General features: G+C 38.4%; 3 protein-coding genes across 3 annotated transcripts; 1 reads left to right on the top strand and 2 right to left on the bottom strand.

The window, feature by feature from the left end:
• Nucleotides 1–17,137: 17,137 nt before the first annotated feature.
• On the bottom strand, nt 17,138–18,079 carry LOC110562343 (olfactory receptor 2H2-like). Its single transcript, XM_021659060.1, has one exon. It carries the CDS (start codon nt 18,077–18,079, stop codon nt 17,138–17,140), a length of 942 nt encoding a protein of 313 aa, XP_021514735.1.
• Nucleotides 18,080–40,095: 22,016 nt separating this feature from the next.
• Nucleotides 40,096–41,037, top strand: LOC110562335 (olfactory receptor 2B6-like). The gene has a single exon (XM_021659048.2). It carries the CDS (start codon nt 40,099–40,101, stop codon nt 41,035–41,037), a length of 939 nt encoding a protein of 312 aa, XP_021514723.1. The 5' UTR covers nt 40,096–40,098.
• A 5,567-nt stretch (nt 41,038–46,604) lies between these two features.
• Nucleotides 46,605–47,528, bottom strand: LOC110562329 (olfactory receptor 2J3-like). Its single transcript, XM_021659045.1, has one exon. It carries the CDS (start codon nt 47,526–47,528, stop codon nt 46,605–46,607), a length of 924 nt encoding a protein of 307 aa, XP_021514720.1.
• Nucleotides 47,529–72,089: the final 24,561 nt, after the last annotated feature.

Raw genomic sequence — 72,089 nt, 5'->3', positions numbered from 1 at the left:
TCTGGCTCCATTTTTTCACTTTTAAGTCAATGATCCCCTCTGCCGTTCCTTGGAGCTCTGACCTTAGTCTGATTTCATTTTTCACTTTTCAGTCAATGATCTTTTCTGTAATTCCTTGCAGCTCAGAACCGTAGTTGTACCTAAACATCCCGTAAAATTAACTATACCCCTCTTATCAGTCATGTTTACCTGTAATCTGTCTTTTAACTCTTGTAGAATGGTGACAACAGGGCCAACTGTGCTAGAAAATTTTACCTTAGGGAGCCAATCCCTCTGTTGCAATTAAGCAGAGTTCATGGAAATAAGAATTTTGGCCATAGGGGAAAATATGGAAAATAGCAACATGAATTATTTACAAAGCCTGAATTATATGTGATTCTTCCACTGGGATTTCCTCCTTATATAGTAAATTCTATTGTATAATATTATTATGTTTCTTTTTAAAATTTTATTTATTATTTATTATAATTTATTCACTTTCTATCCTGGCTGTAGGACCCTCTCTCATCTCCTCCCAATCCCACTCTCCTTCCCTCTTCTCTCCCTGTGTCCTCCCCTAGTCCACTGATAGGAGAGGTCCTCCTCCCCTTCCATCTGACCTTAGCCTATCAGTGTCATCAGGACTGGATGCATTGTCTTCCTCTGTGGTCTAGAAAGGCTGCGCCCCTCAGAGGGAGGTGATCAAAGGGCCTGCCACTGAGTTTATGTCAGAGACATGTCTGCTCCCCTTACTAGTGAACCTACTTGGAGACAGAGCTGCCTATGGGCTATATCTGAGCAGGAGTGTTGGGTCCTTCCATGCCTGGTTGGAGCATCTGTCTCTGCAGGCCGCCCGGGCCCAGGATTTTGGCTCTGTTGGTCTCCTATGGTCTTTCTATCTCCCCCTTCTTTCATAAGATTCCCTGCACTCTGCCCAAAGTTTGGCTATGAATCTCAGCATCTGCTTCAATATCCTGATCAGTAGAGTCTTTCAGAGGTCCTCTGTGGAAGACTCCTGTCTTGTTTCCGGTCTTCTTCCACTTCCAATGTCTATCCCATTTGCCCAACTGAATGAGGATTGAGCATCTTCCCTAGGATCCTCCTTCTTGTTTAGCTTCTTTAGGAGTACAAATTTTAGTATGTTTATCCTATATTATATGTCTAACATCCTCTTAAAAGTGAGTATATGCCCTGTATATCAATGGTGGCTCAGAGCTTGTGGGAGTGTTCAGCCAATGAATGGCTGGACCTGATCCCCACACTATGAGACTCATGACATGCAGACATGAGCCCCACACATGACACTGCAGAGATAGCAGTATTCAGAAGCTGGATGGCCCAGAGACCCAAGGTAGAACCAGACATGACTAATTAAAAAAAAAGTCAATGAAATGATTCCTAATGATATTCTTCTATACTCATAGGATCAGTGCCTAGCCCAATCATCATCAGACAGGCTTCCACTACTAGCTCATGGGAGATGATAGAGAAACCCTTAGGCAGGGAACTCTGAAGAAGAGAGATTGGAGGAAAGATTGCAGGAGCCAGAGGGGTTGTGGACACCAAGAGAACATGGCCCACAGAATCAACTAATCAAGGCTCATTCAGACTCACAAAGACTGAAGTGGCCACCACAGAGTCTGCACCAGACTCTGCATACATGCTATGGCTCTTTATCTTGGGTTTTTTTCTTATACTCCTAACAAGGGAGTGGGGGTGTCTCTGACTCTTTTGCCTTCTCTCAGGACATTTTTTCTTCCTACTGGTTTTTCAATTCAGCTTTTATATGAGGGTCTGTGTCTAGTCTTACTGCATATTGTTTTTCTGAGTTCAGTTGATATTACTGGAAAGCCTGTTCTTTTCTGAAAAGAAACAGAGGAACAGTGGAGGTGGGGGAATGAAGAGGGAGAAGATGGGAAGCTGTGATTCGGATGTATTGTATGAGAGAAGAATAAATAAAATAATAAAATAAAGAAAAACAATAACTTTGGAATGTAAGAATCATGAGGAATGCACTGCTAATAAAAGGTGATAACATAAAACCTATCTTATTTATTATGTAGACATGGTAAAATAATAGATATTCTCCTTTCATATGAGAAGCAAGAAAAAAAGGAAGATAGATTCATGAAGAGGGGAAATTATTGTCCCATGTGTGAAGCCCATCAGGCTTCAGTGACCAATGTACAAGCCAGTAGTGAAACAGACTGTCTTGGTTGAACTAAATGGTCCACAAAACAAAATGAAAAATCATGAACTTGGTGGAAAAGAGCCTATTGGGGATGGAGGGACGCTATTGATAGAGATGGGGGAATGATTAAAAAGAATTGGGAATAATCAAATTATATAATTACATTATATAAACATATGAAATTGTCAAAGAACAAAATTATTCAGTAAAAATATGTTCAAATCTTAACAAAATGCTAAAAATATCAACAGTATGTTAAAATGATTGTTCACTGTGGCCAATTGGATTTTTCTCAGAGGTACAAGGATGATTAAGCATGTATGACTTAATTCATGTATTAAGTCATGACATGTATTCATGTGTCTCATTAGATTAGCAGACTATAAAACAAAAATCTGTATTATCAAAATAATTGTGAATAAAAACTACTTGATAAAATTCTTCATGCTAAAAACTACAAACAAATACATATAAAAGAAATGTGGCAACATAGTAAAGGCCATAGGACACATCCAAATTATCACCACAACAGAGAAATTTTTAGATCTTTTTCTTCAGAATGTGGGCCAACAAAAAGATGTTCTTTTTACCATACATATTAGATATAAAACTACAAGTCTTATCCAGAACAATTAAGCAAGAGGAAGAAATAAAATTTTCCAATTGGAAAGAAAACCAATAAACTGTTCCTCTTTTCAAATAACACGATCTTATTGAGAAACCTGGAAACACCATGAAAAATACTATTAAATGTAATCATTGAATACAGTTGAATTGCAAACTACAAAACAAACATGAAAAAGTAGTTTTATTTATATACACTAATAACAAAATACTGAAAAAAACACATTATGAAAATAATCCATAATAGTGTTTATAGTGGCAAGTTCTAGATTCACCAGCATTTAAAGAACAACATAGAGACTTACTAATTTTTATTATAGCATAGGCCTTAGCTTCGGCTACCTCCCAGCTGGCTCATTTAACTTAATCTTATTATCCATGTGGCCCATTCTTTACCTCTTTCTGTGTGTTCTGATACATCTGATCAACTCCGTGTCCTGCTGGCAAATCTTCCTGTGCCTGATTCTTCTTCCAGAGATCCTCTCTCTGCACAGAAGTCCCACCTTCCAGTTCTCGCCTATCTATTGACTGTCAGATCTTTATTAAACCAATCACCGAGTAAGGAAGGTGTATGTTTACAAAATACTGAGGCAGGTGATGATTCATAGGAATAATAATGCCAAAATCCAGCCTGTACTCAGCTCTCTGCCAGTACAGGGTTAACAATCGAATAAGAAGACAATCTTTACACAGTGCACCCCAACATCTCTCCCTTTTAATCCAATAAATGGCCTCTTCTCTGACATCAATAAACTATCTACAATGAGAACAACTACGAGAACTATCAGGTAAGAAACACATTCACGCTGTCCAGTACATTTGTATTAGGAAACCTTGGAGAAAGTACTCTACCATGTATCCTATCTTGGTGACTCTAAGTTCTATATCTAAATCATTTTTAACATTATTTAAGCTTTTATATCCTCTAGCTCTTATAACTTGCATGACCAAACTTTTTGACCTTTATTGACATTTTCTTAAATCCTAAACAATTTAAGAATATATGTGAGATTATAACTATCTAGTCTTCAACCCCATCAGAAACCAGAGAAGGATAAATATTTCCTGAGTAATCAGGAAGTGCAGAGAAAGCAGCTTCCAAAACTATAGAAATGACACAGACTGATGGCTGCCTGAACAGCCACCCACAGCTCCTCTGTGTCATTTGGAGCATCTAATTATCAGCCAACAGGCCCATAATATCTGACAGACTTATCTGTGGAGCAGAAATTTCAAAGGACTGGTCTACCTTGTCTCAACAATGTTGGACAGTCAAATTTCCAGCATCCTGCTTGTCCACAATTTGGGAAGCGTGCTGTCAGCAGTCAAGGCAAGAGGCAGTTTTTTCCCAAGTGGCTACCTTGACACATTTGAAGCAAACTCAGCTGGAGGTTCTTCAGTATCCACCATCTTCTTCAGAGAGTGGGGGTGCTGCCAGGAGCTGATGTGTCTGTCAGGAAAGTCTTTAATTACTAGAACATCTTAAATGCTATATTATGCAGACCTATGAAGTGTCTAAAGATCACCTATGTATCTAAAGTATATCTAAATAGACAAATGTTGCTTGTTTCTATCCATTTCCTTTATACAGGAGGCTAAGCAAAGGTTATTTCTGTCATTAGATAAACTAGTACCTAACAAGACTACAAGTTTTATTATTATAGGTGACGAACTACTAACCTGTATTTCTTTTCTATTTGTTTGTTTTGGCTCAGGTTTTTCGACTACAAGTTTTATTAACATAGGTGACTGACTAACCTGCATTTCCTTTTTGTTTGTTTGTTTTGGCTTGCGTTTTTCGGACAGGGTTTCTCTAAGACTTGGCTGTGTAGACCAGGCTGTCCTCAAACTTACAGAGATCATCCTGCCTCTGATTCCCTGAGTTCTGGGATTATAGGTGTGAGCCACTGTGCCCAGCTTAACCTGCATTTCTTTCTTTCTTTCTTCTTCATTCTTTTTAGGGCATGAAAGCCATCTTTAGCTCTCATATTACACTTGAAAAATTACAAAGCTTCTGAATTTATACATTTTTCACTGTAGTTATATAACAGACATCATCTAAACACATAGATATTTTTAAGACAAAGATGTTTCAGGCCTTCAGAACCCTCAGAACACTGTAGAGGCATCAATTCCACTCAGAATCTTCTCATACTTGAACCACCATTAATGAACTATTAGAACAGTCATTGACACATGAAAGCTGTTTTTTTTTTGTTTTTTTGTTTTTTTGTTTTGTTTTGTTTTTTCCCCAAAAGGATTTCACTCTAGAATTACCACAAGAGATACTTTAAATAACTTTTATCATTGGTAGTTATGGACACATATTCTATCATCCAATAATAACTAAGCCCTCCACAAATTATCAACAAAAGATGTATTTTTCTTTGGGAGTTCATTACCTGCAATCAGTTGGTATGCTATTATTGTATGACTCAATTTTCAATTTGAATGTGGACAACAGAATCTTGCTAAATATTGAATGTTTATGGTACTCCTAAAATTCATATTTTGAAGAAAAACTTTAAATATGTTAGTATTAGAAGGTGTAGCTTTGAGGATATTTTTAGGTTGAAGACAGAATCCTCAAGTGTGGTTTAGTACCTTATAAAAGCAATCCAAGGGCTGCATGGTGCCTACCACCTGCAATCCTGGCTCTTAGGAGACAAAAGCAGGAGGAGTATAGCAAATTTACACCATAGCACTTTCTAAAAATCCACAAAGAGGGATATTAGAAGATATAGAATTTGCTGGGACCTTGTTCCTGAACTTTTCAAGCTGCAGAACTCTGAGAAACATATTTCTGTTGTTATAATCTCTCTAGTTTAAATCACTTTGCTACATTAGCACAAATTAAACCTGCATTTCTTAAGTATCCTAAACAGTTCACAGTAGTAGCTTCCATAGGAATATAACTTTACATCAAAAATTTAAATGAGTTGCAGATGTACAATACATTAAACAGGAGTTAAATATATGTACAGTATGTTGTAACAAAAATAACCTTAAATGTCTATCAATATACAAAAATCCATACCAATGTAAAATATTTGAGACTTGTTGCTTTCTGGTCTAAAAGTAGATACAGTAATCTTCTTTTCTTTTTCTTACACCCTTATATCTTCCTTTTTTTCTTTTATTCCCCTTTCCCCTTTTTTCCCCTAACACTAGATAGGAGAGGAAGAAGGATAGAAGAAAGAAAAAGAAAGTGATATCTGATTTTAATCTCCTTTACTTTGTTTCCTCGCTGACTAAGACCATTAACAACTTGTAACCAACTCCCCTAAATGACGTCAAACATCCATCACCCACTGAATGGCCAAAATTCACCCACCCCGCCTCTTGGGAATGAGAACATCCTGTTCTTAAAATTGCTTCCTGCTGTCTGGGGTTGATCTTTTGGGGATCCTAAGAAAATTGGGATATTGGCCAAGCGCTACTGTATCATTTGCTGTCCAGTGTCTGTGGGGTGAGAAAGTGCAGGGTTTAATTCATCATGACTGAAGTGGTCTGTGAGGCTTGACCAATTGAACTAGCCACTTTGAAGTTGTCTTGGATGCATATTTTTTAGGAAATAGCAGGTGAATCAGTCTGTGAGACTGGATCATCTGGGATACTTGCTTTGTCTTATTGGTATCTGGTCTTTCTGTTCTGAAAATACACAAACCTTTGAAGGTGATATACATTTCTTCATTAACACAATCAGCTAAAGATAATGGCTCTTACTCCTGATGAGAGCTGATAGACTAGAAGAAGAAAGGAGAAGGGGACCTCCCCTATCAGTGGACTTGGGGAGGAGCATGCGTGAAGAAGGGGGAGGGAAGATGGGACTTGAAGGGGAGGAGGGGGAGCTTATGTGAATAAAGTGTAATAATAAAAGTTAAAAAAAAAAGGATAATGGCCCTTTATTTGAGCAGGTGAAAGGCATCCAATTGTCTGTTTGGACTGTGAAACCAAACTAATATAAATCTCCATCCATGTCATATGGAAGGATGGCATGTAATAACAAATCATGAGGACCAGGTAGCCAACAAGATTCACTGGCTGCGTACTCATGTCTCAGCCATTCTCTGAGTTGTTCCCATGTGGAGTGATAAGCATGCGTGTTACCTGTTTTGTTCTTCTGGGTCTCTTCCTTTATGTCCGCAGCCAAGATTTCCAGGAGGTTTCCCCTGACCAAACCTAATCTTTATTAATTTTGAAGGAATCCACAGCTTTTTGCTTCTTGTTGAAACAAATCAAATCCTCTTTCCCAGTGCAACATATATCCTGACTTCCATTCTGAAGTTAATACATTGTTATAATATATATGCTGATTTAATTCAGCAGTCCTTTCTAAAAATCCAGTGTTTTTCAGCAGATATTATACCTGTCTCATTGACATTTAAAAAAATTAAAGTTAATAAAGATTATTTAATCTTTCTCTGGGAGATCTAATATCACCCTTCTGTTTTATGAGCATTTCCTTTAAAGTATGGTTTGACCTTTCCACAACTTCTTGACCTGTAGGATTGTAAGGTATACCAGTAACATGTTTTATGTTATAATATTTAAAGAATCTTTGCATTTTACTGGATATGTATGCCAGAGCATTATCAGATTTAATCTGTAATGGTATCCATAATATAGTCATCACTTTTAATAAATGTGTAATTACAGATTCAGTCTTTTACAGAACTCAAGGCAGAAGCCCATTGGAATCCTGAATAGGTATCAATTGTATGATGTACATACATTAATTTTCCAAACTCTGCAAAAGAAAACACATCTATCTGCCAAATTCCATTTCTTTTGTTACCTTTAGGGTTACTTTTTGCAGATAATGGAACTTAATTATACAAAGAACAAGTTAAGACATTTAAAAAATAATTTCCTTGGCTTGTCACCAAATTGTAGTCTTCTTTAAACTTCTAATATTTACATGATATATTTTATAAAAATTTGAAACCTCTAATACTTTTCCTATTAATAATTGATCTATCCCCTCATTTCCTAATGCCAATGGTCCTGGCTGGCAACCTGTGTGAGAACAATATATATATGTATGTATGTATGTATATATATGTATTTATACTTATGTATATGACAATCTCTGTTTCGAATTACTTGTTGCAGTTGTATAAATAACAAAGTTTATTCTGAATCATATAAAATAAGTTCAGCAGTTCCCATATGTAAAACAACTTTCTCTGCATATTAAGAGTCAGTAACTTTATCAAGAGGTTCTGAAAAATCCTAATAGAATCATGAAAATAGCATACAATTCTGATTGCTGGGCTGAAGCATATGAACTTTAAATTATTACATTTATATTTTCTGACTTTTAACCTGCCACTTCTGATTTATTGGTATCTGTATAAAAAGTAGACGCTTTAGAAATTGGTGTTTCTTTCACTATATGAGGAAGAATCCAATTAGCTCTTTTCATAAACTTGTGTCTCTTGTTTTGGGGGTATTTGCTGTTAATTTTTCCCAAAAATACTCACTGCAAGCTCTTTACCACTCCCCATTGATTACCATAATGAGGTATTTTCAGCATTAGTATAAAGTACTATAATCTCTGCTAGGTCTGTTCCTGCTAATTGACTAAGTTTTATTCTTCCTTTCACAATTCAAATTGGAAACCTTTTCTATATAGGTTTTAATATTTTACTCTGTTTATGTGCTAAAAATATCCATTCTAAGATGTTATCTTCTCTCTGCATAAGAATTCCTGTGGGAGAATGAGTATAAGGTAGAATAACTAAACTACAGTCAATATTGGATCCAAGTGGTCCATCTGTGCATCCTGTAATCCTTTTCTACCAGAGCCAATTCTTTTCAGCTGATAATTTTCTTGAAATATTTAAGTCTGAGTCACCTTGTAAGGTTTTAAATAAATTACTTAACTCTTGAATAGTTAGTACAATTGTTGGCCTTAGCCAATTAATATAACTCAGCAATTTTTAAAATTATGAAGAGTTTTTAATCAGTCTTCTACTCTGTATCTTCTGTGTTTGGGTTTTCTGCAGACCTATCTTATATCCTAGATAATTAATTGAATCTTCTTTTTGTATTTTTTTCAGTTTTTTTATTTAACTTTTATTAATTACACTTTGTTCCTTTTGTATCCCCCCATAAGCCCCTCCCTCTTCCCCTCCCAGTCCCACCCTCCCCCCCCCCCTTTCTGCATGCATGCCTCTCCCCAAGTCCACTGATAGGGGAGGTCCTCCTCTCCTTCTTTCTGATCTTTTTTTTTTTTTGTTCTTCTCAATGCAGTTTATTCAGGAACCTTGAACAATCTTCTGACCCTGGGGAAAGCCAGCCCACAGCTTAAAATAGCCTCTGGGTAGCCAACTCCAGCGTGCCACGTGGGCAATGCAGATAGGTCCACATACATGGAAGCAAGCCAGATCCTCAGCCTTAGCCAAATATGGAGTTGTTTGTGACAGAGAGCACTCACCATCGGAAAGGTGGAAGGCGGAAACCAGCTTCATCTTTAAGGCGCGGCATTACGCAGCTCTCTACAGTTCCCCCTTTTTGTTTTAGACGCATCAGGTAAGAGTAGAGGTCTGATCTCTGTATTTTTTTCAGAATAAATTTGTAATCCCACAACAAGACAAAATTCTATTTACTTTATCAAATATTTTTTCTGAGGTATCTGCATCTGAATCAGCCATCAAGATAGATGAGGGAGGGGGCTACAATCAGATGTAAAATGAATAATTTAATAAAAAAGGAAAAAATTCAATCATTACTGAAAATAGAATCAGTTCTATGCTAATAAGCATTAGAAAATTATCGGGGCTCCAAGTGCCCTCTGTCATTATGCTTTGCATTTTTACTTGTCTTACTCTTTTTTATTTTATTTACTTTCATCCAAAGGGTGCCCCTCCCTCCTCTCCTCCCACTCTTCCCCTTTCCCTTTTTCCTCCTTCCCCTTCTTCCCCCTTCCCCCTCTCTTTCCCCTCAGAAAGGAGAGCCGTCTTCCCCCATATCAACCTTCAACAGCATATCAAGTCACATCAGGACTGAGCATGACTTCATCCACTGAGGTCAGGCACAGGAGCCCTGCCAGGGGAAAGTGATCCAAAAGCAGGCAATAGAGTCCACTTTAGAAGCAGCCCCCATCTCCACTTGCTAGGTGCCCATATGAAGACCAAGCCACCCATCAGCCACACGCGTGCTGGGGCCCAGGTCCAGACCATGCACACTCCTTAGTTGATGTCTCAGTCTCTGAAAGCCCCCATGGAACTGGGTTAGTTGTCTCTGTTGGTCCTCTTATGAGGTTCCTGTCCCCTCCAGGTCCTTCTACCTTTCCTCCAACTCTTTGACAGGACCCCTGGAGTTCTGCCCCATGCTTAGCTGCAAGTCCCAGCAACTGTCTCTGTCCACTGCTGGATGTAGCCTCCCAGAGGACAGTCAAGTTAGGCTCCTGTCTGCAAGCATACCAGACTGTCATTAGTGTCAAGGGCTGGCTCTCTACCGTGGGGTAGGTCTCAGGTTGGGCCAATTATTGTTTGGACTTTCCTTAAATCCTTGTTCCCTCTTTATCCCTGTACTTCTTGTAGACAGGATAATTTTTGGATCAAGGGTTTTGTCGGTAGGTCCTTCCACTAGTCCTGCCTGGCTAGGAGGTGGTCACTTCAGTCTTCATGCCCCAAGCCCCTGTTAGGAATCTCAGCTAGAGTCACACACATATCCTCCTCCCTGTTGCAGGCGCCAGGTTGACAAAGAGATTCCCCCCTCAGTTCCCCTTCTTTTTTTAAATTTCATTTTATTTTATTAATTACACTTTATTCACTTTGTATCCCCCCATAAGCCCCTCCCTCCTCCCCTCCCAGCCCCACCCTCCCTCCTCCTTCTTCATGCATGTCCCTCCCCAAGTCCACTGATAGGGGAGGTCCTCCTCTCCTTTCTTCTGATCTTAGTCTATCAGATCTCATCAGGAGTGGCTGCATTGTCATCTTCTGTGGCCTGGTAAGGATGCTCTCCCCTCAGGGGGAGGTGATCAAAGAGCAGGCCAATCAGATTATGTCAGAGGCAGTCCCTCTTCCCATTACTATGGAACCCACTTCTACACTAAACTGCCATGGGCTACATCTGTGCAGGGGTTCTAGGTTATCTCCATGCCTGGTACTTGGTTGGAGTATGAGTCTCTGGGAAGACTCCTGTGTTCAATTTTCTGGTTCTGTTGCTCTCCTATAGTTCCCCTTCTTATTCCCAGCCCTTTCTCCTCCCACCCCAGTTCTCGCCACATCTGATTCCCACCCTTTTTCCCCTCCCCATTCCATCTCCTGCTCAGTTCCTTCTCTTCATCTGCTTCTGCTGTCTATTTTATTTCCCCTTCTGAGTGGCAATCCCACACCCTCCCTTGAACCCTCCTTGTTACTTAGCTTCTTTGGGCCTGTGGATTGTAGTACCCTTATCCTGTACTATAATCCACTTACAAGTGAGTACATACCATGTGCATCTTTCTGGGTCTGGTTACCTCTTTTAAAATGATCTTTTCTAGTTCCATCCATTTGCCTGAATTTTTCATAATTTCTTTGTTTTTAGTTTTACTTAACTCTCTTTTGTAAGGACTCCCCAAGTATCTTACCAAGTCTGAATACTTCAACTTTTCCAGCAATCTCCTTATGTAGCCAAGTCTCTCTGCCTCTCCCATTGTGCTGGCTACATCCACCCCTGTTGTGCTCCTTTTTAAACTCTATTTTATTTGAGGTTCCTTAAAGTCTCTGCCTTCCAATTCCCAAATGTAGGTAGAAGAGAAAAGGTGAGTGGGGAGAGGAGGCACAGACCTCTTTACTTCCTCCTCTGCTTAGGGTCACAGGGTTCTTTTGGGGTTACACCAATCTCCATCAACAGCACACTTAGCAAACAGTCTCCTCCAAGCTGTTGCATTAAAACATTTCTCTCAACAGCTGCACCCTCATTTTCTAGTCTCTCCAAACTTGCCACACACCACTACTGCATGCCATACCTTCTCTTTCTGGTTTCTTGTATTTATATCCCCAGAGCCCTAGACCACATCCCTCTCCACATGCTGCACCAGGCAGGCAGTTACCAGCTGTCAAAGTCCACACCCCACATGAGACAATTATCATCTGTGGACAAACTAAAGCTCAAACTAAAATCCCACACTTGGGATTAAAACAAAAACTTATTTACATAATGTAACTGAGTTTTAAAGAAATCAAAACCTCTATTTCACAGCCCCCTCAGGTTAGTCCCTCTTTCTGCCCAACTTTGGGTAGTTGCAGGCTTTTCCATTGTGAACTCAATTTGGGCTGTGGTCTCTGGGAGATTTTCCCCAACAGCTGCATCACATGGGTAGAAGGACCCAGCTGAGCATATCTTAGTCTGCTCCAGCCACTCAGGCTTCCGGCCAGTGTATTGCTGCCTGTCTTGGCTCCAGGCTGCAGCTCACAGAGTAGCCTGACACTCAAGCCTCATTGCTCCATGGAAGCTCCTAAGCAGCCAAGCCTCAGGCTCACTGCTCTGCTTGGCTATGAGCAGTGTGCAGTTGCTAAGAAACTCTGTGTCATCATTCCTCCTCCCCAAAAACTGTAGCTTCTGTGCCTGTCCTTTTGATCTGGCTTCTGTGTCCAGAACTTTTCTCATATTTTTCAGGTGCCATGCTTGAATTTTTGTCTGAGTTTGGATTAAAAAATAATGTAATTTTTTCTATATGCCTGCTGTAACTCTCAAATAATGACACAGAGACCTATTACATTTATTAATATGTTTTAACACACTAAGCTTGGCAGATACTCATCTATTCTAACACGTCTATGCTGGCCTGGACTATTTCCCAGCCATGTGTCCTTTACCAGGGATCTAGTCTCACCCTGGCAGCTTCTTCTCCATCTTTGTCTTCATGGTTACTCCCTCATGGCAACCTCCTCATGGCTCCTCTTCTTCTCTTTCTCTAGTGCCTACCTGAGCCTCCCAGACTAGGATCGCAAGTCCTGCCTCCTACCCTCTCTGCCCAGATATAGACTGAATAACTTCATTATTAACCAATCAGAGATGATGGAGAACAATTTTAACACAACATTGAGACAGGAGATTCTTCATGGAAATGATAATACCCATGTCTGGTTGGCAACCAGATCTCAGGGTACAGATAGCAGCACCTGAATACACAGTGTATAAGACCATCCTCCAACAAAAGTCCCAGAGAGATTAGGAATTAAAAAAAACACACTTAAACAAAATAAAGGCAATTCATAGCAAGCCAATAGCCAACATCAAATGAATTGAAGAGAAACTCAAAGCAATTCCACTAAAATCAGGAACAAGACAAGGCTGTCTATATCTGTTTAATGTAGTATTTGAAGTTCTAGTGAGAGCAATAAGACAATGGGAGGAGATCAAGGGGCTACAAATTGGAAAGAAAGAAATAAAATATCATTATTTACAGATGATATGACAATATACACAAGTGACCCCAAAAATTCTACCCTGGATCTCTTGTATCTGATAAATACCTTCAGAAATGTGGCTGGTTACATAATAACTCAAAATAATCAATATCCCTCTATATATAAATGACAAAGAACTGAGAATTAAATCAGGGAAACAACACAGTCCACAATATCCTCTAAATACGAACATCTTGGGGTAACCCTAATTACACAAGTACAACAAAAATTTAAGTTCTTTGAAGAAAGAAATCAACAAAGATATTAGAAGATAGAAAGATCTCCCATGCTCATATATCAGTAAAATTAACTTAATAAAAATGTCCCCCTACTTAAAGCAACCTACAGATTTAATACAACTCCATCAAATTCCAACATAGTTATTTACAGACCTTAAAACTACAACACTCATTTTTATGTGGAAAAATAAAAGAACTCAAGATAGTTAAAACAACCCTGAAAAATAAAAGAACTTTGAGAATTATCATTATCTCTGACTTCAAGCTGTAATACAGAGATATAATAATAAAAACTGCATGGTATTGGCATAAAAACAGACAGGTTGATCAGTGGAATAAAATTGAAGACCCATACGTAAATGGACACCAATTTTTTATAAAGAAGCCAGGCATACACATTGGAAAAATGAAAAAAAGAAATCTTCAACAATTGGTGCTGGTCTAACTGGATGTCATCAGCAGAAGAATGCAAATAGATCCATATCTATCACCTTGCCTGAAACTCAAGTCCAAATGGATCAAAGATCTTAACATAAAACCAGACACACTAAATCTGATAAAAGAGAAAGTAGGGAGTAACCTTGAACAAATCGCCACTGAAGACAACTTCCTGAACAAAACACCAATGGCTCAGGCACTAAGATCAACAATTAATAATTGGGACTTCATGAAACTGAAAAGCTTCTGTAAGCCCCATGACACCATCAATAGGACAAAACAACTTGCTACAGAATTGGAAAGGATTTTCACAAATCCAAGACCCTTAGAGGGCAAATATCCAAAATATATAAAGAAATTATACATATATCAAGAAATTATACATTAACAAACCAAATAATCTAGTTAAAAATGGGGATCAGATCTCCAGAAAGGACTCTTAAATGGCTGAGAAACACTTAAAGAAATAGTCAACATTCTTAGCCATCAGGGAAATGCAAATAAAAACTACTTTGAGATTCCATTTTACACATGTCAGAATGGCTAAGATTAATAACACAAATGAGATTATTAATAATATAGCTTATTAATAACATAAGGCTATGGAGCAAGGGGAACTCTCCTCCATTGTTGGTGAGAATGCAAACTTATACAGCCACTATGGAAATCAATATGGTAATTTCTCAGAAAATTGGGAATCAATATACTTCAAGACCTAGCTTTATCAGTCTTAGGTGTATATACCAAAAGGTGATCAATCCTGTCACAAGGACATTTGCTCACCTATGTTCATGGGGGATTTATTCATAAAAAACCAGAAAATGGAAACACCTAGATATCTTTCAACTCAGGAACGAATTTTTTAAATGTGATATATTTATACAATAGAGTATTACTCAGCTATTAGAAAAAAATGACATCATGAAATTTGCAGGCAAATATATGGAACTAGAAATAAATCATTCTGAGTGAGACAACCCAGATCCAGAAAGAAAAACATTATACATACTCACTTATAAGTGGACATTAACTGTTAAATAATGGCTAATCAAGCTGAAATCCACAGACCCAGAGAAGTTATGTAACAAGGACGGTTCGGGGGGAGGGGAACATACAGATCTCCTTAGGAAGAGGAAATAGAATAGTTTTTGTGGGTGGACTGGGGGCTGGTGAGGATGGGACTAGGAGGAAACAATAGGTGAGGGAGAGACAGGGGGGAAGAATATGGGAAGAGACAACTGGAACAGGGGCATTTAAGGGACATTGTGGAAACCCGGGGCGGTAAAAACTTTCTGGAACGTATGAGGGTGATCCTAGCAAAGACTCTTTAGTAAGAGAGGACAAGGAGACTGAACTGGCCGGCCATCTTCTGTAACCAAGCAAGGATTTTAAGTGGACTGGGACATCAACACAGCCACAAAATCTTCTATCCACAACCTCTCCTGCCTGCAAGATGTGCTGGGGCAATGGTGTCTCCGAGCTTATGAGAAGGGCCAACCAATGATTTGTCTCACTTGATGCCCAAACCATGAGAGGGAACTGATGCCTGACACTGACTGTTTGTCCAGGAATTAGAAGATGAATGGCCCACAGACCTAAAGTAATACCAAACACACTGACAAAAAAGTCAATGAAATGATTTGTAGTGATATTCTGATGTTCTGCTATACCCGTAGATTGGTGCCTAAGCCAATTCAAAGAGGCTTCCTCTATGAAGCTGATGGGAGCAGATGCAGAGATCCACAGCCAAACATTAGACAGAGATCAGAGAGTTCTGTAAAAGAGGGGCAGGAAGGATTGTAAGTTCCAGGGCTGTCAAATACACCATGAGAACACAGCCCACAGAATGAAGTAAGCAGGGCTCAGAGAGGCTCACAGAAACTAAAGCAGCAATCGAGTCTGCATGAGTCTGCATGGATCTTTCCTAAGTCCTCTGGCTGTGTGGGTAAGTTAATGAGATGCCTTGTCATAGGAAGAAGGAGTTTAATAGATGGCTTAATTATTTTTTCTGTTTTTTTTAACTAGCCCATGTTTTTTAATTAATTAATTTCAATTTATTCACTGTTTGTTAAATTAAATTTTTATTTTTTATATTAATTACAGTTTATTCACTTTGTATCCCAGCTGTAGCCCCCTTCCTAATTCCCTCCCAATTCCATCCTCCATCCCTCATCTCCTCCCATTCCCCTCTCCAAGTCCATTAATGGGGGAGGACCTCCTCCCCTTCTATCTGACCTTAGCTTATAAGGTCTCATCAAGGCTGGCTGCATCATCTTCTTCTGTGGCCTGGCAAGGCTGCATCCCCCAGGAGGAGGCAATCAGAGAGCCTGACACTGAGTTCATGTCAGAGACAGCCCCTATAGCCCTTACTAGGGAACCCACTTGGAAACTGAGAAGCCAATGGGCTTCTTTGAACAGGAGGTCTAAGTCCTCTCCATGCATGGTCCTTAGTTGGAGTATTGATCTCTACAGTTCCCTCTGGGCCCAGGTATTTTGGCTCTGTTGTTCTCCTTGTGGAGTTCCTGTCCCCTCCAGGTCTTTCTGTCTCCTTCTTCTTCCATAGGATTCCAGCACTCTGCCCAAAGTTTGGCTATGAGTCTCAGTATCTCCTTTGATACCCTGGTGGGTAAAGTCTTTTCAGAGCTCCTCTGTAGAAGACTCCTGTCCAGATGGATCAATTATTAAGAGTGCTTATTATTTTTCCAAGGACCTGAGTTTATTTTTTGGCATCCCTGTTATCCTGTAATTCCAGGAAACTAAACATTTTCTTCTGGCATCTGCAGGCACCTGTGCACACATGGCATATACTCACACAGATGCATTCACACAAAAAATAAATCCTTAATGTTTTTAAAGTAAATAAAAGGAACCCTGTGATGTAGTTTAAAGGGTTTGTTTAATTTGTAGGTTGCTCTGTTTTCAAATCCCATTACGATCTAAAGTAAATAGGACAATTGGAAAGTATGAAGCATAACTTGGTGTTTTATTTTGTAATTAGTGTGGGTCTTTCTCATAGGTCAACTGTATTGTATTTCTCAAGAAAATAACTATTAAAATAATTTATCTGCCTCATTGTGCCTGAATCAGTACCTAGAAGAAATCAAGGGTCTAATCAATAACTGATGAATGAAGCTAATATCATACCCCAAACAAAATGAAGCTATTCTTGACTTTGGGGAGGCCTGCCTCAAGAATTTTTAGCTAAGATTGTTTTGATTTTTCAAGTCAAGAAACAGAAATATATTTGCCAGCATCCCTAGTTATCTGTGGGAGCTCCAAGTCCTCCACCCCAGTCTTATCACTGCTCCTTTTACCTCCTTGTTCCTCAGTGTATAGATGAGAGGGTTAAGAGTTGGAGTTATTACAGTATAGAAAAGGGTGAGAAACTTGCCCCGTTCCTGAGCATAGTGAGTCTTAGGCTGAAGATAGACACCTGTGACCGTACCATAGAAGAGGGAGACAACAAGAAGATGAGAAGTGCAGGTGCCAAATGCTTTTTTCTGCCCTGTTGTTGACTTTATCTTCATCACGGACTTCACAATAGCACCATAGGAGGAAAGAATTATGACCAAGGGTAACACTAGGAGAATAGCACTGGCTATGGACATCTGGACTTCATTGTAGGTAGTATCCGCACTGGAGAGCTGAATCAGGGCTGGAACTTCACACACAAAGTCATCTACCACCCGGTGGGAGCAAAAGGGCAATCTGAGAGTAGCAGAAGATTGAATCAGAGACTGAATCAGGCCAGCACCCCAAGAAAGGACAGCCAGTTGCAGACAGACTTTGGGGTGCATGACAGTTGTATATCTCAGAGGGTGACACACTGCTACATAACGGTCTACAGCCATGACAACAAGAAGAACACATTCAGTGGCACCAAACCACAGGAAGATGTAGAGCTGGGTGGCACAGCCATGATAGGTGATAGTCTTCTTTGGACCTCTCAAATTAACCAACATTTGAGGCACACAGCTGCTAGTGAAACAAATATCTAATAAGGAAAGATTGGCAAGAAAGAAATACATAGGGATCTGGAGTTTTGGATCCTTCAAGGAAACAAGAATTATGATTGTATTTCCAGCAAGAGTCAAACAATAAAAGATCAAAATGACCCAAAAAAGTAACTTTTCTAAATATGGCCTGTCAGAGAAGCCACGGAGGATAAAATCACCATGGGTGTCATTGCAAACTGTGGCCATACTTTCTGGGACAATCGCCTCTTCAGGAGATGACACAAAAATGGTTGCTCAAAAGACTGTGAAGAGTCTAGCAGACAGGAAGCAAGGCACTGCAATTTGTTTGATTCCTTTTTACTTAAGAGTATGATGGTAGCCTGTAATGTTTAAAGGGGAAATACTAGATTGAGTGAAGTAGTTTAATATTTTATATCTGCCGTTGATTCTTTACTTTTTGTCTTTGATGCTTTATGTCTATTTATAGCTCATAAAGGGAAACTGAATAAAATACAGGGTTTGTTTTTTGTTTTTTTGTTTTTTTTTTTGGTTTGGTTTTTTTGAGACAGTTTCTCTGTGTAACCCTAGCTGTCTTGGACTCACTTTGTAGACCAGGCTGGCCTTGAACCCACAGAGATCCTCCTTCCTCTGCCTCTCAGGTGCTGCGATTAAAAGCGTGCACCACTACAGCCAGCCACTTACCTTTTAATAAAACCACTTTGCTAAATGTTATGTGCTGCACGTTTGTCACCGAAGACTCAGCATTTACTACACTTACTGAATGTACACTGCGCAATGCTTATTATCTTTTTACTTCTTCTTGTTCTTTTATTTCTGTGCCTCTCCACTTCCTTAGCTACTGTCTTCTAGTTTCTATCTCTGCTCTGTATTTTTCACTTTTCTTCTTTTCAGCTTCTCTTCACACCTCTTTTATCTTTTTCATTCCTCCTTTTCACTTTATTCTTTAATTTCTGAGACTGAATCATCACTTAGTCATTTTTATGCTGTGTTATATTGTGAATGAATTTAATCTTCTACATTATATTTCCTCCTATTTTCTTAAAAGGAAAACCATTAAAATAAATGAAATCACTCCCCATCCTGAGTAATTTTTAAGTGTTCATTGTATAATCAGACATATCTGTATTTAATGTCATTTTCATCCAGTGAAGAATAGCACTTGATCATTCATATAAAAATTCCACATTCTTCATTTGGGAGGAAGTTTGACACTGAAATAGTGACTCCCAAATTTTATATAGTAGCGTATTTGTGTATTTTTAAGAGGTGATGATGAACAATTATAAGGAAAGCGAACTAAATAAACCAAAAACTTAGAATAAGTATTAAAACATTTTAATTCAGTAAAAACCCAAATCAGTACAAATATTATAGTGCCATATACACACCTTGATTCTGGGAAAGATTTTGTGGTTGAATATTCAAAGTATGTTACAATCATATTTTTAACTTTACCCAGATACTAGAAGTAGATTAGGCTGAAGTTTCATAGTCAGAATTTATCCTAATTAAGAATTATTAAAGGGCAGGCTGACCCCAAGACAAAGCACTTAGATGCATTATTCAAATTTTACCATTTTTTTGTTTTTATTTTATTCATGGTTTTTACTGTTCCATACATTCTGGAAAGTTTGAACATTGTCTTTGTGACTATCATTTCTTTTTAGTGTCATTTATCCTTTATATTCTCTAGAATTTTTGAACTGTGGTGATGTTAGCACCTTTGTTGTGCATATGAGTATAACTACTCACAGAGGGTTAATTGATGTTTTGGGGACTTTTGCTTCCTGTGTCTATGGCCTCATTATATTCTTTGAGTTCTAATGTTTTATAGTGACTGATTTTGACTACTAGTCTCTGCTCATCCAAATTCTGCCTTTGTTTCCTCTGTTGAGTAGCAGGGTCTCTATTCTGCTTTTCTCAGACTTTATGTATCAGCTTATCTACTTCCCTTCTCCCATTCCTAATTAATTGCTAATTTCCTAATTAATTAACTTCAGGAGATTTTTTTTTCTGGATCAACTATTTATACACTATTTTTCATTAGGGGACAATCTTAGCCTAAATAGTTTTTGTTATGCAAAACTTGAGAATTCTCTCTATCTGTTCCTGTTCCGATTGTCATTTTCAAGAAAATATCAGCTATCACTTGATTGTTTATTTTAACTCACCGCTTTTATTTTTCTGAGCACTATTCAGAGAGAGCATGAAGATACACGGTGGCCCTCTGATCCCTATGGTCACAAACACGAAAAGCAGCATTTGTATATTTCTCTTAAAAGTCGATGTCTCCGTTTCAGATGTAGCTCACTGCTTGTGCCCAGTTCCTATTTCAGAAGAGCTACAATGCACAGTCTTCTTTGAAATCACATTCATTGTAGACAGACTGACGGCAGTCTATTTTAAGAACTCAGTATATATTCCTCTTTCTGTTCTGAGGTCTCAAACCCTGGGAAACCAGTTTGCATGTCAGCAAGAAATAGTGACTGAGAAACAGCAAGAGTTTCCCAGAAGACAGAACCTTAATGGCTCAAGGGAAATCTTCACCTGAAGACGGTAGCAAGTGGATAAATGTTTTAGCCAGTCTTCCTTCAGATATAAATGTCTTTTTTCAATGATGGCCCTGAAAGGATATATACTAATTCCATAAAACCTGATCATCAAAACTCTATATTATGTTTCCTACTTGCCTATCTCATTCTCCTTTTCCCTCTTAAACTTAACCTTGGTATCACTGCCTAAGTTAGCTAAATTTACCTACATCCTTATCTAAATTTTGGCTTTTAGGAGACCCTAAATAAAAAGTAATTGATGGTAATTGACTTATAGGTAAGTGCCTTAGAAGAATATACTGGAAATAAATTATGCATCAGTCAGATTGCCAAGTACCCTGCACTGTTGAATAATCATGGTAACTCCTGGCAGGCACCAACATCACCATCACTTATAATCTCTTATTCATGGCTTTAGATGAGGAAGTTGAAGGGGCTCTAGCAGGCCTGAGCATGATAAACACAGGCTTAAGCATGGCAAACATTTCAGACAGGTTTTGGTTTTATGCCTCCTTTCCTCTCCCTTACTAAAAACCACTACATTTCTAAAACCAGCCCACAAGGTCTATTCCCTTATTTGACCAATAAATCATATCTGAGACAAAACACTAAGGTCCAACAATCAAACTATATTATTTGGCTAATAGGTCCAATCAGGATTTACCAACTCATCCTGGCACACACTCTCCCTTTTCTTTCTTAAAAACCCATTCCCTCAGGAACAACCTCGATTGCTTCTCTTGCTCTTGCTTCTCTTGTTTCTCTTACTTCTCTTGCTCTCTTGCTTTTCTTGCATGCTGCTGCTGTTGGTTTTATACCCACCCTGCTTGCCCATCCACAGTAATAAATCTCCTTTGTGTTGAGAATTTGGTGTCTTGGTATATCCTGTACCAATTCCAGGGGGGCTCGACCTCCTTTCAGAAATAAAAATGTAACAGGAGGCATTGGAGTTCTGTTGTACATTCAACCTTTGAAAAACACAGTAGTGTGGTCATTAATTTGGCTGGCTTTCATTCATTGTTCTAGAAGTCTTTTAACACACGAAATAGTGTGATCAAGTAAACCAACTATTAGTGGTTCTCAGATTTCTTGTTAAAACATATCTTGAGAAAGCAGCTGAACGTTCTATATGACCTAATTATAATTTGTAGCAAGGTTAAGGTGGTGATTGATGTTAATCATAATCATAATGAAAGGCTCACCTAAAAACCATACTTTGAGAAGGATCTACTTTAAGAGTGCTATGAAAATAAGAACTTTCATACAGCATTTAGGGAGGCTTTTTTTTTCTTTTTAGACCTAGGAAGTTAATTGTAAGAGTCAAAGAACTGAAAAGAAGACCAACTAATTAACAACCTAACCAACCAACCAACCAACAAGCAAAACTCCACACAGTCTCAAGAGGTGTTTTGTGATAAATCCAAGGATCTGGAAGTATATAAGACACTGAAATATAGTACAGTGGGCATCTTCACTTTGTAATTCAAAAACTGGACCTGGAGGCAGGAAAAACAATTCAGCAGGTAATAGAACTTGCTGTTTTATCAGAGGATATTAATTCTATTCCCAGAATCCATATCTAGCAGACCCACAACTGCCTATAATCTAACTCCAGAAGATTTGACACCCTCCTCTGACCTCTACAGAAACTCATGCATGAACACACACACACACACACAAACTGACAATTAACTACCACCACCCATCCATCCAGCCGGAACTTCCTGCTTCTGCTCTGGCTAAAGCTGTCTCTCTCTTTAAAAAAAAATTATTGTCATTTATTACAATTTATTCACTTTGTATCTCGGCTGTAGCTCCCTCCTTCCTCTCCTCCTAATCCCACCCTCCTTCCCTCTTCTCCCCCTTTGCCCTTCCCCTAGTTCACTGATAAGGGAAGTTCTCCTCCCCTTCTATTTGACCCTAGCCTATCAGGTCTCATCAGGACTGGTTGTATTGTCTTCCTCTGTGGCCTGGCAAGGCTGCACCCCCCCCCCAGGGGGAAGTGATCAGAGAGCCTGTCATTGAATTCATGCCAGAGAAAATCCCTGCTCCCCTTTCTAGGGACCCCACTTGAAGACTAAGTCTATGGGCTACGTTTGAACAGGGGTTTTAGGTCCTCTCCATGCATTGTCCTTGGTTGAGGTATCAATCTCTTCAAGGTCCCCAGGGCTCAATTTTTATGGCTCTGTTGCTCTCCTTTTAGAGCTCTTGTCCCTTCCAGGTCTTTCTATCTCCCCCTTCTTTCATAAGATTCGCTGCACTCTGTTCAAAGTTTGGCTATGAGTCACAGCCTCTGCTTTGATACCTCTATTAGTAGAGTCTTTCAGAGGCCATCTGTGGTAGGTTCCTGTCCTATTCCCTGTCTTCTCCAGCTTCCGATGTGTATCACGTGTTTGTCCTTCTGAATGAGGACTGAGCATCTTCCCTGGGGTCTTCCTTGTTGTTTACAAAGCTGTCTCTTACAAGATGTAAGACAAATAAAGTCTGTGCTTTTCTATATATTAGGCAAAGCTCTTACCTGAGGTCAATTTCTTGCACAATGGTATAGTTCTCAAAACCTCTCCTGCTTTCATTCTAAACTCCAGAGCAATAAATATATTATAGTTCCTGTATAAGAAAATAGCAAAGTCAAGAATAACATTTTATTCTAAGTCAATGGGACTCATAAAATTAACCATGAAGAAGATTCTATAATGGGAACCAGGTTATAAATCTGGACATGGGAAAGTTTATGGTCATATAAACATGTCTATACTCATGGAAACATAACTAAACTCATGGAAAACAATGCTGGATCCAATTTTAGTATACTTCAGAAATATTAAAATTGTGATAGCATAATATCGACATTAAATGAAATAGAATTTGTTGCTTTAATTGTCTTGGCAAAATATTGGATTGAGGGGCTGGAAAGATGGCTCAGTGGTTAAGAGCACTGGCTGTTCTTTTAAAGAACCCAGATTCAATTCCCAGCAACCCACATGGCAGCTCACAACTGTCTGTAACTCCACTTCCAAGGGATCTGACACCTTCACACTAATGTACATAAAATCAAATAAACTATTTAAAAATATATTGGATTGAGTGTCAGAAAAATCATATACAAACAGAGCACCTATCACTTTACTGCAACTTCTGTGATATCCCAGAGGACACAGCCTTTGTTAAAAGAATGAAGACAGGCATGATGGTGCATGCATATAGTTCAGTCCCAGGGAGGATGAGGAAAAATAATGAGTTCAAGTTCATCCTGAAGATCCTTGAAGGAGCAGTCAAATGTTCTAAGTTATTTAACAAAATAGAAAGCAAGAAAATATTAATTCTTCTGATTCCTTGTAGATGAATACACTTTTGATATTTGGAAACAATCTGGGGAAATTTTGTTTACCAGATACATATTTATAACCAATGCAATACTGTATTTTTTATTAAGATTTAATCCAACATTAGATAGTATACATAAAAAGTATGATTATAAATATTAGGCTAATAAAATTTCTAAGCAATGTGAGTGAGGATCCTCTGAGTATTTAGGAATGACTAAAAAGTATAATATTAACTTGACAGCCAATTATATTCAAGTTTTCTGATTTCATATCTTATTTTAAAACTGTACCTGTACTTTCAAATTCTTTATAGTAAGAAGAGAACATTGTTTCATAATTTGATTATTAAAAACACACATATACCCACCCACTTAGAGTAAAATAAATTAATAAAATAACATGTAACAATCAAATGTAGGCTAGATTACAACTCACATTCTAAATGTATTACATACTGTGTGGATAAGTGGCCATTTATTTCTAGCCTTTGCAATAAGTTAATGTTTTTCATGCTTCTCAAGTTTTAAGGGTTGTTTCTTTGTTTGTTTATTTGGTTGGTTGGTTGATTGGTTGGTTGGTTTTTCTTTTCTAATTTTTAAATTATTACTTTTATTACAAGTTATTCACTTTGTATCCCATCTGTGGCCTCCTCCCTCGTCTCCTTCCAGTCCAATCCAATTCAGTCCTTGATCCACTGATAGGGGAAGAGGACTTCCCCTACTGTCTGATCCTAGCCTACCAGGACTCATCAGTACTGTTTGGATCTTCTTTCTTTGTGGCCTACTAAGGCCACCCCACCAGGGGGAAGTGATCAAAGATCAGGCAACCAAGTTCATGTCAGAGACAGTCCCTCTTCCCCTTACTACGAAACCCCCATGGAGACTGACCTACCTCTGGGCTACATCTGAGCAGGGGGTCTAGATCCTCTCCATGCATAGTCCTTGGTTGATTCGTCAGTCTTTGCAGCATCCCTGGGCCCAGATTTTTTGGTTTGTTGGTCTCCTTGTGGAGCTCCTGTCTCCTCCAGGTCTTTTTATCTCCTCCTTCTTCTATAAGATTCCCTGCATTCTGCCCAAAGTTAGGCTATGGGTCTCAGCATCTGCTGAGACACCCTGTTGGGTAGAGACTTTCATAGGCCCTCTGTAGTAGGCTTCTGTTCTGTTCCCTCTCTTTCCCACTTCCTGTAGTTCCTGTTTGCCCTTCTGAATAAGAAATAAGTATCTCCCCTAAGGTCCTATTTGTTTAAAACTTCTTTAGGAGTATAGATTTTAGTATGTTTGTCTTATATGGCTAATATCCACTTATAAGTGAGTAGATACCATGCATGTCTTTCTGCTTCTGGATTACCTCATTCAGGATGATCTTTTCTAGTTCCATCCATTTGCCTGCTAATTTTATGATTTCCTTGTATTTAATAGCTGAGTAGTATTCCATTGTGTAACTGTACTCATAATTACTGTATCTGTTCTTCCACTGAGGGATATCTAGGTTGTTTCCAGATTCTGGCTATTATGAATAAAGCTGCTATGAACATAGTTCAGCAAATGTCCTTGTATGGTTGAGCAGCTTTTGGCTATATGCACAGGAGTTGTATATCTGGATTTTGAGGTAACACTATTCCTGATTTTCTGAGAAAGAACCAGGTTGATTTCTAAAGTGGTTGTACAAGTTTACATTCCTACCAGCAATGGAGGAGGGTTCCCCATTCTCCACATCCTCTCTAGCATGTGCTATCAATTGAACTTTTATCTTAGCTATTCTGATGGGTGTAAGGTAGATTTGCATTTCCCTGATGATTAAGGACCTTGAGCATTTCTTTAAGTGTGTCTCTGCCATTCAATATTCCTCTGTTGAGAATTCTCTGTTTAGCTCTATAACCCATTTTTTAATTCGATTACTTGATTTGTTTCTTTTCAACTTCTTAAATTCTCTATATATTCTGAATATTAGCCCTCTATCACATGGAGGGCTGGTGAAGATCTTTTCTAAGTCTGTATAGGCTGTAGTTTTGTTCTGTTGACAGTTTCCTTTGCTTTACAGATTTTTCTTTCGTGAGGTTGATTTGTTCATGAGGTTGATTGTTGATCAACCTGTGCTGTTAGTGTTCTGTTCAGGAACTTGTCTCCTGTGTCAATGTGATCAAGGCATCTCCCTACTTTTTCTTCTAACAGATTTAATGTGTCTGGTTTTATGTTAAGGTTTTTTATGCACACAGACTTTAGCTTTATGCAGGATGGTAAATATGGATCTATTTGCTTTTTTCTACATGTGGACATCCAGTTAGACCAACACTATTTACTGAAGATGCTATCTTTTTCCATTGTATGGTTTTGGCTTTTTTGTCAAAAATCAAGTATCTGTAGGTGTGTGGGTTTGTTTCTGAGGCTTTGGTTCCATTCCATTGACCCACCATTCTGTTTCTATGCCAGGACCATGCAGTTTTTACTACTGTTGTTCTACATTACAGCTTGAGATCAGGGATGGAGATACCTCCAGAAAATCTTTTATTGCACAGGATTGTTTTAGCTATTCTGATTTTTTGTTTGTTTGAAAGTTGAGAATTGTTCTTTCAAGCTCTGTAATGAATTATGTTGATATTTTGATGGGAATTGCACTGAATCTGTAGATTGCTTTTGGTAGGATGGCCATTTGTAGAATGTTAATCCTACCAATCCATGAGCTTGGGAAATCTTTCCATCTTCTGATACCTTATTCAATTTCTTTCTTCAGACACTTGAAGGTTTTTTTTTTTTCATACAAGTCTTTCACTTGCTTGATTAGAGTCACAACAGGTGCTTTATATTTTTTGTGGCTATCGTGAAGGGTGTTGTTTCCCTGAATTTTTTCTCAACCCATTTGTCTTTTGTATACAGAAGGGCTTTTGATTTTTTTTTTTTAGTTAATTTTGCACCCAGCCACTTTGCTGAAGTTGTTTGTCAGCTGAAGAAGTTCTCTGGTAGAATTTTTGGGGTTACTCGTGTATCCTATCATATCATCTTGCAAATAGTGATACTTTGACTTCTTCCTTTCTGATTTTATCCCCCTTGATCTTCTTTAATTGTCTTATTGCTCTAGCTAGGATTTCAAGAACTGTGTTGAAGAGATAAGGAGAGAGTTGGCAAAGCCTTGCCTTGTCCCTCATTTCAATGGAATTGATTTAAGTTTCTCTCCATTTATTTTGAGGTTGGCAATAAGCTTGCTGTATAATGTCTTTACTATGTTTAGGTAAGTGCCTTGTATCCCTGATCTCTTCAAGACTTTAAACATGAGTGGATGTTGGGTTTTGTCAAATGCTTTTTTGGAATCTAAGGAGATGATCATGTGTGGGGTTTTTTTTTTCATTTGTTTATATGGTGGATTACATTGCTGGATTTTCCATATATTGAACCATCCCTGCATGCCTGGGATGAAGCCTACTTGGTCATGGTGTATGATATCTTTGATACGTTCTTGGATTCGGTTTTCTAGTATTTGATTGAGTATTTTTGTGTTAATGTTCATAAAAGAGTTTGATCTGATTCCTTGTTGGGTCTTTGTGTGGTTTAGGTATCCAGACAACAGTGGCCACATAGAATGAGTTTGGTAATGTTCCTTCTTTTTCTATTTTCTGAATTAGTTTGAAAAGGATGGTAATTGACTCTTCTTTGAAGGTCTGGTAGAATTCTGCGCTGAAACTAACTGGCTCTGGGCTTTTTTTGGATGGGATTTGGACTTTTGATGACTGTTTCTGTTTCCTTAGGGAATATAGGGCAATTTAATTTGTTTACCTGATCTTGATTCAACTTTGGTAAGTTGAATCTATCAAAAAATATCCATTTCAATTAGAATTTCAAATTTTGTGGCATATAGGCTTTTGAAGTAAGACCTAATGATTGTTTGGATTTTCATAGTGTCTGTTGTTATGTCCCCTTTTCATTTCTGATTTGTGGATTTGAGTAGTGTCTCTCTGCCTTCTATTTAGTTTGGCTAAGGGTTTATCTACCTTGTTGATTTTCTCAAAGAACCAGCTCTTGATTTCATTGATTCTTAGAATTATTCTATTTGTTTCTCATTTATTAATTTCAAGCCTGAGTTTGATTATTTCCAGCCACCCACATCTCTTGGGAGTGCCTCCTTTTTTTCTAGGGCTTTCAGGTGTGCCATTAAGTTACTTTTATAAGATGTGTCAAACTTCTTTCTGAAAGCACTTAGTGCTATGACGTTCCTCTTAGCACTGCTTTCATTGTGTCCCATAAGTTTGGGTCAGTTGTGCCTTAATTTTCATTGAATTTTAGGAAGTCTCTTATTTCTTTATTTCTTCCCTGACCCAGCTGTTGTTGAGTAGAGAGTTCTTTAGTTTCCATTCATGTGTAGACTTTTTGTTATTTCTGTTTTTGTTGAGGTCTAGTTTTAGATCATGGTGGTCTAATAGGATACAGGGGATTATATCAATCTTCTAGTATCTGTTGAGGCTTGCTTTATCCCCCACTATATGGTTAGTTTTGGAGAAGCTTCTGTGGGAGTGCTGAGAAGGTTTAGAGTGTGTGTGTGTGTGTGTGTCTGTTTTGGTGAAAAGTTCTGTAAACATCTATTAGGTCCATTTGATTTAAAGGCTTCTGTGAGTGTCATTATTTCTCTATTTAGCTTCTATCTCGATGATCTGTCCATTAGTGAGAGTGTGGTGTTGCAGTCTCCCACTATTAATATGTTGGGATCAATGTGTGATTTAAGCTTTAATAATGCTTCATTTATGAATGCAGGTGTCCGTCTATTTGAGGCATAGATGTTCAAAATTGTGATGTCATCATGGTGAATTTTTCCTTTGATGAGAATGAAGTGCCCCTCCCAGTCTCTTTTGATTAATTTTGGTTGAAAGTCTATTTTATTAGAAATTAGAATGGCTACTCCAAATTGCTTTCTAGGTCCATTTGCTTAGCAAACCTTTTTCCAGCCCTTTATTCTGAGATAGTCTGTATCTTTGTTGCAGAGGAGTGTTTCTTGAAGGCAGCAGAATGTTGGATCCTGTTTCTTCAACCATTCTGTTAGTCTGTGTCTTTTTACTGGAGAGTTGAGTCCATTGATGTTGAAAGATAATAGTGATCAATGAATGTTAGTTAGTTCCTTTTATCGTGAGGTTGGTGGTGATAGTGTGTTCGTTTTCTTCTGTTTGTTGTTGTTGTTATCTATAGCCTATGTTTTCTTGGGTGTAGTTGATTTCCTTGGGTTGGAGTTTTCCTTCTAGTATCCTCTGTAAGGCTGGGTTGCTGTGTAGATATTGTTCAAATTTAGTTTTGTTACGGAGTATTTTGTTTTCTCTGTCTATACTGACTTAAAGTCTTGCTGGTTATAGTAGTCTAGATTGGCATCTGTGGTCTCTTAGTGTCTTCATGACATCTATCCAGAGCCTTATGACTTTCATAGTCTCTGCTGAGAAGTCAGGTGTGATTCTGATAGGTGTACCTTTATATGTTATTTGGCTTTTTTCCCTTGCTGCTTTTAATATTTTTTTCTTTGTTCCATAGATTTAGTGTTTTGATTATTATGTGGCTGGAGGAGTTTTCTGGTCTAGTCTATTTGATGTTCTATAAGCCTCTTGTATGTTTAAAGACATCTCTTTTTTAATTTAGGAAAATTTTATTCTATGATTTTCTTGAAAATATTTTCTGGACCTTGGAGCCTGGAATCTTCTTTTTCATCTATTCCTATTATTCTTAGGTTTTATCTTTTCATGGTGTCCTTGATTTCCTGGATGTTTTGTGTCAGGATTTTTTCTGTTTTTATGTTTTCTTTGAGAGTTGTATTGATTTCTTCAATTTTATCTTCAGCGCCTGAGATTCTCTCCTCCATCTCTTGTATTCTGTTGGTGATGCTTACCTCTGTGTTTCCTGATCTCTTTGCTAAGTTTTCCATCTCCAGGATTTTTTCAGTTTGTGTTTTCTTTATTGATTCTAATTCCATTTTCATGTCTTGCACCATTTTCTTCACCTGTTTGATCGTGGATTCTTGTCTATGATGACCTCTATATGTTTGGCTGTATTCACCTTTATTTTTTGGGGAGATTTGTTCATTTCCTCTTTATGTACTTCTTTTTTTTTATTTTTTATTTTTTTTTTATCAGTTACATTTTATTAACTCTGTATCCCAGCCATGTCCCGATCCCTCATTCCCTCCCAGTCCCTCCCTCCCTCCCTCATCTCCACCGTGCCCCTTTCCAAGTCCACTGATAGGGGGGACCTCCTCCCCATTCATCTGATCCTGTTTTATCAGGTATCTTCAGGACTGGCTGCAAAGCCCTCCTCTGTGGCCTAACAGGACTGCTCCTCCCTTCGGGGGTGGGGAGACCAAAGAGACAGTCATTGAGTTCCTGTTAGAAATAGTCCCTGTTCCCCTCACTTTGGGAAACCAATTGGTTACTGAGCTACCACAGGCTACATCTGAGTCGAGGTTCTAGGTTATATCCATACATGGTCCTTGGTTGAATGTCAGTCTCAGAAAAGACCCTGTGCCCAGATATATTTGGTCCTTGTGGAGCTCCTATCCTTTCCCCATCAGACTAACTCCCCTTCTTTCTTATGATTCCCTGTACTCTGCCAAAGGTTTGGTCATGAGTCTTTGCTTTGAAAACACTGCTAGTTAGAGTCTTTCAGATGCGCTCAGTAGACTCCTGTCATACGTTCAATGCACATCCCATCTGTCTTTCTAAATGAGGATTGATCATCTTACCCCATGTCCACTCAATTGATTATCTTTTTTAGGTGTATAGATTTCATTATGTTTATCATATCTTATAGGTCTATATAAGTGAGTATATCCCATGTTTGTCTTTCTCCTTCTGGGATATTTCACTCAGAATAATCTTTTCTAGATCCCACCATTTGCCTGCAAATTTCATGATTTCCTCCTTTTTGATTGCTGAGTAGTATTCCATTGTATAAAAATACCACAATTTCTGTACCCATTCCACCGTTGATGGACATCTGGGTTGTTTCCAGGTTCTGGCTATTACAAATAGAGCTGCTATAAACATGATTGAGCAAGTGTATGTACTTCTAATAACTGGAAAAGCATAGATTTAAGATCATTTTTCTGTGTTTCAGAACCAGTAGAATATCCATTGATTTGGGGGATTACTGGTGAAGCTATGATGTTCTAATTTTTGTTGGTTGTATTCTTACGCTGGCCTTTAGCCATCTGATTGCCTGTAGGCTTGGCTCTTTGTTCCTGGAGCCTGGACTACAGACTCTGTCAGCCTGTCTCTGGGATGGTCTTCAGGAAGATGAGAGGTCCAGGACTTCAAGAATGGGTGGTGGTGATTCAGATGCAGTTAAGGAAGGAAGGTCAGAGGTACATGTGCACAGGACAGGTAGCATTCCTTGAAGGCCAGAAAACAAGTGCATTCAGTACAGCTGCCTGGAAGGGCAGAGTGTAAGTGCAGGTGGGCGTGCTGGTGTGTTTCACAGGCAAAATGTGTTTGTGCAAAAATGGCAGTGTCTTAGATGGGAGCATGCCAGATTCTGTGCTCCAGCCACTCAAATCCACCCAGGCTGTGCCATCTTGTACTCAGGAACCATGATCTTCTGCTGTTTGCCTGGTCTCCGTGAAATGACCCAGAGAGCAGTGGCTTGGATGTTGGGAACGCTGTCCCAGGACTCTCAATGCTGCCCACAGGGGAGCAGGGGGAATCCATGGCTGCTAGAGCAGAGGGTCCCTGAATCTGAGGCCCTGCTACCACTTGCTGGAGTATGTGGACAGGGAAGGGGGCTTACAGTTAGTGACTCTCAGATCTGGGCTACAGGGACGGGAGCCTTGGATACAACTAACCACATATGTCCCAGGAATTCTGGTGCTGCCCACAGGGGAGCAGGAGAGATCTGAAGTCTGGCCACTAGAGCAAAGGGTCCCTGGACCTGGGGATAAACACTTCCCGAGGCATGCAAAAGTGCAAGGGGTCCACAGTTGGCCACTCACAGGCCCTGGAGATGTCCACAGAGGGGGGAAGTGGATCCAACTCACGGGTTGTCCCCTCTAGCCCAGAAAGCCTCAAAGTAGCTGCTCTGGATCCAGCCACCTCTCCACTCACCAGTTTTGGAGTTTTGGATCCTCTGCCCTTCAGATATGGTACACACTTTTCTCTGCCATCTTGGAATTCCTTTGGTTGGTTTTCAAAACAGGGTTTCTCTGTGTAGCTTTGGCTGTCCTGGACTTGCTTTGTAGACCAGGCTGGCCTCAAACTCATAGTGATCCAACTGAGCCACCATGCCCAGTGGAGTTTTAGTGTATTTTAAGAGATCATTTTTTACTCAATGGTATACTTCTCCGTGTAATAAAGTTTAATTTGGTGCCAAGGAGATGTTTTGGTGAGCAAAAATATTTGCTATGCAGGCATAAGGATCTGAGTTGAATCTGCATCAGCCATGTAAAAGTTGGGTGTGGCTGCAGAGGACTGAAATTTCAGTGCTAGGGGGCGGCTGGCAATGAGACATTCAGGGAGATTGCTGGCCTTAACATTCTTTGTGTGTGCAAGTATGTATGTGGGATGGTGTTGCGTGTGGTGTGTGTGTGTGTGTGTGTGTGTGTGTGTGTGTGTGTGTGTATCTATGGTTTGAGTAAAGTCTTCTTACCTGGGAATGACAATTTTCTCCACAAGAACCACAAACTATTTAAGAAAAAAAAAATCTACACAAGGAATGAAAATCTTTCTTTTGAGTTGTTTGTCAAGGTTGTCCAAAAGATTCCCCAAATATTACAGGCTACTGTTGTTGCCCCTGATTACAGCCTAGAGGTGGAAGTTAAGTCCCTATTGGTATAGATACCATGTACTAGAGTCACAGGACCCAGAGGATCTGAACTGAATCTGAAAGCCTTCTCCCTGAGGACTAACTTTCATGATACTGGAAGACTCCCTGTAATCTCCTAAGGAAAGGAAACAACCAAAAGTCACATCTAGATATAATGTCTATGACTCACAGCAATAACCAGCAAGGCATGATAAACTAGAGGGAGAATTAGTGACACACATACCTTGATAGTAACAAATATTTTTCTAGTTGGTCTTGGTCTCTTTTTAATGATTGCCATCATGATCCATTGGCCATAGAAGTCTATGTCAAATGGGACATGAGAGGAAATTTAGCAAGGGAAATATTTTATTTTATTTTTACTTTTTCCTTATCATCATCATCATTTTTACAACTTATTCACTTTGTATCCTGGTTATAGCCCCCTCCCTCATCTCCTTCCAGTCCTGCCCTCCCTCTCTCTTCTTTTCCTATCTCCCTCCCGTAGTCCACTGATAGGGGAGGTCCTCCTCCCCTACCATCTGATACTAGCTTACCAGGACTCATCAGTACTGTTTGGATCCTCTTTCTTTGTGGCCTAGTAAGGCCACCCCACCAGGGGGAGGTGATCAAAGATCAGGCAACCAAGTTCATATCAGAGACTACCCCTGCTTGCCTTACTAGGAAACCCCCATGGAGACTAACCTTCCTGTGGTTGACATCTGAGCAGGGGTCTAGGTCCTCTCCATGCATGGTCCTTGGTTGATTCTTAAGTCTCTGAAGGATTCCCTGGGCCTATATTTTTCTTGGCTCTGTTGGTCTCCTTTTGGAGCTCCTGTACCCTGTACCCTAATGGTCTTTCTATCTCCCCTTTCTTCCACAAGACTTCATGTGATCTTCTCAAAGTTAGGCTGTGAGTCTCTGCATCTCTTTCAATCCCCTGCTGGGTAGAGTTTTGAGTGGTAGGCTCCCATCCTGTTCCCTCTCTTCTACCACTTCCGGTGTCTATCCTGTTTGCCCTTCTGAATGAGAATTAAGCATCTTCCCTAGGGTCCTCCTTGTTGTTTAGCTTCTTTAAGTCTTAGTATGTTTATTTTATATTTTAGTATGTTTATCTTACAAGTGAGTAGATACCACGTGTGTCTTTCAGTTTCTGGGTTACCTCACTCAGGATGATCTTTTCTAGTTCCATCCATTTGCCTGCAAATTTCATGATTTCTTTGTTTTTAATAGCTGAGTAGTAGTCCACTGTGTAACTGTATCCATAATTTCTGTATCCATTCTTCCACTGAGGGACATCTAGGTTGTTTCCAGATTCTGGCTACTATGAATAAAGCTGCTATGAACATAGTTCAGCAAATGTCCTAGTTGTATGGTTGAGCAACTTTTGGAGATATGCCCAAGAGTGGTATAGCTGGATCTTAAGTTAACGTTATACCCAATTTTCTGACAAATAGCCAGACTGATTTCCAAAGTGGTTGAGCAAGTTTACATTCCCACTAGGACTAACCCTAACTCTTTCTCCACATCCTCTCCAACATGTCTTTTCACTTGAGTTTTTTATCTTAGCCATTCTGATGAGCATAAGATGGAATCTCAGACATCATGAAACTGAAAACCTTCCTTAAAGCAAAGGACACTGTCAACAGAACAAAATGACAGCTTACAGACTGGGAAAAGATCTTCACCAACCCTACATATGACAGAGGGCTAACATCCAGAATATGCAAAGAACTCAAGAAATTTAACACCAACAAACCAAGTAATCCATTTTTTAAAAATGGGGTACAGAGTTGAACAGAGAATTCTCAACATAGGAATATTGAATGGCTAAGAAACATTTAAAGAAATGCTCAAGGTCCTTAGTCATCAGGAAAATGCAAATCAAAAGAAGTATTTTAAAAGATGTGGGTGAAAAAATTTAAAAGGCCAACAATGGATTTCTCTGGTGTATTGTGTATGAATTATCATGGAGCTAGCACTAACTATGAACCTATTTCCAACACAAGGTCTGAAGTAACAAAGGGAAGTGTGTACCCAGATGTACTCTGTAGAACCAGAATTCCTATAGAGGCTTGTAGAAAGTAATGCATGGGTATAAGCACTATAAGATCTGTAAAGATGTGCCAACAGATTTCCTGCTTGGGCAATACTCCAAACCAGCATTCCTTTCACTGCCTACTCTGTCTCTAAAGGTTTCCACCATCTATATGCAACAAGAAGCAGGATCATATTGCTTCTACAGTCAGCTTTAAGGGACACAGATATGGTAGAAAAACCAGTGGATTAGGGGATAGAGGAAAGGAGCATAGAACACGCAGCACATGTGCAATGAAAAAGGGGCACTAAGATTACAGGGACTTCCCTTAGAAGAAGTACCATGGAATGAGTGGTATAAGCATAAGGTTATTGCATTTAATTCAAATGCTGATTCCTATATCCCCCTTATCTGGTTGCAATCTTTGTTCTGAGAACCTCTTGTTTTAATGTTATGTAAACACTGCTCCCCAATTGTTCCATGGTGTGCCAATAAAGAACCTTACAGCTAATCATTGAGCAGGGGAGAGAATAGAGCTGCCAGCTAGGGAAGGAAAAGTTAGAAGAAGTAGGGTATTCAGCCACAGGTAGATATCCAGAAAACATTGGGAGAGAAAACTCATCAAGAAAGCTACAAAGTGCAAGTATCTCTGGGATATACACTGGGAGAAAACCAGATTAGCTTAGAAGGTTAAGAATAGAATAATGGGCTGGCTCTGTGATCACCTGCACCTGAGGGGAGAGCAGCCTTACCAGTCCACAGAGGAAGACAAAGAAGCCAATCCTGATGATACCTGATAGGTTAAGGTCAGATGGAAGGGGAGGAGGACCTACCCTATCACTGGACTGGAGAAGGAGCATAGGAGAAGAAGAGGGTGGGAGAGTGGGATTGGGAGGGGGTGGGGAGGGGCTACAGCTGAGATACAAAGTGAATAAACTGTAATTAATAAAAATAAAAAACAATAAAGTAATAACTGCTCAGTTATTGTGCTGTGAAGCTTATTATTAAGCAAATATAATAGAGTCTCAATTATTTGTGTGATAATCAGGTTAAGAGAGAAACTAAGAGAAACAAACAGTTTTGTAAAATTAACATTAACAGAGTGGACAAAGAGAAACATTTCTGTTTGTACCTGTTATTTAAAGTGTTTGAATTTATTTCTCAAATAAATGTACATTTAGATTTTTAAAAACTTATCATGTGCTGGCTCTTTGATCACCTCCCTCTGAGATGGGAGGCCACAGAGGAAGACAATGCAGCCAGTTCTGACGAGACCTGATTGGCTAGGGTCAGCTGGAAGGGGAGGAGGACCTCCCCTATCAGTGGACTGGAGGAGAAGAGGGAGGGAGGTTAGGAGTGGGAGGGAATGAGGGAGGGGGTTACAGCAGGAATACAAAGTGAATAAATTGAAATAGATAGATAGATAGATAGATAGATAGATAGAGATAGATAGATAGATAGATAGATAGATAGATAGATAGATAGATAGATAAATGGGAAAACATCATGCATATTGAAATATTCCAAACAACACAGGCTTCATATTGTTGCTGCAAGGACAGAATAAGTACAGTTATTTGTGTTAGATACATTGATTGTGCATGAATTCATGGAGGCACAGTTCTAAAACTGCTGCACGGCCTATGTGATAAAATTATAACAAGTAAATGTAAGAGTAGTAGGTATTGCTCAGTAAGTCATAAGCAGATTATTGTCTTATCATTGCCTTTTAATCCTAATTAAATATTAAATAAGAAGTTATTTTAGCATTTCTAGATTATTTATAATGGGTACTGCATTTTTCATTGCACATTATTTTTATTATTCTCATGGTTTTTAGTACACTTCATTGTTATACTAGAGATAACTAAAATCTTAAAAATCTTATATCCTTAGATAACATAACATATAAAAATTTCTTTTAAATTACTCAGAATAACTGATTCAAGCACGCTCATCTGTAATTGTACACTTTTGAGTGGGTGTTCAATGTGTTGGGAAATGAAATGATTTTGTTTCAAATGCATCCCACCGCAGCAGAGAATAGCTCCTAGCCTCATCATAGCAGGCAACTAATTGTGCATGAGAAGCATGTCCTTGGAGAACTCTTCCCCAGGGAACATTCTCTGTCTAGTCACGCAGGAGGAGGGTAAATGAGTTGCCAGCAAAAATAATGCACAGGACTCTTAGGAAGAGCAAAGAAAGAAGGTAAGTTAAAAGCCTTCTTGGTATTTTCTATTATTGTGTTTTAACTTGAGCTTTCCCTGCTTTTAGAACTTTTGTATAAATTAAAAACCTGAGAGTTCTAAAACAAATCTTAAACTCTTGACTGAATAGTAGGATCTCTCTCTCTCTCTCTCTCTCTCTCTCTCTCTCTCTCTCTCTCTCTCTGTCTCCTCTGAAAAGAAAAATGTCAAGTATCTTCTTTTACCATTACTTTTTATCAAATAAAACTGGTTTATCAAAATAAGGTAAGTAAAGAGTCACCTGCATTGACAGACATGCATTCCCTGGAAAGGTGGAAAGTGGGGGCTACCGTGTCTAATGAGTACACAACAAAAACAGTTCCATTTCAAAAAACATTTATAAGCTTTGGCTGCATCTATTTTAGTAGCTTTAGGAACTAAGCTTTAATTTGTAACTCATTTCTTTCTCAGTCTATAACTGAAACCAAACTTAGAATTTAAGTTTCTATAAATACTATAGGCCTCAGATGTTGATTACCTGAATGAAGTATTAATGCTTTATTCACTCATTTGACCTTATAATAACATGTACATATGTTTCATCCAATTTTTAGTCTCTGATAAAAATATCTGTTAATGAAGGGTCTTTTCAAAATAAACACGGCTTTGATACAAGGCTTTATACCTAGTCTTACTGCATCTTGTTATGCTGTGTTTGCTCCATATCACTGGGAAGCTTGCTCTTTTCTGAAGAAAAACACAGGAACAGTGAATCTGGGGGAGAGGGTATGTGTGTGGGGAAACTGGGAGGAGAGGAGAATGTGGTCAGGACGTGTTTTACAAAAGAATAATAAAAAAGAAAAGATGATATCAAAAGTTATTGAATTCAAGAGCTGCACCATGATATATCATAAAGTAAAAGTATCAAAAAATCTGAAGACAGAAGAATAAACATAAATATACAGAAAGGCAATTCACATTCATCTCAGGAGATATGGAAAGGTGGAGTACATATTGATGTAGAAGTTAGATAAAATTAATCATGAAAGATTTGTAGAGACTAAATCTAAATTTGCTGTTTAAAGAACTAATGGATCACCCATGTTTGAAAATTGTGACGATAGTAATGCTAAGTAAACAATATTCGGTAACATTTATAGGTTACATTTTTGGAAATACTTATTTATTATAATCAGAATAATTGATACAATGTTCTTATTAAACAAGACTTTAACCCAGAATATCACCAGAGATTAGTAGTGCTTATCCTAATATAGTCAGATCAAAAGCTGTGCAGCATCCATGGCATCACATTCTTAGTGTCAGGTACTTTCTGTGGAGTTCAGAAGTGCTGCTTCATAATATGCTGTTTTGTTACTATATTTTAAGCACTGGTAAATTCTTGATAGCTGTTTTTCATAGTTATTAGGAAACTAACAAAACAAACTGTTAAAAGTATCTTAAAATACAGAAATAAGATCCTCGTATTTGCAAACAGGTGCTAAAGGATTTTAAGAGCGGGAAAAGCTTGTTAGAGTCCTTACCACAAAGGATTCATTAAAAAGTTATTTGAGGAAGTGGATAGATGGCTCAACGGTTAAGAATGTTGACTGCCCTTCTAGAGGAACTGGCTCTATTCCCAGCATTCACAATCATCATTAATTCCAGTTCCCGGGGTCCTTTGCCCTGTGTGCACCAGAAACACATGTGGTACACATACATATATGCAGGCAAAACACCCATATCCATAAAGTAATTTTTAAATTTGTGTTAACTTTTGTGTTGGAATTATTATTTTACTAACATACAGGGTTTTTTGCTTTCCGTTTTTTCTTAATGTATGCATCTGAGATAGGATAGTGTGTAGTCAAAGAACATGATTCATATCTTAGTCTGAGAGGCTCTTTATGGAACCTCACAAGGTGGCTGTTAGCCTTCAATGAGACAAAAACTAAGATATGCCTCTAACTATTAAGAAAAGAGTCTGTTTTGAAGCTGCTAATTGGCTAGATGAGTAACTCATATTTAGTCAATGGAATGTAATCTTAACATCATATTTGAATATACATTTTTGTTCAGTGATGACTTTTTATAAAACACTAATAAATAAAATGTGTAAATAAGCATTTTTAGTTTTCAAGCATTCTTTTATTCTGTTCCTTGGTTTTGTTATATAAGCATTCACTTTATCTAAAAAGTAGAAGAATATATCCAGGAAATACAAAATTACCAGGATTTGAATGTCGCTCTGTCTGAATGAAGATATCTGCTGACAAAAGATTTCTGGAGTTTAAATATATATTCATAATATCAATATGAATAACAACTCAATGTGTCCCTGATAGTTGACCAAATTTTATATTAAAAGAAAGCATTGCACTCAATTGGTAAAGAAATATCTCTACAAGAGGAATAAGTTAACTATAATTTACCATGAATTATTGAATGTCAAAACTTGCACTAGTTACACAATAAATCACATAAATGCCAAAAAGAACAACACTGTAATTGTGGCTTATCTCATTTGACTTATAAATAGGGGACTGTTGATAACTGTACAAACGTGAATAAAAAATGTTAACAGTGTTTAAACTACTTTGCTCAATCTCAAGTACATAGAAGAGGTTTGTTCGGATCTTAAATGTACTCATTACTCATACAAATGATCTGATAATTCAGCTAGGAAGATGGAATGGATAGGCCAAATTCTGTAACTTTTTTCTCTTTCTGCCAACTTTTCTGACTGCTTCCCAGACATGTTTCCATGATGTTTCAGTAACGCCTTCAGCACTGCCGTTAAAATTAGTTACTCGCCGTTATGCTCCACGTATTGTCAGATAATTGGACCTCCTTTTAAGATTCAGTATCATAAATAGAAGTTAAATCACCAGATGCTAGATTATTTTATTTTTGTGCTTGTAGGAGTATGCATGTACGTGTATGAAAGGGTGTGCACACATGTTTCTGTGCTATGGGTATATTGTAAATATAAAATTCAGAGTGTCAATTTTTCCACATCTGATTTCAGCTTTCTGTTTTGAGACTATGCCTCCTACTAAACCTGGAGCTCATCATTTCACCTACGCTAGCCAGCTTCAGAAAATAACCAGTCTTTTCTTAACTCGAGCTGGGAATATAGGAATGTGTTTCCCTTGCCAACATTTTTACCTGAATAGTAAGTAAAGATAAAATCCAGGTCCTCTTGCTTTTGCAGAAAGTTCTATACTAATTGAGTTTTATCTCTTAATCATCATTCATGTCGTTTCGAGCATAAACTACCAATCCCATGTTCTATAGTCATAACCAATGAAACATGAGGTTTTGCTATTTCTATAATACTAACTTTCTTGATACTCCTTTACTATAGGTAAATCAAATTGCAGAGTATGACACTCATCAATAAAAGTCATCCAGAAGAGTTCATCCTACTCGGTTTTGCAGACCATCCTTGGCTGGAACTCCCTCTCTTCATTATTCTTTTGGTAACATATCCCCTGGCCATGATGGGGAATGTCACCATCATTCTGGTGTCCATATTAGACCCTCATCTACACAGCCCCATGTATTTCTTTCTCACCAACCTCTCCTTTCTGGACATGTGCTACACCACAAGCATTGTGCCTCAGATGCTAACTAACCTAGGGGGCTCTACAAAGACCATCAGCTATATGGGGTGTGTAGTTCAGCTTTATTTCTTCCACACAATGGGGGGTACAGAGTGTGTCCTCCTGGCTCTTATGTCCTTTGACCGCTATGTGGCTATCTGCAGACCTCTGCACTACACCCTCATCATGAATCAGCGTACCTGTCTCCTGTTAGTATCCACTGTGTGGCTGACAGGAATTTCTTATGCTGTCTCAGAGGCCACCGAGACACTGCAATTGCCACTGTGCGGCCACAATAAAATGGACCACTTGGTGTGTGAAATTCCAGTTCTGATAAAAACTGCCTGTGGTGAAAAAGAGACTAATGAGCTTGCTCTCTCTGTGGTATGTATTTTTCTTTTAGCTGTTCCTCTGTGTTTAATTCTTGCTTCCTATGCTAGTATTGTACATGCTGTACTTAAAATCAAATCTTCAGAGGGAAGAAAAAAGGCCTTTGGGACATGTTCCTCTCACCTTATTGTAGTTCTCTTGTTCTATGGCCCAGCCATTAGCATGTATCTTCAGCCCCCATCCTCTATTACAAAAGACCAACCCAAGTTCATGGCTCTCTTCTATGGAGTAGTGACTCCTACTCTGAATCCCTTCATCTATACCCTGAGGAATACGGATGTAAAGGGGTCATTAGGTAACTTATTCAGGAACATTTTTAATTCAGAGTGAAAGCCTATGGACATCATACAAACTAGTTGACAAATTAGAGGATTTTCCTGTAACTCATTCACTGTACAAAGTTCATCTTTTTTCTTTTAAATGTTCTTGAAAAATATTTCCGTTACTTGTGTTCCTTATAATCATGCTAGGCAATGGTTAATCTTAGATAATGTCAACCAACATAAAGTCTCTCTTTTAAAAAATGTTAAAATACTTGTGTTAGTAGACTCAGAAATAGTTACTTTATTAAGTGCTAAAACAATCATTTAATTTGTAATACAGTAATGTAGTTTCAAGCTAATCATCATGGAAATCACATAGTAAGCAATCATCAATAGCTTTGTAATTTGTCATTTGTGAAATAAATCCCAATTTCTTGTAGGAAGGCTGGCTATACAGTGTGAGGCAGTACCTGCTTTTAATAAACTATTTTGTAAGTTCATAGACTTTATTTATGTGAATGCTTATAAATGCATTGTTAATTTTTCTTAATGATAAATATGTATTCTATATGAAGAATATGTCATTAAATATAAAAAAGAGTAGGATAAAAATGAATTCACATTATTTTTTAAACATTTATTTTAAATATCTGGATCAGTTAAATAGCAAAATAGTAATATGTAATGACAGCCTGGAGCAATTTCTGTGCATATGCTTGTAGCAAGATGGAATGTCCTTTAAAACCATTAAAAAGTTAGCAATATGTAATTTGCATTTGGGATTAAAGTAGAACATTCCTTTTTTCTACTATGTAATAGATGTAATAAATTATTTATAGATGATTTTTATATTCAAAATCTACATCACTAACACTTTAAATATCTAAGTCAGCTCTAGAACTACTACTGAGAATTTAATTTTTATTATGAAATCAGTTATACTTCATTATAACAAACTGATGGATTATGTAATGTGGCATTGGGTTAATTTGTGGATAATTAAACAAGGTGTTTAATAAAGAGCTAAGCACTAGAGAATATGCAAAAAGTGTCAGATTCCTTGGGCATGGCGTAACCAACTTTTTCACCATAAAGAGTTGGGTGGTGGGAACTGAACTTGGTTCCTCTAGAAGAACAGCAAGTGCTTTTAACTGCTAAGCCATCTCTTTAACTCTCATTTCCTGTGAATTTTATATTAGGTAGCTACTGCTGTGGTCAAAGAAATGGTTAGAAGAAAAAAGTGGGCACAGGGATCAGGGTCAAAGACCTATCAGGAAATGGGAAGATTTCAGAAGAATGTTACAATATTTCAGTCCAATGGAAAAATAAGCTTAAGAGACCTATTATATAGCATGATTACTATAATTAGTACTTAGAAAACATCTAAGAGAGTAGATCTTAAATATTCTCACTGCAAAAATGTATGTGATAATAGATATAATGACTGTCTTGAATAAATTATTTTATGATATACACATGTACAAATATAGTCATCCAAAATTCATATAATTATGTTGACTCTACTTTATCATAAATGTAGGAAATTTTAAATGATAGGAAGTGGTGCTCTATTACATGTTTCCACATTAAGTTTTCCACATTACATGATAGTTCAAAGATATTATTAAGGTGGTTTGAAATTTAATATTCCTTCTGTATTTAGCATAAAATACTGGTAATAGATCAAGGAAAGCTGTTTTGGAACCTACTAAAAAACTCTGATCAAACTCTACAAAGAAGAGTCAACTGTAAACACGGACAAGGCAATTTAGTGTAAATGATATAAATGTAAAATGAGGAATGAATCAAGCCACCAAGTATTTCTTGCAATCATTGAAGGAGAATAAAAGTGAATTTCTAGCTTCTAGATCATTTCCATTCTATGATTTAATGAAGGACAGGCTGGGAGACAGAGAAGAGTGCTTTGTAACAGATTTAACTCTTTTATTAGAAATATAAACTCAGATATATGCAAGCATTTCAAATGAGACATACATATAAGATTCAAATTTGATGACCGAAAATAAGAAAAAATGTGACATTTGTCTTTATGAGTCTCTGTTACATCACTCAGAATGATTGTTTCCAGCTTCTTTATCCATTTATCTATGAAATTAAAATTTTTATTTTTTCTTAACAGCTGTATAATATTCCATTATATGCATGTATCCTTTTATGTATCCATTATGCAGAGACCATTAATGTCCATCTAGGCTGTTTCCATTTCCTAGCTGTGAAAAGAGCAGCAATGAACATGGATGAGTGTATATATATCAAATAAGGAAAAATATATGGGTCTTCTTTCCCTACATCTATGAATATTTATCATCTTTCTTTTTATCGCAACCACTTTGACTGGGGTAAGATAAAAATCTCAAAGTCATTTTAATTTGCATTTCTTTAGTGGTTTGGGTTGTTGAATAGTTTACAAATCAGTTCTTTGAGAATTTCAGACAATGTATTTGGATCATATTCTCCTCCCCCACCACATCTCCCAGACCTTGTTCCTGCCTACCCTTGTTCCTTGTTCCAGGAAACCAGGTAGTTCCTGCCTACTGTGTCTTTTTTTTCCCCATCAAGTACAGTTTGTGCTGCTCAAAGGCTCTGGAATACGTGGTTTTGTCATATCACCCCATCAGAGGCCACACTCTTAAAGAAAATAGACTGTTTTTGTCCCAGTAGTCTCAACTGCCAATAACTCCTAACGAGGAGAGGAATTTCAGTCACATTTTCTCCCTTCATGCTGGAATCTTTGTCTGGCTTGAGCTTCAGTCTCATACAAGGTAAAGAAAGCAACTGGAGGCTCCAAGTCAGACAGCTGGCAGGGCTCTCAAATGCTGCTCCCTTGTGACTGCAACAGGGTCCCTATGGTGATCCAAAAGTCCTAGAGTGAGGGAGATAGACCAAGAACTGGTGGATGTCCTTAGCGGACAGCTATGGGACTTGAGTAAACCTGGAGCTGTGCTACATGTAGCTGCTACAGGGTCTCTGGAAGTGAGGATGCTGTGATCCATTGAGGAATATAAAAATATTTCTCAGCCATTTGGTATTTCATCTTTTTGAGAAGATAAAACTGTCTTTACACTCCATTTTTAAGGGAGGGAAGAGAAAATGCAATGATATAAAGGGAGAAAGTGAAATAATGGAACTGAATGTCAAATGTAGGGAGCAAGGTAAAAAGAAAATATATGGAAAGATAAAGAGCTCAAAAAGTCACATGTAAAACTGCTATTGCATGAACTTTGTATATATATTATATATATATATATATATATATATATATATATATATATATATATATTACTGAATGTGTGTGTGTTTTAAATGTAGTTATCTTATAGTGGGTCAATAATGCCCTGGTGAGACAACACAGACTAACAAAGAAAAAGTACAAGGAAAACCATACTGCAATCCACAGACCTAAAGAAGCCAAATAACAAGGAGGACTCTAAAGAGGATGCTTAATTCTCAGAAGGGCAAATAGTATAGACTCAGAAGAGAATCAAAGCAGATGCTGAGACTCACAGCAAGACTTTGAGTCTTATAGAAGAGTCAGGGGGATAGTAGGACCCAGAGGAGACTGGGGTTCCACAAGGATACCAACAAAGCCAACAAATCTGGGCTCAAGAAGGCCTGCAGAGACTGATGCACCAACCAAAGACCATGCATGGAAAGAACCTAGGCCTTCTGCACAGATGTAACTGATAGGCAGGTTTGTTTCCATGTGGGCTGTCTTTGACACGGACTCTGATGCCAGCTCTTTGATCACTTGCCCCTGGCTGGGCTGCCTTATCCAGGCCACAGAGGAAGAAGGAAGTCCTCATGAAATTTTATAGTCTGGGGTCAGATAATAGGGGAGGGGGACTTCTTGTTTCTGAAGACTAGATTAGAAAGAAGAATATGTGGGAAGAGGGACAGAAGGTTGGACAGGGAGATGGGGGAGGAAGTTACAACTGGGATGTAAAATGAATAATTTATAAAAAATAATAAAGAAAATGTAAAAAAAAAAAAAACAAAGATTAACAATGGATCTCTAGGACAGCTTTTCATACTCTTGTTGGAGGTTGGTCTAATGTTAATTACTGTCCCTGAAGATTTGGTTACTGCCTGCTGGATACACCTATCCTAGTTTCTGTAAACCTACCTAAGACACACCTGACTGATTAAACAGGGTGTTTAATACCTGGGCAGGGCAGAATGGGGCAGGTGTGGCTAGGGTTCCCTGGCTTTTGAGAAAAATCGAGAGACAGAGGGACAAGAGGAAGAAGGAAGATGCCAGAATGGGTTAACGTGGAGAAGGAACCATGTGGGCCAATACTCCAATAATGTTGTGAAAAGGCCCAGATGAAGAACAAAAGCAAGTTTTTATAAGATTATGGATGGAAGATAGGATGGTTAAGGAGGATGGCATTGGACAGGGGCGGGGAGATGGATGGTGAGATGATTCAAACAGCATAGGTAGATAACTGTTTGGCCCAAGGTAAACAAGGCAATTAGAATATCTAACAGGTGTCTAATAATTTATAATTATGATAAAAATAGCATGATACTCATGTCACTGGCTTGAAAATTATCAATTATGTGTTTAACTTTAAGAGAGTTTTGATTACTGTTTTAGGTTACAAATTAAGGAGACTATTGCACAAATGTGCCTGATATTTAATAACATATATGTTATAATTATGTAATATCCCAAAGGAAAATAATCTATCCAGACATGTCTAACAAAGTAAAAGGAAGAGAAAACTAAAAATTTAAATCTAGAAACAAAATCTTAAAAAAAAATAATGTATACACAATAGTAAAAGATCAGTCTTCTATAATACTGGCCACACATTGTTTTTTTTTTTTTTTTTATTTTTATCAGTTACATTTTATTAACTCTGTATCCCAGCCATGTCCCGATCCCTCATTCCCTCCCAGTCCCTCTCTCCCTCCCTCATCTCCATCGTGCCCCTTTCCAAGTCCACTGATAGGGGGGACCTCCTCCCCATTCATCTGATCCTGTTCAGGACTGGCTGCAAAGCCCTCCTCTGTGCTGGCCACACATTGTATAACAGAAAATCATATATAAGAGTACATCTGCATGTACTTCAGATGTATTTATTATAAGTCATGAATTTATATCTATCCTGATAATAGAGTATAAAAAATATGGAACAAAATCCCTTCTGACATTTGCTTGTAAAGAAGAAAAGTATATCAGACATTTAATTGTGTCTTAAACAAAAGATACAATACAAAAGTGTTCTCCACTGAAAGCAAAAGATTAAAAAAGCATTATAAAAACTTTTAATTACAACATCTTATTTCATTCGGAATTAAAAACAGATCTTTCATCAATACATACAACAAATCTCAGACTGAACAGATTTTGCATTCGTTACAGTTACAATTTGAGAATAAAACATTGCTGCTTTTTAAGTCTGACTTTTAACAAGGATATGTTCAACAGAAGTTTTCTTAGTCAGATACAATCTATTTATATTCACTATAATACTGTGTGAGTCTGTGAGAACATATAAACAAGCCTCACTGCTTCAGTGGAAGAGTGAAGTTGAACAATGGACGGACTGGAGAACATTGGGGAAAAGATGCACCATTACATTGCTAATGTCACTAGTCCTCAGGATACTACTGACCCATCAGCCTCCTTACTGCTCCTCTGACATCTTTGTTTCTTAGAGTATAGATGAGAGGGTTCAAGCTAGGTGTGACAACAGTATAGAAGAGGGCAATAAATTTGGCTTGATCTTGAGATTTTTCTGTTGGAAGCTGAAGATAAATGCACATGGCTGGAATGAAAAAGAGACATACAACCATGATATGGGCTCCACATGTCCCAAATGCTTTCTGAAATCCTGTGTTTGATTTCATCCTCAGAACAGCCCGAGCAATAGCACCATAGGAAGTGAAAATAAGGATGAGAGGGATGAGAACAAAAATAGAGCTTGCAACCAGTAGAGTCATCTCATTAGCTCGAGTATCAACACAGGATAACTGAAGCAGTGCTGGAACTTCACAAAAGAAGTGATCCACTTGGTGATGTCCACACAGAGGTACCCAGAAAGTAAAGAGAGAATGAAGTGCTGAGTCCATAAAGCCACATACCCAGGAGGCTGCTGCTAGCATGTGGCAGAAACGAGGATTCATGAGGACAGAGTAGTGCAAAGGTTTACACACAGCTGCATAGCGGTCATAGGACATAACCACCAACAAAACACACTCTGTGGTACCCAGTGCAAGGACAAAATAGAGTTGTAGCATGCAACCAGCATAAGATATTGTCTTCTTTGGACCCCAGAGGTTGAACAGCAGCTGAGGGACAGAGCTAGTGGTGTAGCAGAGATCCAGAGCAGAGAGGTTTGAGAGGAAGAAGTACATGGGTGTGTGCAGGTGGGAATCTAGATGTGACAGGACGATGATGAAAAGATTGCCTGTCAGTGTTGCCAAGTAGAATATTAAGATCATCACAAAAAGAACTACCTCCAGGTGAGGCCACTTAGAAAATCCCAGAAGAACGAAGTACCCTTCAGAACTCGAATTGATTTTTTCCATACTTAGTTTACTTTCTCTTTTGTTTTATCTTTACTTCTAAGAAAACCTGAGTGTTAAGAGGAAGAATTATAGCTGTTGCCTGGAGAATATAAAAAGTCATCAAACTCATATCCTATGAAACCAAGAAAAAAAATCAGTTAGTGAAGACAAAACTATCCCATTTGCTCAAAGCATAACTACAAAGTAGAAATGAATGTTAGATGACCCTAATGAAGGCAAAAGTAGTTTATATATTTGCTGAGAAATATGTTGTTTACATTGTCTAAACTCTTTTTACAAGTTACTTGCTAATCACAAAGTAAACTTTATAGCACAGAAATCTCGTTGATGCCCCATAACCACATACTGTCACCTTACTAGAAATGACACAAAACTAGTACTACACAGCTGCTAATGTGACGCTTTGAAACAGCATGGCACTGAAGTTTCACTACTGCCCAGAGAACACACTAAATTCTTATTATAAATAAATATGAGAAAAATTCAAATGAACACAAAATATTTTGCCTACAAAATGTCAGTTATAGAAATTAAGATTGAGAAATTGGTTACAATAGATTTTAAAAGCTGGTGTCCAAATTATCATACACTTGAAAAAAATAGCAAACTATTTAGAGAATTAGAAAATTTTGAGTACTGACTTTGATAATTTTGCCCATTTTAAATTGTTTAACATTTTAACTGTACAGAATTTACATATTGTGTTGTTTTTAGAAAGAAACATCAAGAAATCTAGTGGGAAGAAAATGCTGCATGTCCAATCAATGGCCTAATGTTCCAGAAAAAGCGATGGGTGATTTATAGGTGGATAGATAATTTATAGATGGATAGATGATAGATAGATAGATAGATAGATAGATAGATAATGATAGATAATAGATATATAGTTGATAAATATATAGACAGATAAATAGATAATGATAAATTATAGATAATAGATAGATACAGATAGATAGATAGATGATAGATAGACAGATGACAGCATTATGATAAACAGGACATACTGATGATGATAAATTTTGGGTTGACAAACAATAAATATGTGATACAGCAAAAATTTTCTGGAAAAAGTGTACATTGGCAATCAGTTCAAATATGAGATAAATTAGTGTCACTTGCTCTTTTTGTAACTATTCTCTAAGTTTGAATATTTCCACAATACAATGTTACCAAAAGAGAACATGAAATAATTTTATATTACATATAGATGTTTGTACTTTTATTAAAAAAAACACTTCCTAAGAATCAAGTTCATATTCATCCTAGGATAACCGATGAGCAACTGTCAATTGAATAAGTATCTAATATAAAATGAGGGAAGATGAATTCCACTCAACAATTATCTTTTATAACAACAAAATTGTTTAAATTTTGTTTTCGGTATTTTCAAGTAGTTACTACTTATGTGATAATATAAACATCCTAGAGAAATGAAGATTTTATAAAGACAGACACAGTGTCTCTTACTCTGACTATAAGACTATTGAAACAATGGGCCCTAAGAAATAGAAATTTTCCTGGAAATGTCATTCTTGGAAAACAAAAGGTGCTAGCCTAAGAGGAAACTTGTATTCCAGAAAGAGATTCCACACAATTCTAACAACTCATCAAGCCACCTTGTAGAATGAGACAGAACCCAGACAATAATGAGTCAGCAGTGGATGGGATTACACCTTGACTCGGACTCTTGAGTGTACACATCCTTGGCTCTTTATAAAAATTTTTATCTCACTTCAGGGCTATGAACACTGACTTGGGTGTGTTTTCTGGACCTCTTTGCCCCTCTTCCTGATATGACCACACTAAATAAATCTTTTAAATTTGCTCTCCACTTTTAACTTGGATTTTTAAATTGGTTTATTGAGGATGGATATGGGAATATGACTTGTGGCACATTTTGTGACTCCCAACTATAATAACAGTAAGTAAATTATTTAAATTTTGTTTTATTTGCAAAAATGTTCTGCTCATGTGGTAATAGAAAGCACAACTGCAATTTTATATACAGATGAAAGAAGAAACATGTTCCCCAGGTGAGAAAAAAAAAAAACACACAGTAAGGGAAGCAATTGGGCCTGACTTCAGGTCACCCAGCTAACACCTGAAAAAGTTCCTGTGTTCCTGTAGGTGCTCTGTCACCAGTGCAGAGCCACACGCCTGCATGCCATGCTCACCATATCAGACTGAACTGCTGACCCCCTAAAACCACAGACTGGATCTCCCAGTCATGAGGGAACACTGCAGTAAGGAAAACATCAGGTCTAACCTCAGGGTAACTATCTGAAAAAGTTTCTGGGTTCTCACAGGCTTGGGGTCTCTAGCCTCCAGCCACATGCCTGTATGCTGTGCTCACCAGACACTGATTACCTTCTGGGTGCTAGGGCACAGAGCTCCAATCTCAGACCTGTGAATACCCAAAAGCCATGGAATCAGCCCCAGATGTTGCTCCAAAGCTCAACCTGTCTTCCTATTGAGACCGACCAAACCTCTGGGCTCCCTGGTTCTTCAAGAAGGCTGTGCCCAGCAAACACACTGTCTGAGCAGAGGCAGCTCATTAGATTGAGAGCAAGAAAGCCAGTGGCAGGAAACCTATCTCCCAGACTTCCCTTGGTAAAAGGAGAGCCCCTGGGCTCCCAAGGATCCCACTTAGCCCACAGAATCATACACCTGGGGAGAGCTACGGCAATTCCCAAAGAACCACCCACCAGTTGAAGACCATACCCAACAAGCTGAGGAGGGTTACTTCTGGAGCAACCAGCTTCCTGACCAGGGGATTTACTGAACCAACCTCACCTGCCCAAGACTCCATTAGGCATCAAAAACTACCAGCCAATGCCTGAGACAGCCAGATGGGTAAAGTCCAGTGTAAAAAGACAATCAACAAAAGCCAAAGCAATATGACATCTCCAGAACCTAGTTATCCAAGAGCAAGCAGCCCTGGATACCCTAAGACAAGTGAAACTCAAGAAAATGACCTTAAATCTATGCTTATAAAGATGATAATGGAGGAAACAAATAAAATCTGTAAAGAAATACAGGAAGATACAGTCAAACAGATTGTGGGCCTTTAGAGAGAAAACAATTAAATAATTGTTTTAAATAAACAATTAAATAACTCACTCATGTAGACATATAACATAGGATAAACCTAGTAAAATCTGTACATCTAAAGAAAATTATCGAGAGAGGACCCTGACTAAAACGCTCAATCCCCATCCCAAAAGGCAAAGAGGATGGACATCAGAAGAAGAAGAAACCAGGAAACAACCTAGGAACCTGCCACAGAGGGCCTCTGAAAGGCTCTGCCCTGAAGACTATCAAAGCAGACGCTGAGACTTAAGGCCAACTGTTGGGCAGAGTGCATGGAATCTTTTGTAAGAAGTGGGAAATAGTAAGAGCTGGAGAGGACAGGAACCCCACAAGGAGAGCAACAGAACCAAAAAATTTGAACACAGGGGTCTTCCCAGAGACTCATACTCCAACCAAGTACCAGGCATGGAGATAACCTACAACCCCTGCACAGATGTAGCCCATGGCACTTTAGTGTCCAAGTGAATTACACAGTAATGGGAAGAGGGCTTGCCTCTGACATAATCTGATTAGCCTGCTCTTTGATCACCTCCCCCTGAGGAGGGAGCATCCTTACCAGGCCACAGAAGATGACAATGCAGCCACTCCTGATGAGATCTGATAGACTAAGATCAGAAGGAAGGAGAGGAGGACCTCCCTTATCAGTGGACTAGGGGAGGGGCATGCGTGAAGAAGGGGGAGGGAGGGTGGAACCAGGAGGGAGGAGGGAGGAGTTTATGGAGGGATACAAAGTGAATAAAGTATAATTAGTAAAATAAAAAAAATGAGAGAAAAAATAAATAGTTGAAAGAAATAAAAGAAAGGAAAGTTCAAACAAACAGATGAAGGAATTGAAGGAAAGACAGGCAAATACAAACAGGTGAGGGAAGTCAACAAAATGCTTCAAGATCTGAAGACACAAATGGAAAAATTAAAGAAAACACAAACTGAAGAAATTCTGGAGAGGGAGAACTTAGGGAAGAAAACAGGAACTACAGAGGTAAGCATCTACAACAGACTACAAGAAATGGAAGAAAAGTTCTCAGGTGTTAGAGATACAATGGGGAAAAAAAATCAATGCATCCATCAAAGAAAATGTTAAATCTAAAAACTTTCTGACACAATCCATCCAAGAAATCCAAGACAACATGAAAAGTTAAAACCTAAGAATAATAGGAATAGAGAGAGAGAAAAAAAGATTCCCATCTCCAAGGCTCAGAAAATATTTTCAACAAAATCATACAAAAAAATTCCCTAATTTAAAAAAAATAAATGCCTATAAGCATACAAGAGGCCTACAGAACACCTATTAGACCAGAAAAGAAAATCCTCCCATCACATAATAATCAAAACAGTTAAATATACAGAACAAAGAAAAAGCTACAAAGGAAAAGGGCCAAGTAACATATAATGGCAAACCCATCAGAATCACACCTGACTTCTCAACAGAGACTATGAAAGCTAGAAGGGCTTGGACAGATTTCATGCAGAACCTAAGAGAACACAGATGTCAACCCAGACTACTATACCCAGTAAAACTCTCAATTATCATAGATGTTTCAAACAAAATATTCAATACCAAAAGCATATTTAAACAGTACCTACCCATAAATCCAGCATTACAGAAAATACTACAAGAAAAAATGCAACTCAAAAAGGCTAACTACACCCAGAAAAACACAGGAAATAAATAACTTACCTATAGCAAAACTAAAAGTAGACAAGCACACAAACACACTACAACAACCAACATCAAAATAAAAGGAGCTAACAGATACTGGTCATTAATCTTTCTCAACATCAATGGATTCAATTTTCCAATAAAAAAAAACAGACTAACAGAATGGATGCATAAATGCATAAATGAGACCCAACAATCTATTGCATACTAGAAATCCACCTAAATCACAAAGATAGATATTACCTGAGAGTAAAGGTCTGGAAGACGGTTTTGCAAGCAAACAGATTCAAGAAGCAAGCAGGAGTAGCCATTCTAATATCTAATAAAATAGACTTTCAACCAGACCTTTAAAGGAGAGCTAACTCTAATTCTCTTCAAACTATTCCACAAAATAGAAAAAGAAGGAACACTATCAAACCCATTCTATGAAATCACAGTCACCTTGGTACCCAAACCTCACAAAGACCCAACAAAGAAAGAGAATTTCAGGCCAATCTCCCTTATGAACATTGATGCAAAGATACTCAACAAAATACTTGCAAACCGAATACAAGAACACATCAAAGATCCTCCACTATGACCAAGTAGGCTTCATCCCAGGTATGCAGGGGTGGTTCTATATATGGAAATCCCCAATGTAATCCACCATATAAACAAACTGAAGGAGAAAAAATACATGATCATCTCCTTAGAGGCTGAAAAAGCATTTGACAAAATCCAAATCATATTTAAAGTCTTGGAGAGATCAGGGATAAAAGGCACATACCTAAACATAGTAAAGGCAATATACAGCAATCTTATAGCCAACATCAAACTCAATGGAGAGAAACTTAAATCACTCCCATTGAAATCAAGGACAAGGCAGGGCTGCCCACTCTCTCCCTACCTCTTCAACATAGTACTTGAAGTCCTAGATAGACCAATCAGACAACTAAAGGAAATCAAGGGGATTCAAATAAGAAAAGAAGTCAAAGTATCATTATTTGCAGATGCTATACATGAATGACCCAAAAATTCTGCCAGAGAACTCCTTCAGCTTATAAACACCTTCAACAAAGTATCTGGATACAAAATAAAATGAAATAAAAAATCAAAAGCCCTCCTGTATATAAAAAACAAATGGGCTGAGAAAGAAATTAGGGAAACAACACCCCTCACAATAGCCACACACACATAAATAAACAAAATAAATAAATAAATAAATAAATAAATAAATAAATATCTTGGTATAACTCTAACCAAGCAAGAAAAAAACTTGTATGAAAAAACTTCAAGTCTTTGAAGATATTGAAGAAGATATCAGAAGATGGAAAGATCTCCCATGCTCATGGATTGGTAGGATTAACATTGTGAAAAAAAATGGCTATCCTACCAAAAGCAATCTACAGATTCAATGCAATTCCCCTCAAAATACCAAGACTACTATTTACAGACATTGAAAGGAAATTTCTCAACTTCATATGGAAAAACAGAAAACCCAGAATAACTAAAACAATTCTTCACAATAAAAGATCTTCTGGAGGAATCTCCAACTCTGATCTCAAGCTCTACCATAGTGCAACCATAACAAAAACAGCAAGGTACTGGCATAGAAACAGACTGGTGGATCAATGGAATCTAATTGAAGGCCCAGAAATAAATCCACACACCTATGAACCCCTGATTTTTGACAAAGACGCCAAAACCATACAATGGGAAAAAAAGATAGCATCTACAACAAATATTGCTGGTCTAACTGGATGTCTACATGTAGAAAAATGCAAATAGACCCATATCTATCACCTTGCATGAAATTGAAGTCCAAGTCGATCAAAGACCTCAACATAAAACCACTAAACACACTAAATCTGTTAGAAGAAAATGTGGGGGAAGAGCCTTGAACTAATTGGCACAGGAGACAACCTCCTAAACAGAACACTAACAGCTCAGGGTCTAAAATAAACAATTAATAAATGAGACCTCATGAACCTGAAAAGCTTCTGTAAAGCAAAGGACACTGCCAATAGAATAAAACAGCCTTCAGACTGGGAGAAGATCTTTACCAACCCTACATCCAACAGAGGGCTAATATCCAAAATATATAAAGAACTCAAGAAATTAGACACAAACAAACCAAATAATCCAATTTTTTTATTTTTTATTTTAATTTTTATTAATTACACTTTATTCACTTTGTATCTCCCATAAACCCCCCTCCTCCCCTCCTAATCCCACCTTCCCTCCCCCTTTTCCATGCATGCCCCTTCCCAAGTCCACTGATAGGGGAGGTCCTCCTCTCCTTCCTTCTGATCCTAGTCTATCAGATCTCATCAGGAGTGGCTGCATTGTCATCTTCTGTGGCCTGGTAAGGATGCTCCCCACTCAGGGGGAAGAGGTGATCAAAGAGCAGGCCAATCAGTTCATGTCAGAAGCAGTCCCTGTTCCCATTACTATGGAACCCACTTGGACACTGAACTGCCATGGGCTACATCTGTGCAGGGGTTCTAGGTTATCTTCATGCATGGTACTTGGTTGGAGTATGAGTCTCTGGAAAGACCCCTGTGTTCAAATTTTTTGGTTCTGTTGCTCTCCTTGTGGAGCTCCTGTCCTCTCCAGATCTTATTATTTTCCACTTCTTTCATAAGATTTTCTGCACTCTGCCCAACAGTTGGCCATTAAGTTTCACCATCTACTTTGATAGTCTGCAGGGCAGAGCCTTTCAGAGGCCCTCTGTGGCAGGTTCCTAACTTGTTTCCTGTTTTCTTCTTCTTCTGATGTCCATCCTCTTTGCCTTTAGGAATAGGGATTGAGCATTTTAGCCAGTCCTCCCTCTTGATTAGTTTCTTTAGATGTACAGATTTTAGTAGGTTTATCCTATAGTATATGTCTATATGAGTGAGTATATACTGTGTGTGTGTTTCTGCTTCTGGGATAGCTCACTCAGGATGTTCCTTTCTAGTTCCCACCATTTACCTGCAAATTTCATGATTTCCTTGTTGTTCATTGCTGAGTAACATTCCATTGTGTAGATGTACCACAATTTCTGCATCCATTCTTCAGTTGAGGGACATCTGGATTGTTTCCAGCTTCTGGCTATTACAAATAAAGCTGCTACAAACATGGTTGACTAAATGTCCTTATTGTGTACTGGAGCCTCTTTTGGATAAATGCCTAGGAGTAGTATAGCTGGACCTTGAGGAAGTGCTATTCCTAGTTGTCTGAGAAAGTGCCATATTGATTTCCAGAGTGGTTGTACAAGTTTACATTCCCACCAGCAGTGGAGGAGGGTTCCCCTTTCTCCACAGCCTCTCCAGCATGTGTTGTCACTTGAGTTTTTGATCTTGGCCATTCTGATAGGTGTAAGGTGAAATCTCAGGGCCATTTTGATTGGCATTTCCCTGATGGTTAATGACATTGAGCATTTCTTTAAGTGTTTTCTCTGCCATTCAATATTCCTCTATCAAGAATTCTCTGTTTAGCTCTGTTCCCCATTTTTTAATTGGATGACTTGGTTTGTTGCTTTTCAGCTTCTTTAGTTCTTTATATTACTGGATATTATCCCTCTGTCAGATAGAGGGTTGGTGAAGATTCTTTCCCAATCTGCAGGCATTTGTTTTGTCTTGATGACAGTGTCCTTTGCTTTATAGAAGCATTTTAGTTTCATGAGTTCCCATTCATTGATTGTTGCTCTTAGAGTCTGTGCTGTTGGTGTTCTGCTCAGGAAGTAGTCTCCTGTACCAATGAGTTCAAGGCTCTTCCCCACTTTTTCTTCTAACCTGTTTAATGTGTCTGGTTTTATGTTGAGGTCTTTGGTCCACCTGAACTTTAGTTTTGTGCAGGGGGATAAGTAGGGATCTATTTGCATTTGTTCTACATGTAGACATCCAATTAAATCAGCACCATTTGTTGAAGATGCTATCTTTTTTCCATTGTGTGGTTTTGGCATCTTTGTCAAAGATTACTTTGTCCGTAAGTGTGTGGGTTTATTTCTGGGTCTTCTATTCGGTTCCAGTGATCCACTATTCTGTTTCTATGCCAATACCATGCAGTTTTTATTACTGTTGCTCTATAGTACAGCTTAAGATCAGGGATGGAGATACCTCCAGAAGATCTTTGATTGTAGAGGAATGTTTTAACAATTCTGGGTTTCTTGTTATTCCATATGAAGTTGAGAATTTTTTTTCAAGTTCTGTAAAGAATTGTGTTGGTAATTTGATGGTCAAATAATCCAGTTTTAAAATGGAATACAGAATGAACTCAGTGGCTACCTCTTTGCTCACCTTCCCCTGAAGAGGGGGCAGCCTTAACAGGCCACAGAGGAAGACAATACAACCAGTCTTAATGACACCTGATAGGCTAGGGTCAGCTGTAAGGGGAGGAGGACCTCTCCTACCAGTGGACTGGGAGAGGGGAATGGAAGAAGAGGGAGGGAGGGCAGGATTGGGAGAGGATGAGGGAGGGGGCTACAATTGGGATACCAAGTGACTAAATTGTAATAAATAAAAAAATTTTAAAGGAAAAACAAAAAAGTGGGATAGTGAGCTAAACAGAATTCTCAATAGAGAAATATTGAATGGCCAAGAAATGCTTAAAAGAATGCTCAACACCCTTAGTCATCAGGGAAATGCAAATCCAAATGAATCTGAGATTCCTCTTATACCCAATTGAAGATCAAAAACTCAAATGACAACACATGCTGGAGAGGATGTGGAGAAAGGGGAACACTCCTCCATTGCTGGTGGGAATGTAAACTTGTACAACCACTTTGGAAATCAATCTGGTGCTTTCTCAGAAAATTAAGAATAATGCTACCTCAAGATCCAGCTATACCATTCCTGGGTATATACTCAAAGGATGCTTTACCATTCAACAAAGAAATTTGCTCACCTATGTTCACAGCAGCTTTATTTGTAATAGCCAGAATCTGGAAACAACCTAAATGTCCCTCAACAAAAGAATGGATACAGAAATTGTGGCACATTTACACAATGGAATCCTATTCACCTATTAAGAACAAGGAAAGCATGAAATTTGCAGGCTCATTCTGAGTGAGGTAACCCAGAACCAGAAAGACATGCGTGGTATATACTCACTTATAAGTGGATATTAGCCATATAATATAGGATAGCCATACTAAAATCTACAGACATAAGCTAAAACACAAGAAGGACCCTAAGGAGGATGCTCTAATCTCATTCAGAATGGCAAACAGGATAGAGTCTTATGGAAGAAGGGAGGAGGGGGGACTCAGAGGGAACAGGATTTCCACAAGGAGACCAACAAAGCTAAAAATCTGAGTCCAGGGGACCCTGCAGAGATTGATGCATGAACCAAAGACCATGCATGGAGAGGACCTAGACCCCTTGCTCAGATGTATCCTATAGGTAGCTCAGTCTCCATGGTGGTTCCCAAGTAAGGGGAGCAGGGACCACCTCTGTCATGAACTTGGTTGCCTGCTCTTTGATCACTTTACTCTGGCCATGCAGCCTTGCCAGGCCACAGAGAAAGAGGATCCAGGCAGTCCTGATGAAACTTGATAAGCTAAGGTCAGATGGTAAGTAGGAAGGACTCCCCCTTTCAGTGAATTAGGGGAAGGGGATATGGGAGAACAGGGAGAGAAAGTGGGACTAGGAGGAGATGAGGGAGGGGACTACAACTGAGATAAAATGAATAAATAGTAAAAAACAAAAAAAATTAATAAATAAAGTAACATTAAATTCAGAAGGTATTTATTACTTATGCAGGGAGATATATATTATACCTCAATTAAATGTGCCTACAAAAAATAACTGTTTTCTAATATATCTACTTGCATGCCAGTTTTTATGTTAGAAAGATAATGCAAATAGAAATTTTAAAAAGAGCCACAAATTATGGACACATTCTGTTGGGATCAGCAAGCAGGCACTTCTACAGGCAGCCCCTGGGACCTGACAGACCGGTTATCAGGCATTTGGAAAGACACCCAGACCACCTGCTGACCACCTGGATCCACCCGCGCATGCTCTGAATCACCCTATAAAGAGAACAGGAGCCCCCCCTTCTCTGCCTTGTCTCCCTGCGACCCCTTACCCCCTTCCCCTAATAAACCTCCCACGTGGAACGATCTCGTGGTGTGATCTGTGGACCCGCGTGTAACCTCTACAGGCGCACGTTTCCACGCACATTTCCTAACACATTCATGTATAAGTATTAATGAAATGATAAAGCTAATAAAACTTGGGAGTCTGGGTGAAAGGGTGATAGAACCTGTCCCAGAGTCTTATTTTTTGAGAGAAAAGTATAAGTGCTAATCTCAAAAATAGGAGGACAAAGACTACTGATCTAAATCATCATGGCCAGATTAACTAAAACAAGCAATTAATTAAAGAATGATTTTTTTTGTTAGTGTACACAAGCTGCCTCTCTCTAAGGCTGGGTTCGACATGTCAGCCATGGATGTGAGGAAGACAAAGCTTTTACAGTTCAAGGTTAGCAGGTTTCCAAATGGGGGATTTGGTGAGCAAAATAGGCAGGATTACATGAACAGAACATGACAAGTTAGTCATAGTGACCTCCTGAAACAAAGAAATGGTTGCAATGTGGACATAATAACAGGTAGTCATAACAAGGCAGCCATAACAAGTCCTATGAAACAAAGGTAGGGTTGCAAGATGCTTATTAACTTTTAACACAAAAACATAATTGCTATTCCTGGAACAGTCAGTACAGAATCGTTTGTAGTTAAGGTTACAGGTTGGGAATAGCCCAATTCTTGAGAAACAAAGGTTTAATCATAAACAAACAGAACCTTGTTTGTCTTAACTACACGATGCTTTTAAGCCTACGGGGGAGGCAGGCTGGTTCTTCATAAGAAAACTGAGTCCATTGAGTGTAGGAGCAAAGGGCTTGAGGGACAGGAGAGGAGAGAACCAGTTTAGACAGTAAGGGAAAGAACTGCCCAGGCTACAGGCTGAGCTGCTATCACTAGAGTTTGTCTTTTTGTTTCTAGGAAAATCAGTGTAAGCAAGAATCCAGTAAAGAAACCACTGAATGGTTGTTCCATGGTTGTGGGGAAAGGTTTTTTGTTTTTTGTTTTTTTATTGTAGATAAGGGAGAGAGAACAGCCAGAGACATCTGGAAGAGTTCAGAGCAGAGAGAAAAAAAGCAGCAGACCAGCCATGGCCATGGCTAGAGTAGTAGGTGTTGAAAAATCATTTTTGAGGGGAAGGAAGCCTGTGACCTGAAACAGACTGGGAGTTTGGAGTAGAAGATGAGAGGAGAAAGGCCAGAATGCTACGTGGACTTTGAAATGCATTAACAGGTATGTGTGAATGGGAATTAAAGGAGCCTGGAGGCTAGCACGGGCTTTGAATTGTAAACACAGGTACATGCCAAGAGAACTGGCCCTTTCTGGTGAAACAGGTTTCTGAGGAATATTGCATGTGAGCTTTTATCTTTCTAGGGCAGTCCTTCCAGCTTGAGCTGAGTCAAGACTGTCATTTTGGGATTCCTTTTGGACCTGACAATCAATAATATGGTATTTAAATTGTAAACATAGTGAAATTATTAAAAAGCATGAATCAACCGATATTCTCTGCAAAAAGTTTATTAGGAGGGAGGGGGGAGAAGGACATGGAGAGAGGGAGAGAAAAGGGAAGAGGTGCCAGAGAGAGAGAGAGAGAGAGAGAGAGAGAGAGAAAGTAAGAGAGGAGAGTAAGAGAGAAAGAGTAAGAGACCACGTGTCGGGGTTGGCCCTTTAAGGGGCAAGGTAACCACGCCTTCCATGTGGTGATGCACATGATGACATCATAAATTGCTGGGTAACCAGGCGCAGGTTGTGTTCCAAAATACTAACACCTAAGTTTGAATTACTACACTTGTTTACTCACTTCTAGAGAAACGTATCAGGAATCTATGACTCTTAAAAGACTACTTTTGTCTAGCAGATTTCCAATATTTCTTTGGAAAGATTAATTTTTTTGTTTGTAACATAGAGAATGACCTAGGACTTAAATATCTTTTGCTTCCTGAATTCTTTGTCTCCTCCCACATTACCATGTTTGTTTTGATGTTTTTCGTGCTCCCAAGGAAAATGGCTAACCCTTCCTAACAAATTGTGATAAAAGATGAATAAAATCACAGTAGAACATTTTGGCTCTTAATATCTCATGTTCTGTAAGTGCAACTCATGAAGAAAGATGTTAGGGTAGACAATAAACTTCCTCAGGAAAATTTGGAGAAGTCAGTTTGTCCCTAGGGCTTTTCAGCTAATCCTAATCCTAATTTGTAACAATTCAGCAGTAATCTAAAGGAAACCATCATGAAACAGGGAAACAAGTCCACATATTATTAGAAAGAACTTCTTTTAAAAATATAGCTGAATTAAAAAGAATTCATGTAACAGCAAACGTTAAAATAGTCCCAGTTTAGGAATTACTGCCATTTGATTAAAGATGGAAATTTAAAAAAAAAATTAGCTTATTTTAGATTGGAAGCACACTGTGGTGGGATGGAGCACAATTTCTGTAATTACTTCCTCTGAAACACATACAATTTTCTTCTTGCCTTTGAAGAAGACTTCCAAAGAGAAGCCTGCAGAGACTGATGGGTTAGACCTGCAGTACTGCTGGGATATTGGAATGTTGCAGGTTCAGAGGCTAGTTACCTTATCTTGGACTAGTCTTAGTCCTCTAGAATAGCCATTTCTTGCCCATGCTGTGTCTAAATTAGCATCTTGAGACTAATAGATAAAACTATTTGCAATCTATTAACTTAGCAGATCACTATCTTCCACCAACCAAAAAGCTAAGGATGCCATAAGACAGCATCTTGTACCTACAGAAAAGTTTTTTCTATATTATAACTGATATCTCTGATGCACCCACCAACATACTTTGATCTTGCTTTGATTTAAAAGTTTGCTTTTTTTCTGTAAAATAATAAACTTAATGAAACTGCTTCCACATTCATAGAATTGGAGGTAACATAAATCTCTGTTTCCAGGCCGAATGGATCCAGAATAAATTATCTTTTATTTCCTTTAAGATAAGAGCTATGATTTTTGTGTCAACAGCCTTTATGAGAGAGTACCTTCGTTAAACAGAACAAAATAGTAGCTGTGAGTTAGATTTATCCATTAATGAATTCTTATAAGGTCAGGTTAGCAACAAATCTAAGAAAAAAAGACACGTATCAGAGGCAAATAAGAAAAGTAAAAATTTTGGTTTAATTTCTTCATATTGTAGTGGTAGGAAATGAAATTATATTTTGTACTGTGGGTAAGTTCATTTCTCTAGGTTGAAATTCTGTGCTGTATAGGAAAAAGTTGTGACTGTCCCCCATCACCATCACTGACTGCCATTTTTATATTCTCAACCTATGATTCTTACATAGAACATTATCTAGTGGTCAAGTAATGCCTATTTACTCACATTTTGAGTCTGTTACCTGCCCATTGTTGTCTTACCTCTCAATCGCTCACCTGTGTGGTTGACCTGATGGCTGGTGTTGGGTCCTTGAGAGCTCTAACAGTGCCTACACCTGACTTCTGTGACAGAAGAAAGAGCTGTAAGGACAGTAAAGCACTTGTTTGTAGTCAGAGAGTGAAAGTCTGAGCCTTTAGTGTGTCAAGGGAGAGCTATTATCTGAGACCAAGAAGAACTGATTTCCTTGACTGTATCATTGGGAGTGTAAATCCCAAAGAGTCAATTAATGCCCTGCAGGGACTTGTGCAGGTTGCACAAGGAATGTCCTCCCCTTGTTGGTACCATTGTTGTACAAAGGTAATAATGAAACTCTGGCCCAAACACCTCTCTGAGTTGTGTTTACAAGAAAAAATATGGGTTATAATGAGAATGCTAAAATACTTCCTGAATTCTCAAAATCTTAAGAGCCAAATTTGACAGAAATGAAATTAAAAATATTTGACATTAAAATTGGAAGTCCTAAAACTTACATCCGAAACTTAAACCTCAATATAAAATTCATTAGTTTATCGTAACAATGAATTTTATAATTATTTGTTATTGAATTGAAATTCTTAGAATTAAAATAATTATTTTAATAATTAGTAATTATTAAAATATTAATATTTAATAATGAAATAATTATTAGTTGAAAATAAACACAATAGAAAAAGAAATGAAACTGACATTGTTTGGCCTTTCTTTGTTCATGATCTAATATAAGTAAATAATTGTAAGAAAAAAAAAATCATGTTATTCCAAACAAATCACTGTAACACAAATTCACATGGAATTTGTGGTTTTTCTCAGTTATCAAGATCATAGAGTATTGGTATTGTTGACATAAAAACTAAAGCTCATATTTAAAAAGGTAAGAGATAGTTTATTATGGAGACATTTTGAGTGACCATGGCCTGAGAACACAGATATTGATTAGCCCAAATTCTTCATTTCAGTGTGGGAACAGTTTCATAAAGTTTTATATTTTTACAGAAAAAAAAAAGCTTTTAAATCAAGGCAAAATTAGTTACAGCAAGATAGGGGATGACATCTGATGGCATTCTTAATATTTAGATTGCTGGAAGCTAGAAGTCTGCTAAATTAATAAGTTCCAATGTTCAATGTTTTTATTTATTAGTCACATTGTTAGTTCTGTTAATGAAAAAACATAGTTTGCTTCTTAAAGGAAATAATTATTCAGAATCCATTTGGAGTAAAAAGGTAATTTAACATAAGATTTTTTTAGAAATATATATTTATATTACAGCCTAAATAAAATACCTTATATATAATAGTTTTATGCTAAGAATATTTAGAAGAAATCATATTAATTTAATATTATTTATTATTTAAATAAGATAAAAATTATAAAATATATATTTAGAATCTGTTTTAGAAGGAAACTCTCAATAAAATTAATGTTTGATTCAATTGATCCACCATTCAGTTGCTATATGACAGTTTCTATGTATAACATTAAATTTTATAGCCCAATAAAATCATGACTCTAACAAATAGTGTTTTATATAAACAATTAGCATTTTAAGGTTTATGAAACATCTAAGATACCCAAAGGTAATACTTTTTGTATTTTTTAATTTATTATAATTTATTCACTTTGTATCCCAGCTGTAGCCCCCTCCCTCATCCCCACTCAATCCCACCCTACCTACCTCTTCTCCTCCCATGCCCCTTCCCCAGTCCACTGATAGGGGAGGTCCTCCTGCCCTTTCACCTGACCCTGGCCTGTTGGGTTTTATCAGAACTACTGCATTGTCTTCCTCTGTGGCCTGTTAAGGCTGGGCCCCCCTCAGGGGGAAGTGATCAAAGAGCCAGCCACTGAGTTCATGTCAGAGACAGTCCCTGTTCCCCTTACTAGGGTACCTACTTGACACATGACACTGAGCTGCCATGGGCTACTTCTGTGCAGGGGTTCTAGGTTATCTCCATGAGTGGTCCTTGGTTGGAGTATCAGTCTCAGAAAAGACCCCTGGGCCCAATTTTTTGGTTCTGTTGCTCTCCTTGTGGAGCTCCTGTCCCCTCCAGGTCTTTCATCTCCCCCTTCTTTCATAAGATTCCCTGCACTCTGCCCAAAGTTTGGCTATGAGTCTCAGCATCTGCTTCAATACCCTGCTGGGAAGAGTCTTTCAGAGGCCCTCTGTGGTAGGCTTCTGTCCTGTTCCCTGTTTTCTCCCTCTTCCGATGTTCATCCTATTTGCCTTTCTGAATCTCCATTGATAGACATCTGGGTTGTTTCCCGATTCTGGCTATTATGAATAAAGCTACTTTTACTCACCTGAGGGGACCCCAGCTTTGACCAGTCAGGCTTGAGATAGTAGATGATACAATCCAGGGCTCCAAGCAGCAGCACACCTCGCACCAGCAGCACGAGGACCACATAGGGGAATGCAACAGTGAAGTACACCATCTGGGGGGCCAGGGTGCTTAGAGATGTTCTGGATCCCTGCTCCCCCTTAAGAGGCCTCCTGCCTAAGCTTGGTGGCTGGCTCCCAGTGCTACTATGAGCTGACAACATGGGCCACAGTGGTGTCCCAAGTTGTAGTCATGCTCAGAATTTGGTTTAAGAAAGCCAGTAGCACTTACTTTATTTTTGAAAGAGGAACTACCCCCATGGAAGCTAGGGGATAGGCTGGGGCCCATGCAGCTGCATTGTCTTCTTCTGGGGCCCATGAAGCCTCATAGCAAGCACAAGTCAGCTGTGAAGGAGGGGAGAAACATGGCCATGGCATTCCAAGATAAGGGCCCCTAGGTGTATCTAATGTTTAATGAAGGAAAGCAGGTCATGGGGAGTGAGACCATGTGAAGCCTCCTGAGGGGCATCTGTGTATGTCCATGTGGGTGAATGCCTATGTGAGGTCAGGAAGGTATGAAGAGTATGAAAAATCTGTGGCAATGTTACATAGGATTCTGATAAGTACATATCAAATGAAGTTGTTATTACGAATAAAGCTGCTATGAACATGGTTGAGCAAATGTCATTGTTCTATACTTGAGCATATTTTGGATATATCCCTAGGAGTGGTATAGCTGGATCTCCAGGTAGCACTATTCCTAATTTTCTGAGAAAGGGCCAGATTGATTTCCAAAGTGGTTATACAAGGTACATTCCCACCACCAATGAAGGAAGGTTTCCTTTTCTCCACATCGTCTCCAGCATATATTGTCTCTTGAGTTTTTGACCTTAGCCATTCTGATTTGTGTAAGGTGAAATCTCAGGGTCATTTTGATTGGCATTGCCCTGAGGACTAGGGATGTTGAGCATTTTCCTTAAGTGTTTCTCTGCCATTCGATATTCCTCTATTGAGAATTCTCTGTTTAGCTCTGCACCCCATTTTTTTAAATTGGATTACTAGGTTTGTTGCTGTTTAATCTCTTCAATTCTTCATATATTCTGGATATTAGCCCTCTGTTAGATATAGGATTGGTGAAGATCCTTTCCCAGTCTGTAGTCTGTTGTTTTATTCAATGGCAGTGTCCTTTGCTTTACAGAAGACTTTCAGTTTCATGAGGTCCCATTTATTGATTGTTGATCTTAGAGTCTGTGTTGTTGGTGTTCTGTTGTCTCCTGTACCAATTAGTTCAAGGCTCTTCCCCCACTTTTTCTTCTAACAGATTTAGTGTGTCTGATTTTATGTTGAGGTCTTTGATCCACTTGGACTTTAGTTTTGTGCAGGGTGATAAATATGGATCTATTTGCATTTTTCTACATGTAGATATCCAGTTAGATCAGCACCATTTGTTGAAGGTGCTATCTTTTTTCCATTGTATGGTTTTGGCATCTTTGTCAAAAATTAAGTATCCGTAGGTATGTGGGTTTATTTCTGGGTCTTCTGTTTGATTCAATTGATCCACCATTCAGTTTCTATATCAGTACCATGCAATTTTTATTTCTATTTCTCTGTAGTACAGCTTGAGATCAGGGATGGAGATACCTGTTGTTGTACAGGATTGTTTTAGCTATCCTGAGTTTTTTATTTTTCCATATGAAATTGAGAATTGTTCTTTCAAGGTCTGTAAAGAATTGTGTTAGTATTTAATGGGAATTGCATTGAATCTGTAGATTGCTTTTGGTAGGATAGCCATTTTCACTATGTTAATCCTACCAATCCATGAGCATGGGAGATCTTTCCATCTTCTGATATCTTCTTCAATTTTTTTTCTTCATGGACTTGATGTTTCTTTCATATAGGTCTTTCACTTGCTTGGTTAGAGTCACACCAAGGTACTTTATGTTATTAGTGGCTATTGTGAAGGGTACAGTTCCCATAATTTCTTTCTCAGCCCTTTTGTGTTTCTTATATAGGAGGGTTACTGATTTTTTTTTTTTTTTAGTTAATTTTGTATCCAGCCACTTTGCTGAAGGTGTTTATCAGCTGAAGGAGTTCTCTGGATGAATTTTTGGGGTGACTCATTTATTCTCTTATAGCATCTGCAAATAATGACACTTTGACTTCTTTTCCGATTTGTATCCCCTTGATCTCGTTTAGTTGTCTTATTGCTCTAACTAGGATTTCAACTACTATGTTGAAGAGATATGGAGAGAATAGGCATCCTTGCCTTGTACCTGATTTCAGTGGGATTGATTCAAGTTTCTCTCCATTGAGTTTGATGTTGGCTATAGGCTTGCTGTATATTGTCTTTACTATTGTCTTTAGGTATGTGCCTTGTATCCCTGATCTCCTCAAGACTTTAAACATGAGTGGGTGTTGGATTTTTTCAAATGCTTTTATTTTGGCATCTAAAGATCGCTACACCCACGCCAGTGTCACCATAGTAGCATAAGCTATAGGGCGGGGGATATGATTTCCCTGGAAATACGCCCCCTGGAAGGTCCCTGGCAAACTCATCCCACTTGGAAAAGAGACGTGTTCTGAGATTTCTACGCTTCTTCAGTTGTGGCTCTGGGGCTGGAATAATGAATTCTTTGGTCTTTCTCTGTGACACCTGAAACAGCACAACTAACTTTATAAAGAATTTATCATTAGTAGATTGTTAAAGGCTTTAATAAAAATAAGTTTAAGGAAAGTAATGAATTGGATTTAGTATTAATAGGCATTAAGAATAGTGAAATAATAATAGGCTCCTTCTTAAGAAATAATAGCATGAGAGGTGCAGCTGGCGGGAGTTTCCCCCTCCCTTCAGTGCCTTGTTCCTAAGGAAGATCATAAATCTTGGGCAGGACATATGGGAGGAGGGTTAACAAAGGTATAGTTAGATTTTGATATAGAGAGGGACTTTGGCAGGCATTTGACTTAGCTTCTGATTTTCCTCTTCACTGGTTAGCAATAATGAAACTATATTTGAGGTTTCTTTTCCTTTGTTTGCTCTGATCAAAAAGTTTTTAGGCCAAGATTATTTGTGGGTACTGCTTTATGTTTGACTGTGTTTTGAGTTAAAATGTAAACTTTGTATTCTTGGTAAAAGTCTGAATGTTCTGGGAAGTATGCCAGTTTTAAGGTGCCTTTTGTGAAATCATTATAAAAACACTGCTTGATTTCAGTAAAGTTGCAGCAGAGTCAAAACCATCAAGGTGTCTCTGTCTGTCAATTCTTCGCCGAAACCGTGTCTGCCTGTCCAAAGCCTTGTTCTCCCGCGGACAACGGGAGCTCGACTGGGCCGGTCCGTGGCAAAAGATTCTGAAAATGCAATCAACCACGGGACTTCAGAAAGCTGTTGGGACCTGTGGAGCCCATCTTACTGTTGTGTCTCTCTTTTTGGAATTACAAACCCTTAGCCAAACTAACTAAAAGGCAGAGAGTATCCAAATTGACAAAATCAGAAATGAAAAGGAGGACAAAACAACAAACCCTGAGGAAATACAACGAATCATTAAGTCTTACTTCAGATGCCTGTACTACACAAAATTGAAATAAATGATTTTTTTATAGATACAACTTACCAAAGTAAAATTAAAGTGAGGTAAACAATTTACATAGTTCTATAACCACTAGGGAAATAGTAGCAGTCATTAAGTCTCCCAATCAAAAAAAGCCCAGGGCCAGATAGTTTTAGAACCAAATTCTACCAGACTTTCACAGAAGAACTTATGAAATTGAGAATTGTTGTCAACTATTTGTCAAATTATTGTTGTCAAATACTTGTCAACTATTCCATAAAATAGAAACAGAAGGAAAATTACCAAATTCATTCTACAAGGCCATAGTCACTCTCATTCCTAAACCACACAAAGACTCAACAAAGAAAGAGAACTTCAGACCAATCTCCCTTATGGACAGTGATGCAAAAATACTCAACAAAATACTCAGAAATTTAATCCAAGAACATATCAAAAGTATTATTCCCTATGATCAAGTAGGATTCATCGCAGGCATGCAGGAGTGATTCAATATATGAAAATCCATCAACATAATCCACCATATAAACAAACTGAAAGAAAAAACCCACATGATCATCTCATTAAATGCTGAAAAATCCTTTAACAAAATACAACACCTTTTTATGTTAAAAGTCTTGGAGAAATCAAGGATACAAAGCCCACATCTAAACACAATAAAGGCAATATACAGAAAGCCAATAGCAAACATCAAATTAAGTAGAGAGAAGTTTAAAGCAATTACACAAAACTCAGGAACAAGACAAGGCTGCTCACTCTTTCAATATGCATTCAATATAGTACTTGAAGTTCTAGCTAGAGTAATAAAACAACTAAAGGAGATCAAGGCAATAAAAATTGGAAAGGAAGAAGTCAAAGTATCTCTTTTATAGATGATATGATAGTATATATAAGTGATCCCAAAAATTCTACCAGAGAACTCCTGCAGCTGATAAACACCTTCTGCAAAGTGACTGGATATAAAATTAACTCTAAAAAATCAGTAGCCCTCCGCTATACAAATGATAAATGTACTAAGAAAGAAATTATGAAAACAACACCCTTCACAATAGCCACAAATAACTTAAAGTATCTTGGTGTAACTCTAACCAAGCAAGTGAAAGACCTATATGAAAACACCTTCAAGTCTCTAAAGAGAAGATGGAAAGATCTCTCATGCTCATGGATAAATAGGATTAACATAATAAAAATGGCCATCTTACCAAAAGCAATTTACAGATTCAATGCAATTCCTATCAAAATTCCTACTCATTTCTTTACAGATATTAAAAGAGCAATTCTCAACTTTATATAGAAAAACAAAACCCAAGATAGCTAAAACAATCCTGTATAATAAAGAACTTCTGGAACTTTTACCATCTCTGATTATAGCTGTATTACAGAACTATAATAATAAAAACTGCATGATATTGGCATAAAAATAGGCAGGTTGATCAATGGAATCAAACTGAAAACCCATAAATAAAACCACACACCTATGGACACTTGATTTTGTACAAAGAAGCCAAAATCATACAATGAAGAAAAAGAATGAAAGCATCTTAAAAAGAAGAAAGAAAGAAAAGAAAGAAGAAAGAAAGAAAGAAAGAAAGAAAGAAAGAAAGAAAGAAAGAAAGAAAGAAAGAAAGAAAGAAAGAAAACAGTGCTACAGGGGTCTTTTGTGAGACTGATACTCCAAACAAGGACCATGCATGGAGATAACCTAGAACCCCTGCAGAGATGTAGCTCATGGCAGCTCAGTGTCCAAGAGGGTTCCCCAGTAATAGGAACAGGAACTGTCTCTGACATGAACTCATGGGCTGGCTCTTTGATCACCTCCACCTGAGTGGGGAGCACCCTTATCAGTCCACAGATGAAGACAATGCAGCCAGCCCTGATAAGACCTGATAGACTATGGTCAGATGGAAGGGAAGGAGGACTCCCCTATCATTGGACTGGAGGAGGGATGTAGGAGAAGAAGAGGAAGGGAGGGTGGGATTGGGAAGGGGTGGGGAAGGGGCTATAGCTATGATACAAAGTGAATAAACTGTAATTAATAAAAATAAAATAAAATTTCTTTTTATTTATTTTTATTATTAGTTACATTTTATTAACTCTGTATCCCAGCTGTATCCTGATCCCTCATTCCCTCCCAAACCCTCCCTCCCTCATCTCCTCCCTGCCCCTTTCCAAGTCCACTGATAGGGGAGGACCTCCTCCCCTTTCATCTGACCCTGTTTTATCAGGTATCTTCAGGACTGGCTGCAAAGTCCTACTCTGTGGCCTAGCAGGACTGCTCCTCCCTTGGGGGGTGGAGAGGTCAAAGAGCCTGCCATTGAGTTCCTGTCAGAAATAGTCCCTGTTCCCCTTACTATGGGAAACCAATTGGTTACTGAGCTACCATGGGCTTCATCTGAGCAAAAGTTCTAGGTTATATACATACACGGTCCTTGGTGGAGTGTCAGTCTCAGAAAAGACCCCTGTGCCCAGATATATTTGGTCCTTCTAGAGCTCCTATCCTTTCCACGTCATACTAACTCCCCCTTCTTTCATATGATTTCTTGCACTCTGCCGCAGGTTTGGTTATGAGTCTTAGTATCTGCTTTGATACACTGCTAGGTAGAGTCTTTCAGGGGCCCTCTGAAGTAGGCTCCTGTCCTGTTACTTGTTTTCTCCTATGTCCAATGCACATCCCGTTTGTCTTTCTAAGTGAGGATTGATCATCTTACCCTGGGTCCTCTTTCTTGCTTATCTTCTTTAGGTGTATAGATTTCATTATGTTTATCATATCTTGGAATACTACTCAGCAATCAAAAATGAGGAAATCATGAAATTTGCAGGCAAATGGTGTGTCGGGGGCCTTCTGGCACCTTGCTGCCCCCTAAATTTTGGCATCTGGCTTGACCAGACTACTGTCCGATACAATAGTGCATTCCTGGCGGACCTGGGGCTTTCAATAAGATCATCTTCCTGAAACACCTTAAATCCTCCTCTCCCTCGGGGCTTCCTAAGTAACTCTTCTGAGGAACTTTCCAAATTACCATTATTAGCACATCTTGGTGGGCCATCCTGTGATTTCTAGTCATTTAGTAACCCTGCCAAAGGCAATTACATTCCTTCTGCTTCTGCCTATTTAGCTGTATGGAAAACTCGAATAAATGGAGACTTTGATCAGAGATACTGTCTTGGTCTTCATTTCTCGCGCCCTTGTCCCCTTTTTCATTCCCACTCCCCCATTCAGGATCTCCGTTGACAGACCTGCGGTACCGGTCAATGGTGAGATCTAGAAAAGATCATTCTGAGTGAGGTATCCCAGAAGGAGAAAGACACACATGGTATATACTCACTCATAAATGATCATAAAAAGGATTTACTGAGGCCCTGTTTTAATGGCTGCATGTACTAGGACCCTCATGTTTACATAAAATGTTCTTCAATCCTGGTGCTTCTTTTTCAATGTTATTTGGTTCTGAATAAATTATTTAGATGAAAACAAAAACAAAAACAAAAAAACGGTGCTAGTCTAACTGAATATCTGCATGATAGGAGATTGCAAATCAATTCATATACTATGTTCATAGCAGCTTTATGTGTAATAGCCAGAACCTGGAAACAACCTAGATGTTTCTCAGTGGAGGAGTGGATACATAAATTGTGGTACATCTATGCAATGGAATACTACTCAGTTGTTAAAAACAAGGAAATCATGAAATTTGCAGGCAAATGGATGGAACTAGAAGAGATCATCCTCAGTTAGGTAACCCAGAACCAGAAAGACAGGCATGGTATGCACTCACTAATAAGAGGATATTAGCCATATAATATAGGACAGCCATCTACAGACCTAAAGCAGCTAAACACTAAGGAGGCCCCTAAGAAGGATGCTTAAATCTCATTCAGAATGTCAAACAGTCTAGACACCAGAAGTGGTGGAAGAGAGGAAACAGGATGGGAGTCTACTATAAAGGGTTCTCTGAAAAGATTCACCCAACAGGGGAACAAAGCAGATGCTGAGACTCATGGCCAAACTTTGGGCAGAGTGCAGGGAGTCTTATGGAGGAAGAGAGGAGTGGGATTAGAGGTACATGGATAAGACAGGAGTCTCACAAGGAGACCAACAAAACTAAAAGACCTGAGCCCAGGGGTCCTGCAGAGACTGATGCACCAACGGAGGACCATGCATGGAGAGGACCTAAAACCCCCTGCTCAGATGTGGCCAATTGGTAGCTCAGTCTCCATGTGGACCTCTGAGGGAGAAGATCAGGGGATGCCTCTATTGTGAACTCAGTTGACTGCTCTCTAATCACTTGCCCCTGATGATGCCAGGCCATGGAGGAAGAGGATCCAAGCAGTCCTGATGAGACTAAAGGAGCTATGGACAGATGCCAATAGTGGAGTTCTCCCCCTTTCAGTAGACTAAGGGAAGGGGATGAGGGGAAAATGGAAGGAGGGTGGGACTGGGGAAGTTGAGGGAGGGGACTTCAATCTGGATTTATAATGAATAAATTGTGAAGAAAAACTAAAGCTTAAAA

Source organism: Meriones unguiculatus, chromosome 16 (genome assembly GCF_030254825.1).
Source record: "Meriones unguiculatus strain TT.TT164.6M chromosome 16, Bangor_MerUng_6.1, whole genome shotgun sequence".
Lineage (NCBI taxonomy): Eukaryota > Metazoa > Chordata > Mammalia > Rodentia > Muridae > Meriones > Meriones unguiculatus.
Note: the sequence above shows the minus strand (reverse complement) of the source record. Positions and strands in the feature narration are given on the sequence as shown.

Coding starts and splice junctions, on each gene's coding strand:
- LOC110562329 (XM_021659045.1), bottom strand. CDS start 47,528: ATGGAAAAAATCAATTCGAGTTCTGAAGGGTACTTCGTTCTTCTGGGA.
- LOC110562343 (XM_021659060.1), bottom strand. CDS start 18,079: ATGGCCACAGTTTGCAATGACACCCATGGTGATTTTATCCTCCGTGGC.
- LOC110562335 (XM_021659048.2), top strand. CDS start 40,099: ATGACACTCATCAATAAAAGTCATCCAGAAGAGTTCATCCTACTCGGT.